Consider the following 72,089-nt stretch of genomic DNA (forward strand, 5'->3'; position numbering starts at 1 on the left):
GACCCTGAAGAAGTATATATACACTCTGAGGTTAGCATTTTGCTTGGGGCTCATTCACTGGAACAGTGTCATGTGATATGACCAGATGAGCCTCTGGGTAGCTGTTGGAGTCCCCCAGCTTTGAAAACACATATGGTGGTGCCTCTCTCTTCTCTGGTAACTGTATGTATTGCTATAGTCAGAAGATTAGAAGTCCTGTCTGCTGATTTGTGTTATTTTGCTCTGTTTATATAGTTTCTGCTTGTAATTGCTGGTTGTGTTTTCTCTGACTTTTCCCCTGACCGAAGTGAATGATATATGCACTAAAGTGAAATTGTAAACCCTTAAAGCTGCTTTCCTTAGAAAAAACAGATCAAAGAACCTGTGCTAGTAGCCCTTCTGTGTGCTGGTATTATTTGGCCTTACACAGCCACAGTGGTGGCAAGTAGCAACATTGTTGTCACAGTAGCTCACTGGAAGGGCTTCTAAGGACCAAGAATTACTATGACATTATGATTAGGCACTTAATGTAGTATAACCATGGAGATTATATTTGAAACATGTTTTCTTCATCTCATTTATCTGCATAGGTGAAAGACAATAGAACATTGTTATAAAGAACCAGAACAGGGTGGAGAACCTGCAGCCTCGAGGCTACATGTGGCCCTTTAGGTCCTCAAATGAAACACTTTGACTGAAACCAAACTTCACAGAACAAAGATTTCTTTGTTTTCTTGAAGTGTATAGTAGCATGGGGTGGCGGTAGGGGAGGGGGGAAATAGGTGGTTAATAAATGTTTATAAAACAAACTTCTGTGAAGTTTGGATTCAGTCAAAGGGCCACACTTGAGGAACTAGATGGCCACATGCGGCCTCAAGGTCACAGGCTCCCCATATCTGAACGCTCATCTAGTCCAATATTTTCACTTTATAAATGATAAAAGAGAGGGTAAGAGAAATTAATTGGCTTGCCCCTTGTCACATTGTTAGTATCAATATCCAGAGGTAGTGTTCATCCAGTTCTACCAGAAAAGCCTAAAATACTTAGCTGCACAGACAAAATCAGTATTAAAACATCCATCTTAGGGGGCTGAGCCAAGATGGCGGCTGGAAAGCAGGGACTTGCATGAGCTCCCTGACAAGTCCCTCCAAAAACCTGTAAAAAATGGCTCTGAACCAATTCTAGAATTGCAGAACCCACGAAATAGGAGAGGGAAGCAGGGTTCCAGCCCAGGACAGCCTGGATGGTCACTGGGTAAGGTCTATTGCACAGAACTGGGAGCAGGGGAGAGCAGAGCCCACTGTGAGCCGCGCCTGGACCAACCAGACTGGGAGCCAGGCAAAAAAAGCCCTAGCACCCTGAATCAGTGAGCAGTGGCAGTTACCAGACTTCTCAACCCACAAACACCAAAGACAATAGACAAGGTTAGTGGGAAAACCTGCAGGAGACAGAGTAAAAGGAGTTTGCAGTTCAGCCACCATCCCAGGGGCAGCTGAGGTGATGCAGCTCTGAGGCTGCTTACAGAGCTACAGCTACAGTTGCTTCTGGCCCCAGGCCCACCTGGTGGGAGGAATTAAGTGGCAGATCAGGACAGGAGTGCAGAGCCAGCTTAGATGTGAGCCCGGTCTGGGTTGGTGGTTCTTGGGTGAGGAATAGCCCTGGTGTAACAGAACTTGCTGTGTAGAAATAGCTCTGAAAACAACAGCACAGCCCCTCAAGTTTGGGACAAAGTACTCTATACTCTATGAGCAGTCATACCCCAAAGAAAAACTCAAGGGTCACGTAAGTTGGCTGGGAACATGGCCAGGCAGCGAAAACACACACAGATTCAGTCTCAGACTTTGGAATCTTTCTGTGGTGACAAAGGATACCAAAACATACAGCCAGAAGAAGGAGTTGGAAAAGCAAGTTAGAGAAGTAGAGGAAAAATTGGGAAGAGAAATGAGAAGGATGCAAGAAAACCATGAAAAACAAGTCAATGACTTGCTAAAGGAGACCCAAAAAAATACTGAAGAAAATATTGAAGAAAACAACACCTTAAAAAATAGACTAACTCAAATAGCAAAGGAGGTCCAAAAAGCCAATGAGGAGAAGAATGCCTTGAAGGGCAGAATTGCCCAAATGGAAAAGGAGGTCCAAAAGACCACTGAAGAAAATATTACCTTAAAAATTAGATTGGAGCAAGTGGAAGCTAGTGACTTTATGAGAAATCAAGATATTATAAAATAGAACCAAAGGAATGAAAAAGTGGAAGACAATGTGAAATATCTCATTGGAAAAACCACCGACCTGGAAAACAGATCCAGGAGAGATAATTTAAAAATTATTGGACTACCTGAAAGCCATGATCAACAAAAGAGCCTAGATATCATCTTTCAAGAAATTCTCAAGGAGAACTGCCCGGATATTCTAGAGCCAGAGGGTAAAATAGAAATTGAAAGAATCCACAGATTGCCTCCTCAAAGAGATCCCAAAAAGAAAACTCCTAGGAACATTGTTGCCAAATTTCAGAGCTCCCAGGTCAAGGAGAAAATACTACAAGCAGCCAGAAAGAAACAATTTGAGTATTGTGGAAAAACAATCATGATAACACAGGATCTAGCAGCTTCCACATTAAGGGACTGAAGGGCTTGGAATACGATATTCTGGAGGTCAATGGAGCTAGGATTAAAACCAAAAATCACCTACCCAGCAAAACTGAGTATCATGTTCCAAGGCAAAATATGAATTTTCAATAAAATAGAGGACTTTCAAGCTTTCTCAGTGAAAAGACCAGAGCTGAATAGAAAATTTGACTTTCAAACACAAGAATCAAGAGAAGCATGAAAAGGTAAACAAGACAGAGAAATCATAAGGGATTTACTAAAATTGAACTGTTTTGTTTATATTTCTACATGGAAAGATGATGTGTTTGATTCATGAGGTCTCAATATCATAGTAGCTGAAAGGAATATGGATATATATATATATATATATATATATATATATATATATATATAAATATATGTGTGTGTGTGTGTATGCATATATATACACATGTGGGTATCTATGTATGTAAATATGTAGGTGTATATGTACATGTATGTATATATATACATACATGTATGTATATATATACATACATATATATATACACACATAGAGAGCACAGGGTGAGTTGAATATGAAGGGATGATATCTAAAAAAATAAAATCAAATTAAGGGATAAGAGAGGAATACATTGAGAGATGGAGAAGGGGAGAGATAGAATGGGGTAAATTATCTTGCATAAAAGTGGCAAGAAAAAGCAGTTCTCTAGGAAGGGAAGAGGGGTCAGGTGAGGAGGAATGAGTAAATCTTGCTCTCATCGGATTTGACCTGAGGAGGGAATACCATACACACTCAATTGGGTATCTTACCCCACAGGAAGGAAGGAGGAAGAAGATAAAAAAAGGAAGGATGATAGAAGGGAGGGCAGACAGGGGGAAGAGGTAATCAAAAACAAACACTTCTGAAAAGGGACAGGGTCAAGGGAGAAAATTCAATAAAGGGAGATAGGATAAGAAGGAGCAAAATGTAGTTAGTCTTTACAACATGAGTTTTGTGGAAGGGTTTTACATAATGATATGCATGTGGCCTATGTTGAATTGCTTGCCTTCTTAGGAGGGTGGGTAGGGAGAGAATTTGGAACTCAAAGTTTAAAAACAGATGTTCAAAAAAAAAGTTTTTGCATGCAACTACGAAATAAGATATACAGGCAGTGGGCATAGAAAGCTATCTTGTCCTACAAGAAAGGGGATGGGGGGGTGGGGTGACAGAAGGGAGGGCTGACTGGGGAACAGGGCAACCAGAATATATTCCATCTTGCAGTGGGGGGGAGGGTAAAAATGGGGAGAAAATTTGTAATTCAAACTCTTGTGAAAATCAATGCTGAAAACTAAAAATAATAAATAAATTTAATTTAATTTAATTTAAAAAACATATATCTTAATTTTCAATAAGAGAAAAATGTCCTCCTCATTCAAAACTCCCACTGAAAACCAAAAGAAATCTCCTCCCTCCAAAAAACCAAAGTTTGGTGTGTAGATATTTACTTTTTGTTCTAATATATGTACCAATATGAATAAGGTCCCAGTAAGGAAAGGAGTAGGAAGCCTGATATTTCAGATGTGTTCATAATTTCAGAATAAGCTTTTAAAAGGCAATCAGTTGGCAAAACAAAAGTTTATGAGACCAAATATATCTCCCACTTTAATGTACAAGTCAATGATAATAATAAAAGCCTCCTTTGAGTACTGGTTACAAAAGGAACAGAGGTTTGACTAATTATTTTCCAATTGACTTAACATTCTTTGACATGTGAAAAGAGAATTCCTAAACAGAACTTTAAGCTTCAATGTCTAAAGTCTGGTTTTGGAGGAATAAATTATACTAAAAGAAGTCCTTCCTAACACCACCACGATTACTGGGAAATTAACAAAATCAGAATAATTGGAAGAAGAAAACAAAGGGAAAAAACCTGCAAAATAGCAAAGAGTAAAATATTCAAATGATTATGAAATTTCTAATTTATGAGAAAGTTTCTCAGCAATTTCTTAGACAAGGATGAAAAAAACAAGTTATTTTCACATTATGTTTCACATCACATTTCACATCACATTCATATTCAATTTAAACTATTTTCTTGTCATCATTTTACTGCTCTTTGTTTTCCCATATTTCCTTTTGCTCTCCTTTATTTTACCTCTTTATGACTTTATGTAATTAAAGTACTTGCATGTGTATGTATACAGATGTATAATGATTTGTGTGCATATATGTATATGTGAATAGCTATGAGTATGGCCTAGACTCTGCTTTGGTAATAAGCCCTAGCTAGAGAGTAGGTCTCAGATTCAGAAACACATGAAATCAAGTCCTCTCCTCTTTGACACATACAGATTTTATAACCCTGGGCAAATCCCTTATCTTGCCAGTGTACCAAACAACTGTCTGAGCTTTCTGAGTTTCAGAAAAGGTGCCAATCTGTATTGGTTGGGAACTCTACAGACAGATTAATCCAATGATCTCATGAAAACAAAGAAAGAAAGAAAAATCTTCAAATACAGTGGCTATCCAAATCTGGTCATTTTCCTCTATGTGGTTTTCAATATTAAATCTGTTGTATAAATTACTTTGGGATATTTTGGATAACACTAAAATTCAGGAATCATAGGAACACTTTTGTTCGATAATAATTAGAGCAGATTATTTCACTTGGTAGCAGGTATCCTGACACTCAGACCACCAACTGTGGTCTAGCACTTCCATCTTCTGCTGAAATTAAATTCACCAGTGGTAGAGAATAGAATTTGACAAATCATTCTCACCTGTACATTTGATCAATCAGGAAAGTGCCATCTATAACTTCAGCTACACTGAAAAGCAGAATAATAAATAATTAAAAACTGTCATATTAGTATTATTAGGAGGAGGAGGAGGAGAAAATATACGGATTGCTGATAAAAGGACAGCGGCATAGAGATCATTTCCTATACTACAGAAGTAAGAGTATTAAAGATTGTTTATGCATATTATGTCAAAATTCTTTCTCCTGGAGATGTGGGAGTTCCTCCCTAAGGAAGTTTTAATTTGATAGAAAGTGCATTTTTATTTTTGAAGCTCATTTCACTGTTGCATTTCAACAGTGAAATAGAAAGTCATTGCTGAGTTCTGCAATCCCTAATGGAGGTGGGAGTCAATATTGAAATTCCCATTTTATGAGTAAACTCTGATATGAGACCTTTCTCCAGAATGACTATTCTTCCTTTCCACAGAAATGTATTTCTATGAATATTAGATATGTATTACATATGCATTTTCTAGTGTAGCAAGTGTCTGTAATGGTACTTCAGGGAGTGGAGGAGGGTCTGGAAATTCCAACAGAGAAGAAAACAGACAAGAAAATAGGAAGAGTTGAAATCTATGTCCCAGCCTAAAAGTTTCCATGGTTTTGATTGGCCGTCCCATGGGGTTCAGGGAATAGAGAGCTTCTGTGTTTGGTGGAATTTCTTTACCCACCATGATGCCTACCATGTGGCAGGCCTTTGTAGTCCCTGAAAGTTAGGCTTCTCAGTTTCCTTGAGAAAGACTTGTGACATATGTTCACAATGAACAAAATAAACACAAGGAAATTAGATACAGGCTCCCCTGCTTATTATGTGGATAACAGAGTCTTTGGGGATTATACACCTTAGTGGCTAACTTCTGAGACCTGTGTATGTGGAGCGAGAGTAACAGGAGAATTGAGATAAGACTGAGTCCAGTCCTAAAATGAGCCAATGGGGCTTAGGCGTAGAGAAAGAGACTGACTGGGATTAACCCAGGACATAGACCAGGGCAGAACTAGACTGATTACTATTCCAAAGTCAGTGAGCCAGGAGAAAATAAAAAGACTATCCTATAAACTACTTTCCCTTTGAATTCACTGACCACCACCAAAATCTGGGGATGGGGAGCCTGCCACAAGGACCTCTCCTGTGTGTCTCCTTTGGTATAGTATTTACCCTAAAGTAACAATCGTTTTCCTACAATCAGCAGAAGAGGAGGGAGGAGGGACAAGGGAAGAGAGAGAAATCAGTGCTTTTGGACTGTCTTGCACTCCAAAAATAAAATAAGTTGGGAAAATAAGCAGTATAGGGAAGGGTAGAGACCAGAAGAGGGGAGGAAAGCAAATGGATGTGAGGTGTTATGATTATAGATTCAGTAAAACTTGGGAACTGATTGGCTCAATGATAAGAAATAGGCTACCCTTTCATTCAAGTATGATTTTAAAGTTCTAAACCTGGGAGGTTGGGATGAATAAAACTGCAGAACTTTGGAAGATAGATGAATTTATTTCTTAATTAAATTATATATTTATTTTTAACATTTTTTAAAAAAATTGAGTTCCAAATTCTCTTTCTCCATCATGTTTCCCAGTCCTTTAGAAGACAAGTAACATCCTATCAAATATACATGTGAAATCAAGAAAAACATATTTTTGTATAATTTGCTTCTTAGTAATGTTATCAAAAAACAAAAAAAGCAATAAATACAAAGAAAGTGAAAAAATGTGCTTCAATTTGCACTCAGATTTTGTCATCTCTCTTTCTAAAGCGTATAGCATTTTTCATTGTGGATATTTTTGAATTGTCTTTAGAAAATTGTTTTAATCAGAATACCTAAGTCTCTAATATTTGATCATCCCTACAGTACTGCTGTTACTGTGTACAATGTTCTCTAAGGTCTTCTCATTTCACTTTACATCAGTTCTAATGAGTCTTCCCATTTCTTTTCTAAAACCATCCTGCTCATAACTTCTTATCACACAATAGCATACTCTCATATTATAAATACCATAACTTGTTCAGCCATTCCCCAAATAATGGGGTATCCCCTCAATTTCCAATTTGTAGCCACCACAAGAAGAGTCACTATAAATACTCATTGTAAATATAGGCCCTTTGACCTTTTCTTTAGTCTCTTTGGGATACAGCCCTAGTATTTGTATTGATGGGCCAAAGGGTATGTACAGTTTTATAGCCCTTTGCATATGGTTACAAATTATTCTCCATAATGTTTACAACAATTCACAACTCCACTCTACTCATTAATGTACCAATTTTTCCCACATTCCCTCCATCATTTGTCATTTCAGATAGATGTGAGGAGGTACTTCTAAGTTGTTTTAATTTGTATTTCACTATTCCATATTAATTTACAACATTTTTCATATGACTATTGATAGCTTTGATTTCTTTTCTGAAACCTGTTTGTTCATATTTTTGACAATGTATCATTTGGGGAAAGGCTCTTATTTTTTATAAATTTGGCTGAGTTCCCTGTATATTTGAGAAATCAGAGAAACTTACTATAAAATTTTCACCAGTTTCCTGCTTTCCTTCTGATTTTAGTGTCATTGGTTCTTTTTGCTAAAACACTTTAATTTCATATAATCAAATCATCAATTTTACTTCTTGTGATGCTCTCTTGTTTGTTCATACACTGTTCATTTCTCCATAGATCTACCAAGCAAAATTTTCCATGATTCTCTAATTTGCTTATATCATTATTTATGTCTAAATGTACTAATTTTGACCTAATTTTGACATACTGTGTAAGATGTTGGTCTATGACTGGTTTTTGCCAAATTGCTCTCCAGTTTTACCTGCAATTTTGTCAAATGGTGAGAACTTGCCCCAAAAGCTTATATATTGGTATTTATCAAACATGACATTACTATAGTCATTTACTTCTGTATGTTGCGTACCTAATCTATTCCACCAATCCATCACTCTATTTCTGAGACAGTACCAGATTGTTTTGATGATTACCACTTTTTAATAGAGTTTGAAATCTGGTATTGCTAGGTCACTTTTCTTAATGTTTTATTTTTACTGATTCCATTGACATTCCTGACCTTTTGAGGGTTACATAAATAAAAAGGAAAACCACAGGCACATGAAAAATATGGATCAGCTTTGCCACACACTGCTGGCATAGCTCAATCTATATCTGTGGGGATGTTAATGAGTTCATCATCTAAACAAAGTCCTACCATTGTCATGATTTTAATAGTTATAGGCCATGGTACTTCAGCCAAGCAACACAAAGTTAAAGAAACTACCTCTCATTGATCTATCTATAAGTGATTTTCCCCTTCTGTTCCTTGTTTTCTCATTTAGGAATCATTGCTTTTTCCATTTTTGCCATGTTCAATCCAATGGAACTTTTTTTTTTAAAATTTGTATCAGAATGCTTTAATCTTTTGAGGGAGACAATCTATCCCTTAAAGAAGCCTTTCTCTACCTGTTTCTGCTTTTAGGGTCACAATTTTTTTCACTATACCAGAATTTTTCTCACTTCTCCATATTATATCTGACCCAGCATCAGAAGTCTGATTTCTGTAAACTGTGAACTGTATATATTGTCTGAATAGTCCTCCCCACCCCCAAATCCTCTCACCTTCCAATAGTAAGAAATGATACTTTTCTATGTGACTTTGTTGCTTCATTTCATTTGAATAAAATTTCTATTGATGCACTTGGACTGAACTGCTCACCATTAGAAAAAGAAGATCCTCTATAATTTACCTCACCAACTGTGTTATGGTGGGAAATACCTTTTCTGAATTAAAAAAGAAAGTTCGCCACTTCAAGGTGAGAAAAATAGTGTCATTTGCTTGAAATTAATTAAATTGAGTTCCAGCTAACATAGGGAAGGCCAAATAATTAGCACACATTTATACAGTTTCTTAGGGTTTCCAAAGAGTCTTAGCTCATTTGATTTTCCAATATCACCTTACATTATTCGCATTTCTCAGACCATACAAGGTCTTAGAGAGATAACTTGACTTGCCTGAGGTCACATAGGGAGCTACTGTCAGAGAGGGCATTTGAAAGCAGGTGGTCCTGTCTCCAAATTCACTGTTCTATCTTCTTCACCAGTCCTCAGTGTTCTTTTATCCTGTAAACCACTTTCAAGAACAACAAAAAGTTTTGGGGACTCCCAGGGTAATTTAATATGTACTTCATAAAATTATTTAAAATTAGTCAGGGCTAAAGGTATGATTTTTTTTCACAAACACCTCAGGCTATATTCACAAATGTGGTTACAATCCAGTATATGAGAACAATTACACTATACAGTGTTGTCACCAATTAGATTACTCATTGATATTGAGAGGAGATTTAGTGACCTTAGTGGGGGCTCCCATACCATGACTGGAAAAAAATGTTATGACCGATGTGCAGAATAAGCCAAAAGGCCAGCATCACCCTATGGGGATGTGGATAATTCCATGTAGCAAATGATGAGGAAAGATCCATGGTCATCTCTGATCAAGAATAAAAACTTCATCTTCTATGTATTTTACTTCTGTGATTTCTGATTTTACTATTTCCAGGCTGGCAAGAAATTAATTCCATTAAAATCACTTTATGTGAAGATAGTAAAGAAAAGGCAGCAAGTTTCATGAGCTCTCCCCATGACCCCTCTGAAAAATTTCTGGAGCAGCCGACCCCAGAAAAGGATAGGGTGAAATAATTTTCCAGCCATGGATAACTTAGAAGGTCATCAGGAAAGGTGAAGGTGGAACACAGTCCAGCATGAGCCATGCCAGTAAAGACCCAGCCCAAGCAAATCTGGAGCAGGGCTTTGGAATCACTGAATCAGCAGAGGTAGCAGCTGCTTATGGAGTTCTCAGCCCACAGACAAAAAGGGGATCAAACACCTGGTCAGAAGAAGATTGCAGGGGTCTCTTTGTTAGCACTGCGGCATGACTCTGTTGCTTTGTCCATACTCAGATCCAGGTCACAGTCCTGGGTACCAGTCCCAGGGTAAAGAGAAGTACTATCACACCACAGCCTGTGGCCACAGTGGAGTGGGGAACTGGGTCACTGTTCCAGGGCAGAAAAAAAGTGCTTGTGGTCACTCACAGACCAGAGAACAAGCCAGGAGAGTAGTAAATCCACCTGTCTTAAGATCATACCACCTTGGAGGAACTGAAAACTTACAGGTCCCTAAAAATCTCTAAAAGCAAATGCACAAAACACATAAAACTTGGGACAGTGTTCTCTCCACCCTGGAAGTAGGGTCTTACTTTAACAAAGAGTTAAAAGTTAAGAAATAAGCTGTGAAAATTATCATACAATGGAACAATGGAAAAAATTTCTGACCATAGAAAGTGACTATGATGACAGTGAAGATAAAAACACACACTCAGAAGAAGGTAATGAAGTCAAAGCGCCTGCATCCAAAACCTCCAAGAAAAATACAAATTGGTCTCAGGCCGTAGAGGAGTTCAAAAAGGATTTTTAAGATTAAGTAAGAGAGGTAGAAGAGAAATTGAGAAGATAAGAGAGCAATGAAAGAAAATCATGAAAAATGAGTCAACAGCTTGGTAAAGCAGACATAAAAAATACTAAAGAAAATGACACCTTAAAAAGCAGACTAGGCCAAATGGTAAAAGAGGTACAAAAAACCAATGGGAAGAAGAATGTCTTAAAAAAATTGGTCAGCTTTGATAAACCCAAAGAATCCAGCTTCTGGGCTAACAATTCATTATTTCACAAAAACTGCCAGGAAAAATGGAAAATGGAAGGGCAGAAACTGGGCATAGACCAAGTCTTACATCATATAGCAAAACAAAGTCAAAATTGGTTCATGATTAGGAATAAAGGCTGATACTATAAGTAATTTGGGAGAGCAAAGAATAGTTTACCTATCAGATTTACAGGAAAGGAAAAAATTCATGACACAACAAGAGAGAGAGAGAGCATTACCAAATAAAAAAATGGATAATTTGATTATGTTAACTTGAAAAGTTTTTGTATAAAAAAAGTTAATGCAACAAAGATTAGGAGGGAAGCAGAAAATTGGTAGAAAATCTTTACAACCACTGTCTCTGATAAAGGCCTCATCTCTGAAATATACAAGGAACTGAGCCAAATTTATAGGAATACAAGTCATTCCCCAATTGAGAAATGGTGAAAGGATACGAATAGGCAGTTTTCAAAGGAAGAAATTAAAGGTTTCTATAGGCATATGAAAAAAAATGCTCTAAATCACTGTTGATTAGAGAAATGCAAATCAAAACAATTCTTAGGGACCACATCTCTCCTGTCATATTGGCTAACATGACAAAACAGGAAAATGATAAATGCTAGAGATAATGCGGAAAAATCAGAACACTGCTACATTGTTGGTGGAGTTGTGAGCTGATCCAGCCATTCTGGAGAGCAATTTGGAATTTTGCCCAAAGGGCTATAAAAATGTGTATACCCTTTAACCCAGCAATACCACTTGTAGGGCTGTATCCCAAAGAGATCACATGAGTGGGAAAAGGACCCATATATACAAAAATGTTTATAGCAGCTCTTTTTGTGGTAGCAAAGAATTGGAAATCAAGGGGATGCCCCAAAATTGGGGAATAGCTAGATATGTTGTGGTATCTGAATGTAATGGAATACTATTGTGTTATAAAAAAATGGGGAAGATATGGACTTAATAATAACCTGGAAAGACCTACATGATATAATGCTAAGTGAGTGGAGTGGAGCCAGGAGAACATTGTACACAACCACAGATATATTGATTCCATGATGACTAACTTTGATAGACTTGGCTCTTTTCAGCAATACAAGGTTCAAAGACAACTCCAAAGGACTCATGATGAAAAGAGCTATCTACATCCAGAGAAAGAACTATAGAGTCTGAATGCAGATTGAGGCAAACTATTTGCTCTCCTTTTTTTCTCTTTTATTTTGGTTTTGCTTCTTCCTTCTCATGATTCATTCTGTTAGTCATAATTCTTCTTTACAACTTGACTATTGTGTAAATAAGTTTAATGCAAAACTATATGTAGAGATCTATCAGATTCCATGCTGTCTTGGGAAAGACAGTGGAGGGGAGGGAGGGGAATTTTGAAGCAAGTTTCTCTGATAAAAGTTTCATTTTTCAAACATATAGAGAAACCGAGTCAAATATATAAAAGTAAAAGCCATTCTTCAATTGATAAATGATCAAAAGTTATAATCAATTTTCAGGTGAAGTAATCAAAGATATCTGTACCCATATGAAAAAAGTGCTCTAAATCCCAAGTGATTAGAGAAATGCAAATTAAAACAATTCTGAGGCACTACCTCACACCTATTTGATTGGCTAATAGGACAGAAAAAGAAAATGACAAAAGGCAATGTGAGAAAAATGAGACATTGATGCACTGCTGGTGGAATTGTGAATAGATTCAACAATTCTGTAGAGCAATTTGGAACTATGCCCAAATGGCTATAAAACCATGCATATTCTTTGAAATAGCAATGCCACTACTAGACCTCTATCCTAAAAGAGACAAAAAATAAAAAGGAAAAGGACCTGCATGTACAAAAATATTTATAGCAGCTCTTTTCTGGTGGCAAAGAGTGGGAAATGGAATGGATGTCCATCAATTAGGGAATGGATTGTGGTATGTGATTACAAAGGAATACTACTGTGCTACAAGAAATGATGAGCAGGATGCTTTCAGTAAAAAAAAAACATGAAAGACTTACATGAACTAATAGTGCAAAGAGAAATATAATGTGTACAAATCAACAACATTATTATAAGATGATCAGCTATGAATAACTTAGCTATTATCAGCAATACAATGATCCAAGAAAACTCTGAAGGATTTATGATGAAAAATGCTATCCATCCCCAGAGAAAGCACTAATAGTGTCTGAATACAAATTGAAGATTGAAGCATATTTCTTTTTATTTTATTTTTCTTGAGGATTTTTTGTCTATATTTCTTACACAATGACTAATACAGAAATGTTTTGTTTTGTTTTGTTTTTCCTTCTTAATTAGTTTATTTATTTTTAGTTTTCAACATTTATTTCCACAAGATTTTGAGTTTCAAATTTTCTTCACATCTCTCGCCTACCCCCACCCCAAGATGGCATGCATTCTGATTACCTCTTCCCCCAGTCTGCCCTCCCTTCTGTCATTCTCCCTCTTATCCCCTTCCCCCTCTTTTCTTCCTGTAGGGTAAGATACCCAATTAAGTGTGTATGTTATTCTCCCCTTAAGCCAAATCCAATAAGACTAAGGTTGACTCATTCCTTTTCACCTCCCCACTCTTCGCTCCACTGTAACACCTTTTTCTTGCCTCTTCTCCCTTTCTCCTTCTCCCAATATATTTCTCACCCCTTAATTTTATTTTTTTTAATATTATCCCTTCATATTCATCTCACCCTGTGCCCTCTGTCTATACACACACACACACAAACACACACACACACACACACACACACACACATTCCCTTCAACTATCCTAATATTGAGATAGGTCTCATGAGTTAAAAATATCATCTTTCCATGTAGGAATGTAAACAGTTCAACTTTAGTAACTCATTTATGATTTCTCTTTCTTGTTTATCTTTTCATGCTTCTCTTGATTCTTGTATTTGAAATTCAAATTTTCTATTCAACTCTGGTCTTTTCATCAAGAATGCTTGAAAGTCCTCTATTTCATTGAATATCCAATTTCCCCTTGAAGGATTATACTCAGTTTTGCTGGGTAAGTGATTCTTTATTTTAATTCTAGCTCCTTTGACCTCTGGAATATCATATTCCAAGCCCTTTGATCCCTTAATGTAGAAGCTGTTAGATATTGGGTTATCCTCATTGTGTTTCCGCAGTACTAGAATTGTTTCTTTCTGGCTGCTTGCAATATTTTCTCCTTGACCTGGGAATCTGAAATTTGGCTACAATATTCCTAGGAGTTTTCCTTTTGGAGTCTTTTCCAAGAGGCAATTGGTGGATTCTTTCAATTTCTATTTTACCCCCTGGTTCTAGACTATCAGAGCAGATTTCTTTAATAATGTCTTGAAAGATGATGTCTAGGCTCTTTTTTGCCATGGCTTTCAGGTAGTCCAGTAATTTTCAAATTTTCTCTTCTGGATCTATTTTCCAGGTCCGTGGTTTTTCCAATGAGATATTTCACATTGTCTTTATTTTTTTTCATTCTTTTGGTTCTGTTTTATAATTTCTTGCCCCATTCTAATTTTTAAAGAATTATTTTCTTCAGTGAGCTTTTTTATCTCCTTTTCCATTTGGCTAATTCTGCTTTTTAAGGCATTCTTCCCCTCACTGACTTTTTGGACTTCTTTTGCCATTTGGGTTAGTCTATTTTTTTAAGGTTTTATTTTCTTCAGTACTTTTGGGGTTTCCTTTAGCAAGCTGTTGACTCATTTTTCATGATTTTCTTGCATCACTGTCATTTCTCTTCCCATTTTTTCTTCTACTTCTCTTACCTGATTTTAAAACTCCTTTTTGAGCTCTTCCATGGCCTGTGACCAAATCATATTTTTCTTGTAGGCTTTGGATGTAGGAGCTTGATTTTGTTATCTTCTTCTGGTTGTTTGTTTTGCACTTCTTTGTCACCAAAGTAAGATTCTATAGTCTGATTTCTTTATGCTGTCTACTCATTTTCCTAGCCAATTACTTGGCTTCTGAGCTCTTTGTTCAAAGCAGGACTGTGATTCCAGAGTGGAAAGTGCTCTGTCCCAAGTTTCAAGGGTTTTGCACAGCTGTTGTCAGAAATACTTCTAGGCACTTGTAAATCTTCAGTTCTTCTAAGGTGGTATGATCCAAGGAGAGGTGTTTCTCCTCCTCTGTCCTGTGCTCTGGTCTGTGAGTGACAACAAGCACTTTCTTCTGCCTTGGAACTGTGAGGACGATTCCCTCTCCACAGCCACCACAAGCTCTGCCCCACCAGCACTCCTTCTCACCCAAGGACTGCCATCTAGGACTGTGACCCAGATCCAAGCAGGGCAAAGCAAGAGAATCCTGCCTCAGAAGCAGCAAAGAGATTCTTGTAATCCTCCTTTGATCAGCTGCTCGATTCCTCTACCATCTTTGGGCCTGGATCTTCAGAAGCAGCCACTGCTGTTGCTACTGTTGCTCCCACCACCTCCACTGGCCCAAGATTGGTGCAAGAGCACACTCTTCCTTACCCAGGTCTGACAGAGTTTCTCCACTGACCTTCCTCTTTGTCTATGGTGTTTGTGGGTTGAGAAGTCTGGAAACCACCACAGATGCCAGATTTGTCTCATACTGTCATTTTGTGGGTTCTGTAACTCTAGAATTTGTTTAGTCATTTTTACAGGTATTTGGAAGTGTTCAGGGAGAGCTCAAGCAAGTTCTTCCTTTCACTCTGCCATCTTGGTTCAACCCCTTGCCTGTTTCTTTTTTCATGACAATACATGTATAACATATCAAATTGCTTGCCTTCTCAATGAAGGGGGTTGAAAAGTAGGAAGGGAGAAGATTTGAAACTCAAAGTTTTAAAAACTAATGTTAAAATGGTTTTTCAGGTAACTGGGTAAAAATAAAATATTAAACAAATTTTTAAGAAAAGAAAATATTGAAATGAGGAAAAAATAAAATAAAATCACATTACTCCTTTATTCCAAAATCAACATTAAACAACTCTCCCTGAGGACTCTCTACAAGGTATAACATTTGTCCCAACATTATGTGATGTTGGAATACCTGTTCTTCCTTCTTCCAGAATTTATTTTAATTTCCAAATGGAGACAACTGGAAACAAACATTTTAATTTGCACTGAAGCACAGTGGGCCATGTGAGATCGATTATATAAATACAATTGGACTTAATTCAGCAGGAGGAACTTGAAAGGGAACTGTTTAAAAACTGGTGCATATTTCTCTTCTGTTCAAGGTCTCAAACAGGAGGGTAGAGAATAAAAAGGGTTAAAAAAAAGGATATGAATAAATCAAATATGTTCATGAGAGGATAACAATCTGGGACCAGCTGCTGCTGAACAAACATTTATTATTATCCTCCATCTGAGAGTTAGCAGAAAATAGAAAGACACTGAACAGGAAATGCAGAGCTGATAATTAAATATGCAAAGCTCCTAACTCCCCAGCGTAATTGTTTTTTTTTTTTAATTCAGAGAAACATTTGAGGCTATTTAGGTAGCATAAGAATAACTCAAAGTAGACCTATGAAGCCCTTATTTTACTTCTATAATGAAAGAAGCTGACCATAAAACTCTCATGTATACAGACCAAGAACAGGATTCTGTTATTTTGCCAGGCAGAATTCTTACTAACTCGCTGATTTATTCTGCATATGAGTTATTGGAAGATTTCCCTTATAAATGCCACAATGTTGAAATAGAGACATATTATGAAATGAAATACTAGCAATATCCAAGAGAATGGTTGTTGGTCACACTCACTGATACCACAGGATCAAAGTATCCTAGATACAGAGGTGGAAGGAATCCTACAGGCAACATCACTTGGCCAAACATCATTTAATAGCTAAGAAACATGGAGATTAAATCATTTGCTCAAGGACAAAGAGATCTGAAATGAAAAACCTTGGAACCAAATATAGGTCCCAAAACTACTATATATTCACACTGCCTTCCTTCTATTTCTAGATCAGGGGTTTTTAACAGTTTGTGTGTATGCCATGGACCTCTTTGGCAGTTCTGTGAAACCAATGGACACTTCCTTGGAATAATATTTTTAACTTCCTAAAATAAGCAGAATTACAGGGTAAATCAATTATAACCAAATAGAATCTGCCCATCTACTTCTTTATCTGATAGATGATTATAGATAACCTCTACAACAGTAAGAATTGGAATCTCTAAATTTATATGTTTAATATAAATATTTCTGTTTTTATCATTCACAACTTAGAACTATGGTTTTTAAAGTGGAGGACATGAGATAGATAGCTAGAAAAAGTTGCAGAAAAAGATGGATACAGATATATAGAGACAGAGATAGAGAAACAAACAAAAGGGAGGGAGGGGGAAAGGAAGGAAAGCAAGAAAAAAGAAACAAAGTTATGAAGAAATGAAAGAACAAAAGAATAGAAGAAGGCAGGGGAAAGGAAAGAAGAAAAAGAAAGAAAGATAGGTAAGTAAACTCATTGCCTTCAGGTTAAGGGCTGTAATGGAAACATACACAATTATATTGATCATTCAAAGTGAAAGATGCAAATTCTGACTATTCTACAGGTTATGTAATCTAAACGTACAAAAAGAGGAGGTCATTTATCACATTCGATTACTACCCTTATGACTTTCTCTGTTGGCTTCCTTTTTAAGTGCCAGTCTTTTACTGTTACGTAGGAATCAGGATTGAATCATTAAAATCTTATCTATTTAAAAAACCCCAGCCAATTGTGTCTCGATCTTCTCTGTCACCATAGCAGCTTTTTATGATTATGTGTGTTTTGTTGTTTGCTCAATTTCCCATTTTATTTCTTGATTTTGAACTTTAGCTTAAAATTGGGTTCTCTTTCTGGTGTGGGACGGGGGTAGTGCACTGTCCCAAGCTTCAGCCTTCTTCTTTTTATAATATTCTATTTTCCCTAATCAGATATAAAATAACTTGTCACTTTGAGCTACAAATTTTGAGTTACGAATTCTCTATCTCTCTCCCCCTTCCCTCCTCCTTCATCAAGAAGGCAAGCAATTTTATGTAGGTTATACATGTGCAGCCACGCAAAATATATTTCCATATTAGTCATGTTTGGAAAGAAAACAGAAAAAAATACAAAACCTGAAAAATAGTGTGCTTTAATCTGCGTTCATATGTCATAAGTTCTTTCTCTGGAGGTGGATAGCATTTTTGGTCACAGTCCTTTGGAATTGTCTTGGATAATCTTATTGCTCAGAACAGCTAAGTCATTGACAGCTAGTATTGCTATCATTGTGTATGATATTCTCCTGTTTCTTCTCATTTTACTCTGCATCACTTCATGCAGGCCTTTCCAGGATTTTCTGAAATAAACGTGCTTATCACTTCTTATAGCACAGTTGCATTCCATTACAATCATATGCCACAACTAGTTTAGCCATTCCCCAATTGATGGGTATCCCCTCAATTTCTGATTCTTTGCCACCACTAAAAGAACTGCTATATAGATGCTTTTCCTTTTTTAATCTTTTTGGGATATAGACCTATTAATGATATTGCTAGGTCAAAGGGTATGCATAATTTTATAGCCCTTTGGGCATAATTCCCAAAATGCCTTCCAGAATTAAGGGATATATCATTAAGGAAGAATTCATGATTTCAAAGATAACCATGAAAATGCCTGAATGGTCCAGAATAGCAGGATATAAGGAATTCTCTAAGTAGAAGGCAGAGGATTTAAAGCATTTATTGAAACTCAAAAGTAGCAGACCCATATACTAGTGTCTCCAATTCAATATCCTGGCAAGAACCTTCCAAAACCAGTACGCCCATCTCACAATAGTGACCAGGAGGCCACAGAAAAACATTATGGCAGCAAGCCAAGCCATACTGGTGCTTCCCTGCCTCCTCCCGAACCACCCCTCCCACCACCAATGCCAGGGCCCTCCAGCAAGAAAACCACTCACTGGCCTCAGGCCCCTGCTCTCCGGTCTCCAGAGGGTCAGTCCTGCTTTTTTTGTAGCACCTGCCTCCATAGTCACCACTTCTGCCACAATCTCCAAGCTGTGTTCCAGCTATCTGATTGCTTCCTCTCTACTTCAGCTCTTAACTGCTCTCACCAACTGCCTTACCAGCTGCCTCTTAGCTCTGCTCCAACTGTTCAGCAAGCTCCTCCCACCACAGGCTTCATATCATCACTTGGACCAGAACTCAGGTACCTAACATTGGCTCCAGTCCTAGCCACGCCCCCCAGGACCCTGAGAGCTCCACCCCTGAAGCCCACTCAAATGGGCAGCGAAGATCTTCCCATTCACTGATTGCCTTTACAGGGAATCAGTTCAAAACTCCACCAACAGGGTATTAGTGTCCCAATTTACCCACATTAACACCAAAATTTATGATTTTAGTTTTCAGTCATATTAGCCAACCTGATAGTTGTAAGGTGGTAACTCAGAGTTGTTTTAATTTGCATTCTTCTGATCACAAGTGATTTAGAGCACTTTTCATATGACTACGGATAGCTTCGATTTCTTCATCTGAAAACTGCCTGTTCATATCCTTTGACCATTTATCAAATTAGGAATTACTTGTATTCCTATAAATTTGACTCACTTCTCTAGATATTTCAGAAATAAGGCCTTTATCAGAGATATTTGCTATAAAAATTTTCCCCGGCTTTCTGCTTTTCTTCTAATCTTGGCTATATTGATTTTTATTTGTGCAAAAATCTTTTAATTTAATATAATCAAAATTACCCATATCTCATAATGTTCTTTATCTTGGGTGTGGTCATAAATTGTTTCCTTATGCATAGATCTTAGAGGTAAACCATTCCACACTCCCCTAATTTGCCCATGATATCAACTTTCATATCTTAATCTTGTACTATTTTAACTTGATCTTGGTATGTGGTATGAGATGGTGGACTATACCTAGTTTCTGCCAAACCATTTTACAGTTTTCTCAACAGTTTTTGTCAAATAGTGAGTTCTTTTCCCAAAAGCTTGGATCTTTTGGTTTATCAAACATTAGATTGATATGTTTTTTGCTACTATGTATTGTGTACCTAATCGATTCCTTTAGACTTTTTCACACTGCTTATTTTCCGAGTTGGTTTTGAGTGTTCAGAAGTTTTTAGTGCTTCCAAGGTGAAATGGGAAAGAGTTATGGTCACTGCTCTCCTGGTCTACCTTCTGTTCCTTACCCTGGAAGGGTCCGTCTTGATATTGCCATGGATACTGCTCTACAGGGCCCCTGATACCTTGGGACTGCAAGTCATATTATTTCTCAGGGGCTCTGCTCTCTCTTGACCAAAAGTCCTTCTCTTTACCTTTGAACTGTGTCCCAAAATGGATATAGGCAATGGAGCTGTCAAACAGCATCTAGATAGGCATCCAGTGCTAGCACAGGGGTCCCCTGTATTCTCTTTCTGACCACTTGGCAAATCTCCTTACCATGTCTGCCTTGAGAGTTCCTGAAGCTGCTGCTGCTTCTATCACCACCACCTAGTCCCACCATAGGTGTTCATCCAGAGGGCCCTAGGGTAGCCTCCAATCCTATGCCACAGATGTCTCCTTCTGATCTTTGAAGTTTTCTTAAGGTAGAGGAATGTCTCACCCCATCCTTTTGTTGGCTCTCACTCCAAAATTCAATTTGAAGCACCATTTTAAAATTTTTTGGAGGGTAATGTTTGGAGAGATTGGCCGAGTGCTTCCTCTACTCCACTATCTTGGCTCTGCCCCCAAAAGTCCATCACTGAATTTAAAAATAAGTCCAAACCACTCATTTTATGCATAAACAAGATGAGGACCAAAGATGTTGAGTGAATTTCTTAAAATTACATGTTTTATAAAAGGCATATCCAGGAATAGAAAAGTTTCCCAGATACTCTGATCTTTAGTCTTCCAAATTAAAATTGGGCACTCACTGCTATGTACAATAATAACATACATAAAAAAGGAAACAAAATCTATAGTTATTTACTATAATATCATAACCTTTCCCAAAAAATACCTCTCTCCTCCAAACTTTGTCCTTTCTTTGAATAGTACTCCTAACCTTTCAGTCACCCAGGATTACAACTTTGTCACAGGGTTGACTCAATTCCCTTTACCTTTTTATGCAAATGAGCTGTCAAATGCTATCAATTCTAACTGTGAAATATCCTCAAATCCATCCTCTTCTCTCCACTTGTAAAGCCATCACCTCAGTTCAGACCTTCATTATCTGTTAGCTCGCCTCTACATGTAATCTGGAGTGCATACAGAACACTTTATCTAGACACAGGTATGTCTAGACCTAGGTATTTTCAATTCTGGTAACACTACAATTGATGTGTTTTTTAACCTACTTGAAAGACTTTACATTTATGCCTGAAGATGTTCGTTTTGAGAATGAATATTTGGGGCTTGAGAATTTTTCTTCCCAACCAGTTGAAATAAATTTGTATCTCATATGAGTCAAAAACTGAGAATATTTTTTTCAAAAATTTGCCTTGTCTTCTTCCATATTATGATTTTTAAAAATCTTGATAAAATATCTTGAACAAGAAAAATTCAAGTATGTAATCCTTAGACAACCTATTAAAGATTCTCTTCTATATTAACATTAATCCACTAATGAGAAGTATTTGGGTATGATTGTTCTACCAGTTAAAATAACCCTTTAAGGGTAAATACTCGCATATGCCTGGCAATAATTATTTTGCTAATACTCAGAATTTGCCAATTATGCGCAGAAAGGTTTTCACCATAAAATGACTTGCCTGCCCCATCTTGCTCAATTTCAATCTTTCTCTACCCAACTTAATTGTTCTTCAGAATGGAACTGCATCTAATTTTTTTTTAATTTCAATGTAAAACATCATTAGGAAGATAAATTTGTGAATTTTAAATATATGTTACCTCTAAAGCCAAATAACTTTGTTGCTAGTCACTGTTTGGAGGTATTGATATAACTATCACGTTCTATTAGAAGGCCCTTTTCTAACAAAATAGCCAAGCAAGAGTTTACACAATCTATTTACATGGAATCTTTTGAATGCAACATGTCAGTTTCCAGCTTCTACAAAGAATGTAAATATTTGCTCAACATATAGATCAGGTTGAGTTCTTAACCTCCCAGTTTAGGACAGGCATGGAAAATCACCATCAAACCATAAAATGTGACATTTTAATCAAATCCCAAGCTTTTGGTTAATTACATTCAACCGCACTTAAAGGAAAAACAAGAGATGTCAGGTCAGTGCATAGATATGAGCAGGAAAATTACTCTTAGAACTTCACTGATCATTATGAATACCACCGTATCAAATTACCCAGAAAAGAGATAGTAGTAAATCCTTCTAAAAGTCATATTTCCAATTTTCTTTTCAATTTCATTCGGGAGTAAATTTGGACAGTGGTTTATTCAAAAGCTGACATTTTCTTTCAGTGCATCTTTTCTGTATAAGAGTATGTATAATGGATCTCCTATAAGCATCAGAGACCATTAAGCTACAGAAGCATGAAATCAACTAGAAATTATTATTTTAATTCTATGCACTTGTGCATAACAGGCTGAACAGTGTGCCAAATAAACATTCATCAGAAGTCTGCCTAGTCTTTGACATACTAATGGGACTTTAGCCTTAGAATACCAATGTATGTGAATGGCACAACAGAGACACACTCAAATTCAAGGGTACTCTCACATATATGCCACCAATTAATAACCCATACTGGCTATTGTTCTGAGAACTGGGAAAAATAGGCATCTTTCTGCCCCCATGTAGTCCAACTTCTAAATCCATACTCAAACTATCATTTTTGTCATCAGAAAATAACTCCATCCAAGTGAATTTGTTTCTAAAAATTTAGGAAATTGTCACTAAGTATTGTTACTGGAGTCCATGCTCCTTGCTCCAATGGAAGCTGGAAATTATCTCCAACCCTGTTCCTAAGCTCAGCAGTTCATTCAATTCATTTCAGTTTAATTCAATTCAGGTAACATTTATTAAGTGCCTACACTAGGGGAGGCACGGTGCTTGTGTGCTGAGGACAAAGACAAAATGAAAGCAGGCTTTGCCCTAACACAATTTGCATTCTACTGGTAGGGGTAAATGAAATGTACACAGATAAGTAAATGCAACATACATACAAAATAGGGAGGTTACTTGAGTTGTATAAGATGTCAGTCTTAAAATTAAAAAGATCTGTGTTGGTCCACTTTCTGCCACAAAGTAGTCATGTGACTCTGGCTAAGTCAGTGAATTTCTCAGTCCCTAGATGACTCTTTAAGACAAAGGTTCCCAATCTTATGTGTGTGTGTGTGTGTGTGTTTGTGTGTGTGCATGTGTGTATACATGTGATAGACTCCTTGACAAACTCCTTTAGGAGTCTGAGGAAATACATGCATGCCTTCTTAGAATTTATTTTTTTAATTCCTAAAAAAAATCTAGTATTACAAAGAAAATCAATCATATTGAAATATAGTTTTATATGTGTGTGTATTTTTTTTTACAAAACAAGTTCTTAAATCCCAGGTTAAGATCTCCTGCATTAATAGAATAAATTAAAGATATGTTGCCCACCTTTATTAGTGTAGGGAATTTCTACATTAGGATTTCCTTATATCAATTATATAAATGGCCTAAACTCTCTAATGACCAATACCTGACCTCCCAAAGAGGGCAAAACACATGAAGATATTCAGTTCTAGAAACAGAGAGAGCACTAACCATGTGAGAGATCAGAACAGGCCTCGTAGAGACCATGCCTTCATCACAGACCGAAGAATCTGTGATTAAGAGGTGGAAGGGACCTTGGTTACCATTGACTTGCTTATATAAGGGTCATTGCATTCCTTTCATCTAACAAAAAACACATTCGTGCTTGACATGTGTCAAATCTGAGCTCATTAATATTTACTGGTATTTTACATTTCATTCAAAAGCTAATATAACTTTGCAAAAGAAAAGAACTGTCAATTTCTGCTGGGATACTCAGCAAAACTATTAAGTACTATGATACTTTAGTGCCTCTTGAGGGGGTTGGAGCTGGTATACAAGTAAAATGTCACTTTGTGCAGTGGCACTTCATTCAATTCAACATTGATTAAGTACGTACTCTGTGCAAAACAATGGAATTACAAAGATAGCTATACCAGCCTTGGTCTCAAGGAACTTCAGAAATAATTGGCAGTGGGGTGAAAGACATGCAGGTTGTATATGGTCTAGTGCTCAAAAAAATTATGCTACAGGAGAGGATGTATACAAATAAGGGAAATATCTGATTTTATGAGAAAGTTGAAGAAAGGAAGATCATAGCATTCTAGATTTAAAATTGGACAAGACCTAGTCCAACATACTCACTTTTACCTATGATGGAACTGAGGCCCGAGGGTCTAGATGACTTACTTGAAGTTCCAGAAAAAGTAAATGGCAGAAATGGGATTCCAGTATGAGTCTTTAGAATGCAGCATTATTTGCCCTACAAGACTATTTTTACCTAAAAAAGAATAATGAAAATGCCATGGAGGAATTGGTATATAAGTTTTTAATGAAGAGAAAGAGTTAATCAAATGTCTACACAGTAGAGGAGAGAGGAGTCATTTCCCAGCATGAGGGGACAGCATGAGCAAAAAGATGACAATGAGAGAGGACAGAATGGAGAATAGTCCAGTTTCACTAGAATATAGAATACATGAACAGGGGTAGGATAAGATCAACTAGGCCATATAGAGTGCAGCCAGACTTTGATTGATCTTGAATAGATTTCAGGTGTTTGTACTTTATTTTACAGGGGGGTGGGGTGGGGAGGGTGAGAGTTTTTAAGGAGAAGAGTAATGATTACATGAACAAATATGGAGATGGATTAGCAAGGGAATAGCCTAGAGGTAGAAAAACAACTCATTATATAGTTTTATCAAGATTTTTTCAAAACATGAGGCTATGTGCTTATATATCTGAAGAAGATAGAAAATATAAAGCAAATTCAAATATTCAAAATAAAATAAATGTGAATATTATTAACCCTATAGGAACAATGCTGTTGAGTACTGTTGGGGTCATGCAGAATTATCTACACCAATGAAAGGATACAAGAGTCTGACATTTCCTGTTGGTTCAACTGAAAATGAATGCATAAAATAAAGTCAACTATATTAATGACATCACCAGGGCAAGGGTCTGGAACCATTGTCCATCAGTTACTTGGTACCATGTCATAGATGAGTAACTTTATTCTCAAGTAATAATACCAACTGTATGTATTATATAATTTGTAGAACACTTTTAAATTAGATATGTGAAGTGCAATTTTGTTCCAAATAGAATCTTGAAATCTGTCAATTCTTTATCATCTTTGAATTTAAATTGGTTAATCCTAAAATATATTTGTTTGCAAAGCATATTATTTTTATCTTCCTTAGACTCATATTACACATAATAATAATAGATGATATTCACATGGGTTTTACATTCACTTAATCCTCACAAAAGCCCAGGGATGGATATAGGGACGATATCATCATGCCATCATACCTCTTAAGAGGTGATGATGTTGACTCTGAAAGACTCTAAATGTCATGTCCAAGGTCACACAGCTGTAGCTCTATGAAGGAGCCAGTCCTGATTCCTAATATCCTTCATTCTGATTTCTCTCATGTCTAATATATCTTCTACCTTGCTGTCAAATTGATATTTCTGCAGCATAAGTCTGACTATGCTATTTCACTGTTTAAGAAGTTTCCATGACTCCTATTTTGTTTGGGAAAAAAAAATTAGACTTTGCTTTGTATTTAAAGTCTTTCACAATTAATGTCCAGACTTCATTGCAGACTGAGTTCATGTTAACCTCCCTTACATACTCTGTCCTAGACAGAGTGTTCTACTTGTCATCCTCATACAAAACATTCCACCTCTTGTCTCTTTGTCTTTGAAATGGCTTCCTCAACAACAACACCTACATGCTTCCACCTCATCTTTGCCTTTTAAAATTCTGCGCTTCTTCCAAAGTTCTGGTTTTGTAACCTGCTGCACAAGGCCATTTTTGATCCACCTAATCCCTCTAGTTACTAGTGCCCTTGCCATCCCATTTTGAAATTACCTTGTATAAAGGTGTTTTTTTAATTTTAATATATTTTATTCCCATTGAAACCTAATACTCAATAAAATGTCAGCCCCTTTGACAGACAAATCAATTAATTAATATTTTGCTTTTTGTCTTATCTTCCCTATGCCAGTAGTACTAAACTACAGATTTCTGGGGAGTAAACCCAAACCCAGCTGTCCCTTCATATTCAAGTACTTCTACTCCAGCCTTCCACCTTCTAAGTCACTGCTTTATGTTAACCCTAAGGAAAGGCAATGCCAAAGAATGTTCAAATTACCGAACAAAGAAACAATTGCCCTCATTTCACATGCCAACAAGGTTATGCTTAAGAATCTGCAAGCTAGGCTGTAGCAATACTGTAAGGCCAGTCTATAAGTGAAAGATCTTTCCTGTCCATTGAATAGGCCTCAGGTGGGGCCAATAAAGGGAGAACTGATTAGAGGCAGGCCCACACCCAGGCCCCACACCTTTTTGCTAAGTAGGCTCTGAGCCCTCAGGGCCCTGAACAAAGTATATAAGATCTGAGGTTGGCATTTTGTTTTGGGGCTCTCATTCACTGGAAGAGTGTCATGTGAGCACCCTTTGTCCCCCAATAGACACTCCTACCACCATCACTCAGCAGCTTCTTCTCCTTTGAAGTTTAATGTTTCCAAAATTATTCATTTGGATACCAATAGACATAAGCTACTGGCTGCGAGAATGCTCCCTTTCATTCTTCATTGAATTCACTACCAGGCTTACAATCTTCCTCTCCACTGTAATATCTGCCCTCAGACCAAAGAACAACACTAATTTACCACATCTTCAATCCACTCAAGTCCAATGACGAACTCCTGACACAACCATGGTTACAAATGATCTTAGCAACACCCAAAAAGTTTCATTTCCAAGTTCAAGAATGGAGAAGTTCCTTTGTCTGACTGTAAGTGTTCATATGGTGATCTTTCCTCGTGCTTTCCTAATCATAAACCCATCCTTCATCCTCAACATCACCACCAATATCTCTTCTTCTAGGTACTTATGTAATCCATCACCCCTGCTCTGACTATGCTGTCTTCATTTCCCAATATTGACTCCTCACTGAGGTTAAGAATACCTTAACCACTATTCTCAGCTCCTTTGCTTCATTGACCTATCACTACTCATACCTTGATGAGCCCCTGTTACAGATTACTTCTATGATCTATCTCTTTCATTCTTACTTGCAAGAAAATTGTCAAAAAACAACTAACAGCTTGGTAAAAGAAGAACAAAAAATAATGATGAAAATAAAACCTAAAAAAAGAGAATTGAGCAAATGGAATATGCTTTGATCTGAAATCATGATTGCTACACCTGCCATTTTTACTGCAGGTGAAGCATAATAGATTCTACTTCAGCCACTTAGTTTAACTCTATGTCTCTACTTCAGGTGTGTTTCTTATAAACAATATATAGTTGAATTCTGGTTTCTAATCCATTCACCTATCTGCTTCTATTTTAAGGGTGAATTCATTCCCTTATGGATGATTACAAATTGCGTGTTTTACTCTATCACATTTTCTTCTGTTTATCCTTCTTTCTCTCCTTTTATTGCGTGCTTCCTCAAAAGTCTGTTTTTGCTTCTGGCCACTGCCTTCCTTAATCCATCCTGCTTTTTATTACACCCTACTTGTCTCTTATCCCCTTCCCTTCCCATTGGTTGGGTAAGAGAAATTTCTATGCCTAATTTAGTATGTATGTATGTATGTATGTATGACTGTCTATATGTTACATATAGATGAAAATATAGATAGATTGATTGATGATAGATAGACAGATAGAGAGATAGAGAGATAGATTTTTCCCTTTTTGAACCAATTCGGATGAGAATAAATTTCAAGTGTTGCCTGTCCCCCTCCCACCATTTTACCCCTTACTGTAAAAGCACTTCTTTGCATATCTCTTTTGTAAGATAGTTTTCCCCATTCTTCTTCTCCCTTCTCTTTTCTCCTAGTGCATGCCTTTTTATCATCCATTCATTTTGTTGTTGTTGAAATCATGTCAACATAATCAACCTACTCCGGTGCTTTCTATCTATGTAAATTCCTTCTATCTACCCTAATAGTGATATAGCTCTTAGGGGTTACATCTATCATCTTTTCACATAGAAAGCTAGACATTTTAACCTGATTGAGTCCTTTATGATTTCTCTTTCATGCTTACAATTTTATGATCCTCTTGAGTTTGTACTTGAAAGTCAAATTTTCTATTCAGCTCTGTTTTTTTTTCAACAAGAATGCTTCAAAATACTCTATTTCATTAAATATCCACCCCCCCCTCCAAGAATTATGTTCAGTTCTTCAGGGTAAGTCATCATCTGTTGTAGTCCTATCTCCTTTGTGATGGAATATCATATTCAAACCCTCGACTCCTTTACTATGATAGCTACTAAATCTGGTATGATCCTGACTATGGCTTCATGAAATTTGAATGATTTCTTTATGGTTGGTTTAAGTATATTTGATTTGACCTAGAAGTTCAGGAATTTGGCTATAATATTCCTGGTTGATTTAATTTTTGGAATCTCAGGGGGTGATCATAGGATTCTTTCAATTTCTATTATACCCTATGATTCTAGGATCTCGGAATTTTCCATTAGGATTTCTTGAAATATGATGTCTAAGCTCTTTCTTTGATGGTGGTTTTTCAGGTATTCTAATAATTCTTAAATTTTCTCTCATCAATTTATTTTCCAGGTCTATTGTTTTCCAATGAGATTTTTCATATTTTCTCCTCTTTTTAATTCTACTGACTGTTTCATTGCTTCTTGATATATCATGGAGTCATTAGCTTGTACTTGCCCACTTCTAAATTTTAAGGGATTATTTTCTTTCTGCAAATATATATTGATTTATTTTATTTCCCCCAATTAGATATAAAAACAATTTTAACAGTCTTTCTTTCTCATTTTAAGGTCCAAATTGTCTCTTACCCCTCCTTCTCTCCTGCTTCATTGAGAAGGTAAGCAATTTGATATAGGTTGTACATGTGCCATCATGCAAAACATATTTCCATATTAGTCATGCTGTGAAAGAAAACACAGGCAAAAAAAGGAACAAGAAAATAAAAATAAAGTGTGCACTGATCTTTGTTTGGACTCCATTAGTACTTTCTCTGTAGGTGGATAGCATTTTTCATCATGAGTCCTTTGGAATTGTGTTGGATCATTGTCCCACTCAGAATAGCTCAGTCATTCACAGGTTTCCGTCACAAAAATATACTTTTACTGTGCACAATGTTTTCCTGATTCTGCTCATTTCACTTTTTAGCAGTTCATGTAAGTCTTTTCAGGATTTTCTGAGGGCATCCTACTCTTGGTTTCTTTTAGTAGAATAGTATTCCATCATAATCATATACCACAACTTGTTCAGTCACTCTCCACTTAAAAAATCCTCTCAATTTCCAATTCTTTGTTACCATAAAAAGAGCCGCTATAAATATTTTTATACATATAGGTCCTTTTTTTTCCTTTTTCTTTGATCACTTTGGGATATAGACCTAGTAGGGTATTGCTGAGTCAAAGAGTATGCACAGTTTTATAGCTCTTTGGGCATAGTCCCAAATTGCTCTCTAGAATATTTCAATCAGTTCACAACTCCAACATTAATGCCCCAATTTTTCCACATCCTTTCCAACATTTGCCATTTTCCTTTTCTGTCACATTAGCCAATCCGATAGGCACCAGGTGGGTACCTCAGAGTTGTTTTCTTTTTCATTTTTATGCACAGCAGTGATTTAAATTATCCAAATTTTGCTTTTAAGAAATTCTTTTCTTTGCTGTTTTTTGTGCCTCATTTTTCATCTGGCCAAATCTGATTTTTAAGGTGTTATTTACTTCAATATTTCTTGTGTCTTCAACTAAGCTGTTACGCACCTTTTCATAATTTTCTTCCTTCTCTCTCATTTCTTTTTCCAATTTTTCCTCTATCATTCTTGACTGATTTTTAAAATATTTTTAACTCTTCCAGGAATTCTTGTTATGCTTGTGTTTTGTTTTGTTTTGTTTTTTGCTTTAAGGCTTTTCTTCTAGCTACTTTAACATCAATATATTTTTCAGTGTTCTTTTTGTATTGTTTGCTCATTTTTCCAACCTATTTCTTGACTTTTAAATTTATGCTAAAGTTGGGTGCTGTTTTTGGAATGAGGGGGGGCATTGTTTCTAGCTTAAGCATTTTTCCACTGCTGTTTTGAGAGTTCATAAAATTTAGGGGTTTTGTTGTTTTCAGATTGTTGTTTTTTTAGGTTGATCTCTCCTTCAATTTCCAGGATTTCCATTTTGGTGCCTAAATGGTGATTTTAAATTTGTTCTTATTCTAGGTTTGTTGTTGTTGCTGGTGTCATTGATGATGAGGTGGCTGTATGCCCAATCTTGATCTGGACTTTTTTTCTTTTATTGATGCATGCATTTAGAGATATAAATTTTCCCCTAGGTACTGCTGTGGCTAGATACCAGAACTGACTCTTTCATTTCAGAATTTGATTTGAGGTACTATTTTAACTTTGTTTAGAGGAGAATGTTGGGAGAGTTCAGCCACTTCCTCTACTCCACCATCTCAGCTCTGCCACAAGCATCCAAATGTTTAAAGGACAAAATTAAATGAGTTATGGGAGAAAATAGATGCTTAAAACTATACTAGTTAGGAACCTCAACTTTCTCCTCTCAGATGAATTTAACCATCAAATTTAAAAAATGAAGAAGTTAAGGAAATTAATAGAATGTTAGAAAATTTTGATGCGATGGATCACTGGAAAAATTTTAATAGCAATAGAAAGGAATATACTTTTTGTCTTACCTCCACATGGCCCTTCACAAATATGGACTATGTAATAGGGCATAAAAAACCTCATAACGAAATTCACAGAAAGCATAACTATAAAATGCACTCTGTTCAGATCATTAAGCAATAAAAAATGTCATTCAACAAAGGGCTGTGGAAGCATAGAGAGAAATTATTAGGAAACTAAATAATCTAATCCTAAAAAAAGTAGGTAAAGAACAGTCAACAGAAACAATCAATAACATCATTAAAGATAATAACAACAATAAGACAACATACCAAAAATTGTTGGATGTTGCCAAAGTAGTACTTAGAAGATAATTTATCTTTCTAAACACATACATTAATAAGAGTAAAAGAGCAGATCAATGAATTGGGCATGAAACAAACAAAAAAATGAAAAAAGAATTTATTAAGAATAAAAATTAAAAAAACATTAAACTAACAAATAAAACTAGGAACTGATTTTATGAAAAAAATTTCATTTAAAAAAGAAGAAACCAAACTAAACACTATCAAAAATTAAAATTGTGAATGAACCACCAACAAAGATATTAGATAAATTATGAGGAACTCTTTTGCCCAATTATATGCTAATAAAATTTGCACTTCAAGTGAAATAGATGAATGAATATATATATTAGATATATATATGTATATATATATATATATGTACTGTCCAAAATAACCAAAGAGAAAATAAAACATTTAAATACACTTTCTTACAAAAATAAATTAAACTAGTCATAAATGATCCATCTAGGAAAAAATCCCCAGAGCCAGTTGGATTTATGAATGGATTTAAATATGCTTTCTTACAAAAATAAATTAAACTAGTCATAAATGATCCATCTAGGAAAAAATCCCCAGAGCCAGTTGGATTTATGAATGAAATCTACCAAACATTTAGAGGAAAAATCCCCAAAATACATAAGCTATTAGAAAAATAAATTTAAAAGGTGTTGTACCAAAATCCTTTTATGGCACAAATGTGAGTCTGATAACAAACCAGGTAGAGGAAAACAGAGAAAGAAAACTATAGCTCAATTTCCATAATAAAAATGCAAAAAATTTTAATAATACACTAACAAGGAGATTATAGCAATATATCACGAAGATCTGGCATTATGTAAACATGAGATTTATACCTGGAATGTAGGGCTTGGTCAGTATTAGGAAAATCATAAGCATAATTGGCCATATGTATAGAATCAATAGATTCATAAAAAAGCTTTTTAACACAATATAATACCCATTCCTATTAAAAACACTAGAAACCACAGGAATCAATGGTGCCTTTCTTAAAAAGATATGCATAATCTACCTAAAACTAGAAGGAACAGAATTTATAATGTTGTTGTTTGTCCTTTGTTTTTAAAGAAGACCAATGACATCACGGGAATATGTCTTGACTTATATGTGAATTAGATTTAAGGGAGGCAGAGTTGCACAGCTGTCAGCCTCATTTTCTTCCAGAGTCATTGAAGTCCAGAGAAAGACAGAAGTCAGGATGACTGGAAATGATCCAGGATGCAGTGGATGACCTTGGCATCTTCAATGTCTAACCAATTTTGAAATGCTCCATATCACCTTCTTCTGGCACTTTCATGGCCATTGGAACAAATTCTTCTTATTTGTTCATTCTACCAGGGAAAGTCATCACATAATTTCTGTAGACACCTTGCTAACTCACCATTGGGTTTATGGCCCTCAACCTGGTTTAGTTCATCTGCCAAGATGGTTTACCAAGGTGTGACCTCTACACATGCTATAGCTTCTTAAAGCCACAAGTGTTATAGCATCCTAGAGAATCAACTAAAAAAAAATTGTTGAAATAATAAGTAACTTTAGCAAAGTTCCAAGCTATAAAATGAGCCCACATAAATCCTAAGCATTTCTTTAATCTACAAACAAAACCAAGCAGAAAGAAAAATTCTATTTAAAATAACTGCAGATAATAAAATATACCTGGCAGTCTACCCGCCAAGAGAAACTCAAGACCTTTATGAACACAATCACCAAGAGAAGGTCAAAATGGGTACATGATTTAGACATAAAGGGTGATATCATAAGCAAATTACAGGTTCATGGAAAATTTTACCTCTCATAACTATGGATAAAGGAGACATTTATGTCTGAACAAAAGAAAGAATGTATCACAGAAAGTAAAATAGACAATTCTGATTACTTTAAATTTAAAAGATTTTGCATAAATAAAACCAATACAGTCAAAATTGGAAGGAAAACAGGAAACTGGGGTGAAACCTTGTATTGTTAATGGAATGGAAAGATCTTTTTCCATCCATTAATAGGCCTATGTGACCCGCTTGAGTCACCTGGAAGCCTGAGTCACATGAGCCTGTGGTGGGAGGAGTTTCCTGAATGGGTGGAGCAGGGAAGGGTGGAGCAGAAAGTTGGAGTGATTTGGAGCTTGGAGACAAAGAGGAGGCAGAGAGAGAAGAGCAACTAGTGTGAGCAAGAGAGGGAATGATTTTGCTCAAGGGAGTTTGTTTGTGGGGAGGCCTGATGGACACAAGGCTTGGAGGTGTGGGTGCCCCCTACATTGATAATGTGTATAGATTTCTTTGCTGGTATGGTGAATTTGGCTTTCTGGTGTTTGAATAAATGTGTTGGTTTAATCTTCAATGAAGACTGTCTGCTATATCTTGAGATTCAAACTTGGGAATATGCTGGAATATTCATAGCAGCCTCTGTGGGTATCACATTGGAGATATAAACCTTCACACCAAATTCCTCTGATGAAGTCCTCCTTTCTCAGATATGTAGGGAACTAAGTCAAATTTATAAAAATGAGAGCCATTTTCCAATTCATAAATAGTCAAAAGTTATGAACAGAGTGTTTTCAGAAGAAGAAAGCAAAGCTACCCAGAGTCACATGCAAAAATGCTCTAAATTACTACTCATTAGATAAATGTAAATTAAAATAATTCTGAGGTACCACCACATTTCTATCATTTTGGTCAAACCAATAGAAAAGGAAAATGACAAAGAATGGAGGAGATGTAGAAAAATAGGTATACAAATGCATTGTTTGTTGAGTTCTTAACTGGTTCAACCATTCAGGAGACCAAGTTGGAACTACATCTAAAGCACTATAAAATTTTTTCATGTCCTTTGACCCACCAATAGAACTATGAGGTCTATATTCCAAAGAGACAAAAAAGAAAGAAAATGACCAACATGTGCAAAAAAGTATTTAAAGTAGCTCTTTTTGTGGTGGCAAAGAATTGGAAATTCAAGGGATGCCCATCAATTGGGCAACTGCTGAACAAGTTGTGTATATGATTGTGATAATATAATATTGTTATAATAAATACTGAATGCAATGGTTTCAGAAAAACCTGGGAAGACTTTTATGAAGTGATGCAAAGTGAAGTGAGCAGAACCAGAAAAACTTGGTACAAAGAATATTATATGATGATCAAAACTGATCAATACAATGATCCAAGACAGTTCAAAAGGACCCATGATAAAATATGCTATCCACAATCAGAGAGAACTGACGAACTCTGAATATAGGTTAAAGACTGTTGTTTACTTTGTTTTCCTTTTTTCTTATGTTTTCTTTTACAGCATGGATAATATGGAAGCATGTTTTGCGTGACTTCACATGTATAATTGATATCAAATTGCTTGCCTTCTCAAAAAGGATTGTGAGGTGGTAGGGAGGTCACGAATTAGGAAGTCAATTTTTTTAAATGAATGTTTAATTGGGAAATATTTAATTTAATAAATAAAATATATTGGGGGGAAAAAGATTTTGTTTTAAGTCCCTGAACTAACTCTTACTATGTCACTGTGGCTATGTTCCAGTCCCTCTAAGTGGTGCTGTGCTACGCTGTGATAGTAAATGCTTGAGATCTGGCTCTCTAAAAAAGTAGTGTATGCATGATGCATTTTATATTTCATTTAATCTGCATCATTAACATTTTCTCCATCACTTTCTTATGCTCTATATAATAAAAATAAATAAATAAAACTCTGATTTGTAGCATTTACTGATTTCTCAGGCCTAAGGCTGGATTTGAACTCAGGTCCTCCTGACTTCAGGGCTGGTGCTCTATTCACTGTGCCACCTAGCTGCCCTGGTGATACAACTTTCCTACAGGTCCCAGTGTTAATAAGGAGCAGAGACAATTAACCATATGCAAAATGCTAAACAAAATTGAACAAAACATCATCATTGAAAGAAAGGTTTCATGATGGTAAACTACCACTTAAAGAAGTTAAGATTTTCCTATATACATACATACGCCTATCCTCCTTTGGATTTTCATCGGCAATGATCTAAGGGGAACTAACTAACCCAAAGTTACTGCATTATCATCATTGGCCTTAGAATCATAGCTGGATCATTTTTTTTTTTGAAGTTCAACATTCAACATGACCTGCCACTTTTCTATACTTTCTTTCTATGGTTTTTCTTTATCTTAGTTCTTTTTTATTTTGGTCAATCTTCAAAATGTTTGTTTTTCAGCTACCATCTTCGTAAGGAATGAGAGTTAAAGTTGCCCTGCCATTGGATTGTACAACTGGGAACTGTGGTTATTCCATGAAATAATCATTTACAAAAGATTAAAATTTTCATAGATTTGTTAAGTTGCCATTTTAATCATCACTAAAATTTCAAGACCTGGAAAATTTTCTTTTCCTTTACAAAGAACCAGTAAAAAAAAGGGGGGGGAGGGGAAACTAAAAGGAAACAAATACAAGATAGTTTACTACTATTTCTAATCTCTGACAACTTTGATATTCTACTAAGTTAGTCTTTCTCTTTTCCTCTTTAAAAAAAACCTAAGAGATTGACAGAACAGAAAAGTTTAATGCAGATCATCTTGAGGCCAAATAGAAATGAAAGAGGCAAAGAGCCTACTTTCTTCTTCTTTTAATAGGCAATATGTTTCTCATGTACCTGTATAAAATAGCTAAGTCAACACTGGTCATACTGCATAACTTTTATTTTCTTGTTTCAAAATGAAGTGATATACAATTGTTTCCAGTGGCCTAAATTTTTTGATGAGATGAAGCAAAACATTTTACCATAGAAGAAAAGAAGAGGCTGTTTTTCTTCAACTATTCCAAAAATATATTTTCCTTCTAAAGATAATTCATCTGCTTAGCCTTCTTTCCTTCTTTTTCTACAAAATGAGGCCCTCACAAAAGTATAAGGAGAGAATAATTTGGTGTTTTATAAGTTTATGTGATAATTACAGAGATAATCTGGGATAATTGGTTTCCATAAAATAGGGAACAATGCAATTGAAATAGAATCGTAGGCAAGGATCAATATGGACAAATTAAAACCAAATACTATCAATAACTGTAGTCCAAATTATTTTTAAACGATTTTAATAAACCTATTTTCCCTTCTTATTGAACTCTTTTGGATGAAATTTCAACCACATTGTACATCAACAGCATTTGCTTCTTTTGTGACCTGGAACAACTCATTTATTCCCTCTACTCCTCAGTTTACTCATCTATAAGTCAAGGGGGTTGGACTATATTGCCTCTAAGTTCCTTCTCAGCTCTCGACCTTTGATTCATTTATGAGGCAAATGTATAATTTTAAGGTTTTGATCTGATTTATGTTTTCCAGAATGTGGAAGTCTTTGTACCAAACAATTTTCCATCTTTCAAGTCTTCTTAAATGACTTAAAGCTATGCAAAAGCCACTTGCCTGCTTTGCTGCAGACGTCACATACAAATCACCTCTGTTCATCTCTTCAAAGGATATTTTTCTTTGCCCAGGCACACTTCAGAGCAGTCAATACCTTGCAAATTTAACCAGGTAGGTCCATTTGTAGTTCACCTTTGAGCCAAGGGATATAGTAGTTCTAGCTATTTTCAAAACAATCAGATGCCTTTATCATCAGAGATATATTTGTTTTGCTACCTTCTAAATAATTGCCAAAGTTGAAAATGCAGTCATTAAGTCAAGGATTAACTGTGATTCCTATTTCTTTGCAAATGGAACTGGAGAACTCTTGTTATAACTATGCCACATCAAGTTCCTTGGGCAGATCAAAAGGTGTTTGGTTGTTGTACTTTCTTAGCTTACTAAAAAAATAAACCCTTTCTTGTGGCCTCCGGACAATTTCCATCTTAGAGCAGGCCTCAGAAAATGTTGAATATAACCGAGGTAGGGACTGATGTAGAGTGGCTGACACTGTAAATGATTTTGAATGGTTGACACTATAAATGATTTGCAATGCTTTGGCAATGTGTTAGCATTTTTTTTCTTTGCTGATGAGGCAGAAATCCCCAAATCTGACACATTTGCAAATCCTGGTAGGCCATATTTTCTTTTTGTAAAAAAAAATTGACACAGTTCAGAAAACATAAATAAATATCTCTGGGGCATGTGTGGCTTATGAGTTGGAAAGTAGATTATTCCATGAGTATTAAAAAAAACTTTATAACTTTATAATTTATGCCTTCAAGCAAAATATTCTATGAATTTGCATATCAAAATTCATGAAGCGTTTTCATTCTCAGAAAATGATTTATAATTTATTCATGCATACATATATGTATATGTGTGTGTGCACACATGCACACAAATACATACACACATATATGTAATGAACCACATGATCTACTGGGGTGATAATGGATACAGCTTGCATACAAACAGATTAAATTTGTTAAATTAAAGAAAAACAGTGTTGAAAACATTTTATTCAAAGGCAATTTACACTGTTTTGATCTCACTTGGCTGCTATGTTAAGGAAAAACACTCCAAGTATTATAAGGTATTGCAGAATCATTTTACTTTACCAGCTTTTTAGGGAGAAAAAAAAATCCTTGCAAGTACACTATTGTACCATCTTTATTTTTCCCTTTCAAAATGAATTATAAACATAGATTATAAGTCAAGGATCTAGTTGAAATTGAGTGAGACAAAAGTTGCTTTCAAGATTTCTTTTGTTCTTTTGATGACCACTATCCTTCCTAAAACATTTTTTTCCTCTTTCTCTTGGCACACCTTTCTGTAAGTGTGATAAACTGATTCATTTTGTTAATAAGTGCTAAGGGATCAATGTGTTACTTTCTCCTCACAGGTCTGTCATTGAACAATAGAATTGTAAAATTTTCACATAGAAAAGAATATTTCTGGCCATCTGGTCCAACACTTATGCTTAACTGTCTGTGTAATCTTGAACAATTCATTTAGTCTCCCTAGGCTTCAGTTTCTTCATCTATGAAATGAGGGTTTTGGCCTAGATGGCCTCAGAGGTCTATTGAATTTCTAGACACAGTATGATCTTGTAATCCTCTAAGTGCAAAAAAAAAAAAATCGGCCTCAAATAAATAACCATTTAGACTTTAATTGAAGACCTCAGCTAAAGATGAAACATCCCTTTCCAAGTTTGCATAGTTATCATAGTTAAGAACTTTTCTTTTCTTTTTTCTGAGAGGCAGCTAAGTAGAGCAATGGATAGAATATAGAACTTAGAATCCAGATAACATAAGTTCAAATTCTTCCTAAAACATATTAGCACATATTAACTACTGTCTGCCTCAGTTTCTTCATCTGTTAAAAGAGAATAATAGTAGAACTTACCTCCCAGGGCTGCTGAGAGGATAAAATGAGGTAATATTTACAATGCTTTACAAACCTTAAGGCACTATTGGCTTCTTCACAACTTTGCTGACATTAGTCCTAATTCTGTTCTCTGGGGACATATAAAAATAAAACTGAAAGCTTTGTCTCCATAATAGCCCTTTGACCACTTGGGTATAAGTTTAAAAAAGGCAAGGATGGGCTTGATATAAAGGGGAAAACGAATTTCTGAAAATGACATCCAAAAATGGAAAGAGCTTCCTTGAGAGAGGTATTGAGTCTATCCTCTTTGGAGGTCTTCCAATTGAAGACCATTTGTTGCAAATACAATAGAGGGAATTCTTATTCACTGTTGGCCTTTGAGGTCCCCTCCAACTGTGAGATTCTGTGATTCAACAAAAGAAAGCAAAGAGATTAGTTTAAAAGCCTTTAACAATGGGATTTATTAGAGGGAGGCAAGTGACAAGTTATTTTCCATATCAAGAAAAACTGAGTTTAAATTATTGCAGGTTGGAATATATTTACATAAAATAAAAGCTTTATTATCTGGCATTGGGGACATAAGGAGTAGAAAATGCCAACTAATTCCTTCTGTCTAGAGTAGTTCCCTTAATTTTCCTAAATCACCTTTGTAAAAAGACCTGAGATAGATAGCTATTCTTCACATCCTCTTCACCTCACCAACACAAAACCCAAATAGTAACAAAGAGTAATCACTTGCAACTAAAGGGATCTACTAGTTTCAGCTTTGGGGGTTACTAGGCAAGATAATCATATTGGGAATATAAGTCCTTTATTTCTAGAGAATCTCAATTTTAAAGAGCCATAGACCACAACTATTACTATATAATGTAAGAGTTTTGTCGTTAAAATACCTTGGGAAGGGCAATGATGTTTGATGTGAAACAGTTTTCTGCCTAGACTTGTTTTCTTGTAACACAAACGGGAAGAAACAAAAGATGAATTTGTTATCCTTTGACAGCTCTTTCTAGTCTTATGATGGTATGACTTTAAGCTAAAGAGACAATTGTGATATAATGGAATCAATCTACAAATGTTTATTATGCTCCATGTGCCAGCAACTGAAATAAGCATTGATAATACAGTCCTTGCTCTCAAGAGAGTTGCATTTCTAACTAAACTTGCATTGGGGAAACAAATGGGTGCATATATGCAGTTCCATAAACCACACCCAAAAGATATATTAAAAAAAAGAAACAAGGCAAATTTAAATAGGAAAAATGAGCAGCTACAAGAAAAGGCAATGCCTCCTGTTGGAAATGTTGTTTGAGATGAGTCCTGAAAGAAGCCAATGAATCTAAGAGGTGAAAGTGAGGACAAAAATCATTCCTAGCTTAGAGAACAGCCAAAGAAATGGACAAAGACAGGAGTTAGGGGATAGATAATGTGTGAGGAATATAAAGTAAGCTAAATCATAAAGCACAAAGAGAGGAGTAATATATAAAAATAGTGAGGCCGGTTGGGAAGACAAGCAAAGAAAGTTTTTTGACACTGCAAGTTACTGAAGGTATGTTGAATAAGGGGATGACAAAGAGATTATGCTTTAAGGAAATAACATTTTTTAAAATAAATTTAGTGCTTATTTATTCTTAATTTTTTTAGTTTTGTAATCTCTCCCTCCTGGTCCTTTCACAGACATTGAGAAGGCAAGCAATATGATATCAATTATACATGTGAAATCATGCAAAACATATTTCCATATTAGCCATGTCGGGGATAAAAATAGAAAAATAAAGTGAAAAACATTATGTTTCAATCTTCACTCAAAGTTCATCAGTTCTCTTTCTGGAGGGAGATTTTTTTTTGTTTTGTTTTGTTTTGTTTTGTTTTACGCCATCCAAGCACAAACAAGTCACTCCCACATTCTTTTTTTTTATGTTGAATCCTTCTAACTAACCTAATAATGATAAAGTTCTTAGAAGTCACATCTATCATCTTCCCATATAGAAAGGTAAACCATTTAACTTAACTTAGTCTCTTATGATTTCTCTTTCATGATCACCTTTTTATGCTTCTCTTGGATCCTCTATTTGAAAGTCAAATTTTCTATTTAACTCTTATCTTTTCATCAGGAATAACTGAAAGTACTCTATTTCACTAAACATCCATTTTCCCTCAAAGGATTATATTCAAGTTTTTCTGGTAGATTATTATTGGTTGTAATCTAAGTTTTTATGACTTCCAGAAAATTATATTCCAAGTCCTCTGCTCCTTTAATATGTAAGTTGCTAAAACGTGTGTGATCCTGACTGTGGCTCCACGATATCTGAATAGTTTATATATGGCTGCTTAAAGTATTTTCTCTTTTACCTGGGAAGTGTGAAATTTTGCTATAACATTCCTGGGGGGGTTCATTTTGAGGTTTCTTTCAGGTGGTGACAATTAGATTCTTTTAATTTCTATTTAATTCCATGGTTCTGTGTTATTGAGGCAGTTTTCTTTGATAATTTCTTGAAATATGATGTCTTGGCTTTCTCTTTCATTGTGGCTTTCAGGTATTTATCTCTCCTCAATCTATTTTCCAGGTCAGTTGTTTTGTTTTGTTTTGTTTTTTCCAGTGAGATATTTCACATTTTCTTCACTTCTTCAATTCTTTTGACTTTGATTGTGTCTTGATGTCTCAAGAAGTCATTAGCTTCCACTTGCTCAATTCTTATTTTTAAGGAAATATTTTCTTCAGTGACCTGTTGCACCTTCCCCCACCCCAGTTGGTCTATTCTGCTTTCAAGGAGTTATTTGCTTCAGTGAAGTTTTGTACTTCATTTTCTATTTGGCCAATTCTGTTTTTAAGGTGTTCTTTACGTCTGTAATTTTGTGCCTTTCTTACCAAGCTGTTAATTGTCTTTTCATGATTTTCTTCCTTTGTTCTCATTTCCTTACTAATTTTTCTTCTCCTTTTTAAAAAATTTTAATAATGATTTTTAGTTCTTCTGGGAAATTTTGCGAGGTTTGTGTCCAATTCATTTTTTCCCTCTTAAGGCTTTGCTTATGAATACTTTGATTTCATTGTCTTCTTCTGAGTTTGTCTTGATTTTCCCAGTCATCCTAGGAGTTTTTTGTGGTCAGGTTCTTTCATTATTATTGGCTCATTTTTTTTCCACTCTGTTTCTTGATTTTGCACTTTATGCTAAATTTCAGCACTGTTTCCAGTGTGGGAGGAGGGCGTGACACTGTCTTAAGCTTCAGACTTTTCCACACCGGTATTTTCTGAGGTAGTTCTACGGGTTTCAGAAGTTTTTGGTGCTTCCAAGGTGGTGTGATCTGGAGAAAGGAGTGGTCATTGCTCTCCTGGTCTGCTCTCTGGTTCTTACCCAAGGAGGATCCCTAATCCCTTGGGATTACAATTGGTACTGCTTCTCTGGGTTCCTTGGCCCTTGGGACTGGAAATGATATTTTTCTTCAGGGTCTTTGATTCCCCATCACCAAAAGTGACATTGCTTCTCAAGGCTACCATTCCCTCTTGACTAAAAGTGCTCCTCTCTGCTTTTGAACTTTGACCCTGAAGTGGATATAGACAGTGGGGTTACAAAACAGTGCCTGGTCCTGAATATAGCGCTAGTGCAGGTGTCCCTTGTCATGTCTTTGATACCAGTTACCAGGACACCTTACTGGTAAGCTTTTTCATCCACATAAGCCAACCTCCATGCCTATGTAACAGATTACTCTTTCAAACCTTGTCTTGGCCTGTAAAATATATACATATATATATGTATATATATATATATATGTATATATATATGTACACACACACATATATATATACACACATACACATATATATTATTCTGAGCTTTTGTTAGATCTGTCACTGTACAATTCAATTTGAGGCATTGTTTTAAATGTCTTTGGAGGGGACTGCTTGTAGAGCTCAGCTGAGTGCTTACTCTATTCTGCCATCTTGGCTCCAATCTCAGAACTCAGAACTTAGTCTTTTGACTCCTAGTTCAATCATCTTTCAACTACACAAACATGATTCTGATAGGGCCTTTGTAGTTTACAAAGTATTTTTTTACATTTTAATTCCAAAATGCAGGGTTAAATTACAGATTTCAAAAATTTGAGTACAACTTTCCCTGATAAAGGTTACAGATTATTATTTTCTTTGCTTAATGATCTCTACCACTTGCTATAGCAATGTATACTGCAGGATGTGCTGCTACAACAATTAGTGAAGACAATCAACTGAAGCAAGTAAGAAAAGGGAATAATCTATAATCTTCCTCAGTGAAAGAAGTATCCATATTAAAAGTCTGCTTACTCTGCTATCTTTGTCAATATTGCAATTAAGGCTTGGCAACTTCTAGCTCTTTGGAATTAAGGAAAGGGGATCAGATATTACCACTGACCCAATTTGAAGTCTACAGCAACTAGGCAGATTGAGCACTGGTTGAATAGCTAGACCTCAAGAGTGGATATTTATGCTGGTTAGCTCAGAAGTGGCCTTCCTTTGGAGATTGTTTTAGGGATTTGTGCTTGTCCCTATGATTTTTAACATTTTTTAATATGTTGAATAAAAGCATACGTAGTATACATATAAAATTTTGAAATTAACATAACACTGCAAAGGATAGTTAAACGTAAACTTCCAGTCATTATTCAGAAAGATAAGAACAGGCTAGAACAGCTTGAACAAACTAAATAAGAGGAAATTGAATATACATAAGTGTAAAGTCTTTGTGGTTGCTTTTTGTTGTTCAGTTGTTTGGTCATGTATAACTCTTCGTGATTCCAAGGACCATAGCATGCAAGGCTTTTTTGTCCTGTACTATCAGTCTACCCAAATTCATGTTCCTTGTTTCCATGACATCATCTATCCAGCTCATCCTCTGTTCTCTCCTTTTTCTTTTATTTTCATTATCTCCTAACATCAGGGTCTTACTGAGTCCCATCTTCTGATTATGTGGCTGAAGTATTTAAGCTCCAGTTTTTGACCTTCCAGTGAATGGCCTGAGTTAATTTCTTTAAGAATTGAATGATTTGATCTCCTTGCTGTCCAAGGGACTATCAAAAGTTTTCTCCAGCACCATAATTTGAAAATGTCAGTTTAATGGTGCTCAGTTTTCCTTATAGCCCAATTCTCACAGCCATTAATTGCTACTGTAAAATCCATCACTTTGACTATATGGACCTTTGTCAACAAGGTGATGTCTCTGCTTTTCTGTATGATGTCCAGATTTGCCATGAGTCTCCTTTCAAGGATGGTCTTAGTTTCATGGCTGCAGTCACCATCTGCAAGTGCTCTTTGAGCCTAAGAATATAAAATCTAACTGCCTTTATTTCTTCCCCCTCTATTTTCCTGTAGGTAATGGGACCAATTGCCACCATCCCAGTTTTCTCTTATGTTAAGCTTCAAGCCAGCTTTAATACTCTCATCTTTCCCCCTCATTAAGAAGTTTCTTAATTCCTCTTCACTTTTTACCATCAGAGTGGTATAATCTGCACATCTGAAGTTGTTGATATTTCACCTGTCAACCTTAATTCTGGCTTTGATTCACCTAGCATGATATTTCACATGATCTGTATATAAGGTGAGAATATATAAGTTTGGGAGGTTCAAAAACTCAACTTCACCAGTACAAGATCCATGTATAAATTATTTCTTTTAAGAGGAGAAGAGATCTGTATTTCTTGGTGGATGGAAAGCTCAATATAATTCAACATATGACATCTGGGAAAATGCAATTCTGATTTTCCTTAATAGAATGGCATAGTAACCAGGCATAAGGGAATGATAGGCATGGTTTGGGGCAACTAAATGCCACAGTTGATAGAGCTTTGGGCCTGGAGTTAGGAAGACCTGAGTTCAAATCTGGCCTCAGACATTACTATCTGTGTGACCCTAAAGATGTCACTTAACCCTGTTTGCTTCACTTACTTCATCTGTAAAGTGAGCTGAAGAAGAGACTGGCAAACCATTCCAGTATCTTTGCCAAGAAAACCTCCCCACAGAGGGAGAAATGGGTCACAAAGAGTTGGCCATGACTGAAAAATGACTAAACAACAAAGAATGCTTTACTCAGCCCTCTTCAGAACACACACATTGTCTTGTCTTCAGTTCTTGGAGTCACATTTTAGGAAAGATACTGATAATTTGAAGAATAGTGAGAAGAAAGTAACTGGGGTAGCATAGATCCTTTAGTTCATGCCATATCAGATATAAGATCATTTGAAGGAAGTGGGAATGTTTAACCTGAAAAAGAGAGGACTCGATGGGGGTAGGGGGCATGATTGCTGTCTCCAAGTGTATAAAACATATCACACCTTCTTAAACTTAGCATAAACCAGAAAATTTGTCTGAGTAATGGACCCCTAAAATCAAATGATGGAATTGAGAAAGCAATTTCCTGTTACAAGAAAAAAATCTCCTTAATTTGAAATGTAATTATGTCTCAAATTTTCAAGCAGCAAAATGCCAATTGCTTACTCTTGCAAAAAAAAAAAAAAAGAGTGGACTTCAATGAACCATATTGGTGGTACTGAGGAGGCGACTCAGGCACAATAGCAGAATCTCCTTGATGCAAAACAGACTTGTGGGGAGAATGACACATTTCCATCCCTAGTTATTTAAGCTCTCACCCCACACATATGTAGCCATGCAAAGCAGTACCAATCCAGAAGCCACAACATATCTGCTCCCCACCTGACCATCTCCACTGACCTCAGATGCATTTAAACTTGTAATGTTGAAGGCATGATGTCACTTTCAAGATGGCTGAGGGGAGTAAGCCAAGATCTTTGCACTTGATCATCCTTGAATGGGCAAGGTGGGTAGATCTTGAAGACATGGGCCATTGGAGTTCTCTTTCCCTTGCCCATTCCCTTTCTCTCCCTGGTGGTCAGGGGAACTGAGGCTTTTTTACTCTGTACTCACTCTCACATGGCATCCATCTCCTTGTTCCACAAGAAGACAACATTATGGAGCCCTGAAGATTTTCACCTTTTATATGTGCAGCAAAGAAGTGAAGTCTATTCTTCTGTCAAGCAGGAGAGCAACCAATAGGCTGAGACATTTTCTATGACTCTCTCTCTCTCCCTCTCTCTCTCTCTCTCTCTCTCTCTCTCTCTCCCCATCTCTCCCTCCCTCAGTTCTTCCTGTTTCTCTTTCCCTCTTTTTCTGTCTCTTTCTGTTTTTCTGATTATCTACCTCTACCTCTCTGTCTCTCTGTCTTTCTCTCCTCTCTCAACTTTAAGTCTGTCTCCCCTTTCTCCTCTTTCTTGACTGAGAAATGAGAAAGATTACAATGCTTCCTAGGAAAACAAAGACCCAGGAGACAATTCATCACTGTCCTCCTTTAAAATATAATATTATGTCTCATGTAAACAAGGTTCTTGTTATAGATTCTATTTTCATTGCATATGATTTGGTTTTGATAAATTTATGACAGATATTTATACTGAGCTAAGAATTTCTCCTCATAATTCATGTAACTTATTAGTCCTACTTAAATCTCTGTTTTTCTATTCTTTCTGTCTCTGTGTTTCTCTGCGTGTCTCTCTGTGTCTCTGTCTTTCTGTCTCAATGTCTCTGTCTCTCTGTCTCTCACACACATATATGTGCATGCATACACACAACACATTACATCACATCACTTCACATCACATCACATCGCATCACAATTGTGTGTTTAGTGGGCTTCTGGCTCCACTCTTCATCCATTCCATCAGATCACCCATCACTAATGAATATCCTGAGAGTAACTAACATTTTGGGAGTCTGAGTAACAAGATATTTTGAATTATTGATTCTGTTGTGAGTATCATTTTGAAAGCAAATTTTTAGACTTGAAAAGTAAAGCACTGGAAGACACAGAGAAATAAATTGATGATGATTATATTTAAACTTTATACACAGTAGTATTAAACATATCTCATCATCTCTGGGAAACTGGTATAATGAGGAGAATTGAACTGAAAAGAAGAACTCCAAGGAAAAGTATAATGGTATGTTGAATATTAAAACATCCAGTCAAAATAAAATATGCTCTTTTAATGTTGTCTTCAATCAAATATATCCAGATATAGACTAATCAACATATTGGTTTGGTCTTGGCGTACTGTAGCATAGGTGCTCTGACCCAAAGATTCCCAGAGTCTAGTATCTATTCAACTCCACAAAGACCATGATTTCTGTTTTGCCTGTAAAAATATCCCTGAGTACTGTATATACATAGGCCCCACAAAACATTTCTCTCTCAGGCTAATACCACTGTGTGAATCTACCCAAGTGACCTTGATGATACTAAATTGTAACTGCTCTGCCTCACTTAGACTCATCAGTAAAGGTTTAGCTGACAGTGTGCCATATTATCCAGTTAATTAAAATAAATATCTGTATAATCATTTATATGCAAAGACTTTTGTTTGTGTTTGTTTTTTTCTCTCTCTCATTAACACTGGTGCCTCCGCATTTCTGAATTCATCTCATTGCTTTTGCAAATTGCAATCTACGTGTGTTTATGAAATCATTTTCTGAGGAGCAAGAAAGATTTATTCTGCAGTACATACTTGGAATAAAACATGTGCTCACAATTCTACTATTCCAAGAAACCAGCCATTGCTCATATAATTGCATCCCAGGATATGCATGTTGATGTCTGCTCCAACTGCCGAGCCTCCCAGTTCAGCAGTTTCCTCTCCTGCAGTGCCGTTTACCTTCATTCTACCACAGAAACCTAGATTGCTGGTCGTAGGTTGGATCTCACTACCACCTCTAAATGTGCTTCCATCATGATCATAGATTCTGAAACTCCCTGACCATGATTGTCCTTCCTTTTCCCTTCTATACATTTCTTCTTCTAACTCTATTTCTCATCCTCACTCTGAACTCCTGATTTTTTTTTTGTCTCACCTCTCCTGGGCAGGATGGGGTGGGTCCTCACTTTCCTCTATTTTCAGTATGACTATATTATTAGTTTCACTACACACCACACTCTGTCACTGAATCTCTGACCCTTTAGTCCTGTCCCTACACATACCTATTAAAAATCTATTACCAAATCACACCCACTACATACCTTCTGCAATCCTACTTACTTGTAAGTTTTTGTATGTCACTAGAAGAAAACAACTTTGCTGGATTACTTTACTATAAATTGATATTCTCTAATCTCAACTGGGGCTTTTTGTTGTCATTCTTCAGTCATTTTCCAACATTGACTGGCAATTTATGACTTCATTTAGGGTTTTCTTGGCATAGATAGTAGAGTGATTTGTCATTTCCTTCTCCAGCTCATTTTATAGATTAGAAAACTGAGGCAAACAGGATTAAGTGACTTCCCCAGGGTCACACAATTAATAAGTGTTTGAGGCTAGATTTGAACTCAAGAAGATGAGTTGTCCTGACTCCAGGCCCAGCCCTGTATCCTCTGTACTGCCTAGCTGCCCATATGCCTTTATGGCATAACAAACTTTTTATCTTTCTGCAATTTATTCACAGTTATGTTTCCTATAGAATATTTTCCACTTTTTCTTCTTGCCTCAAGTGACCTGTGCCACATAGATATACACACTCTACACCACACACACACACACACACACACATATCCCTTCTCACTTTTGGCAGAAATCATGCCTTCTTCTTTTCAGAGAAAGTCAAGTCCATCCCCCATAAGTTACTTTTCCCATTCTTTGTGCTTCAAGCTCCTCTTGTTGTCATCTATTTTTCCTCCTTTGTTTCAGTCTTTGAGGAAAAGGGTAAGATGAGGACCTTGCCAATACAGACATCTCTACTTGGCTCATTGAACTCACCATTTCCTGGTGTTTCAGGAAGCTTTCCCTTTTGTTATTTGTCTACTCTCCCAAGTTCTTTATGTATAGACTCCTTCCCTCCTATAGAAATAAGTTTTGGTCTCCCTTATCTTTAAATAGTCTTTCCTTGATCTTATCAGCCCCCCCAAACTATCATTCTAAATCTCTCTCACTTTTAAGGGTCTTTGTTTTTAGATTCCTAGTGCATAACACATAATTGGTACCGAATAAATACTTGTCAGTTGACTGATTTGATTGATTATTGACCTCTCCACAGCTGTTGAACACTGTTGACCATCACCATCTCTGAGATGATATATTTGTTTTAAAAAAAGTGCTAAGCATGGAGTCTGCCATGTAGTTGGTTCTATATAAAGGCTTATTACATTCTCCCCCACTTCTTTTCCCTTCCTCCCTTTGCTTCAAGACATTGCTCTCACCTTGTTTTCCTTAAACTTACTGATTTCTCCTTCTTCACCTCTGCTATAATTAATAATAATAATAATAACATGTAGTGCTTTTTATGTGCCAGGGACTGTGCTAAGAACTTTAAAATTATTACCTAATTTAATCTTCAAAACAACACTGGGAGATGGGTTCCATTATTATCCTCATTTTACAGATAAGGAAACTGAGGCAAAGAGGAGTTAGGTGACTTGCCCAGGGTCATACACCTAATAAGTGTCTGGGGCCAGGTTTGATTTCAAGTCTTCCTGACTGCAGGTCCAGCACTCTATCCGCTGTACCACCTAGCTCACCATTATCTATCTTCTGTCCGCTGATCATAAGTGGCCTCCAGGGCTCTGTCCTGCAACCTTTTCTCCCTCTGGATACTCTTATGGATCTTAGGAACTCATTTGGGTTTAGTTATTACCTCCATGAAAATCATTTCAAAATGTAATTTTCCTGTCCCAACTTCTCATGAACTCCAGTTATCAGTTAAACTGCCAGTTATCTGTTAAACAGCTCTTCTTGAATCTCCCCCATGTACAGAGATTCCTCAAGTCCAATACACACCCAAATAGAGTTGATCTTCTTCACTAAACTCACCTTTCCTCTGAACTTCCTAATTTATTTGTAGGATATCTTAATTCATCCAATAATCAAGGCTACCAACTTGTCATGCACAACCTTTCTCTTTACTTCATCCTTTATATCCAATCACTTGATCATTCTGTTCAATTCTGTCTCCCCAACATCTCTTCCAACTATCCATTCCCCTTTTTCTACTCATAAGACCTTTGTCATTTCTCATCTACACTGCAGCTATAGCATCCAATTTGGTCTTCTGGCCTCCAGTCTCTCCCCCTTTCCAATTCATCCTCCACATAGCTGCTAAAGTAAGCTGATTTGGGCAGAGGTTTGAAGACCAAACTTAACTATGTTCAAAATCTGCAAGATTCCCTATTACCTCTGGGATCAAATGCATATCTTCTACCTAGCATGTAAACTAACCTGCTGCAACTTAACTTCCAGATATATTTCATTCTTTTGCCTTGAGAGACAGCATGATGATGTCAATGCAAGTCTGGAGTTTGAGTCAGAGGATCTGATGTAGAATCCAAGCTGGGTCACTTATATGACTTTGGACATATTAATTCAATTATTTATGACTCAGTTTCCATTTGTCAAGTGAGATAGTTGCACTCCATGATGTTAAGGTCTCTTCTCATTTAAATCTCTGATCCTCTTATTTACTTCGCAGAGTTACAGTGAAAATTAAATGAGAAATTTAATATTAAATGCTCTGTAAACTGCAGAGCTCTTTATAAATATAAGCTATAACTATTTTACTCATGTAACTAAACAATGGGAAGAAAGCCCAAGAAGGACATATGTATCCCTACATTTCTACAAGGTACAAGAAACTTGGAGCTTCTTGGGACAAACACATTTCAGTTGCCCCAGCAATTGGGGGGAATATTAACTAACTTTCATTTCTCCTAAGTAACCATGACTACTATTGACAGCAATTGTTTTAAAAGAATTAGAGTCATATAACCACTTTGGGCTTCAGTTTTCTCGTCTGTAAAATGAGAAGAGTAGGATAAGATAAGCTATAAAATCCCTTCTAGCTTAAAATCGAGGATCTTATGAGCATTCTATAAGTCACTGAGCCTCACAACAACCCTGCAAAGGATGGAGAAGCAATGTTAATGTCCTCATTTTGCAGATAGGGAAACTGATGTTAAGTGACTTACCCATGACCACCCAACTAGCATCAAAGGAAAGTTTCAAACCAAATCTTCCTGATGTCAAGCCCAGCTTCTCATCTGTCTATAAGATTTTTCTCTCCATATTGCTAATATCAATCAAATATTTTCTGTTAAAAATTATGATATCAAGATATATTAGGAAGAGCATTGAATTAAGAATCAGAAAACATAAAGTTTAACTTAGTCTTCCACTTACCAACTGCATCACCTTGAGCAAATCATTATATTTAAAGGGCAGCTAGGTGGTGCAATAGATAGAGCACCAGAGCTGGAGTCAGAAAGACCAGAGTTGAAATCTGACCTCAGTCACTACCTGTGTGATTCTGGGCAAATCACTGAACCCTGTTTGCTTACTTTTCTCACCTGTAAAATGATCTGGAAAAAAATGGTTAACCACTCCGGTGTCTTTGCCAAGAAAATGCCAAATGGGGTTACGAAGACTTGGAAAGAACCAAACAACAACAGATGTCTATTTATCCTCTTGGTGTCATGGGGATAACAATTTATGAGCTAAACACAGGGGTGTTCTAGAGTCAGTTCAGACCAGTGTAAGCATTTACACCTCAGAGATCAGCTAATGCTACAAATCAGAGCTTGATTTATTCTTTCATTGTTTGAATAGAGAAATGTTTAATTAGGGACATTATACTTAAAAGTGTATTGTGCCTCTTTTCCTTCCACCCCCAAAGACTCAATTAATACACGTCTTCCGTCATACTCCTGGCCACTTACCCCAGAGACATTAAGCATTTATGTAGCGCTTCCTGCATGTAAGGCACTGAGTGGATAAAAAACAAAAATAAAACATCTTCTCTGCCTTCAAAGAGCTTACTTCTCTTGGAGTTGAGTAGGGTCAAAGATTTTATTTTAGTTTTTGTTTTTAAAGTGAGAGCATCAGTGGGGGCAGGGGAAGCAGAGGAAAAGGCATTAGAATTTACATAGCACACACTGTGTTAGGCGCTGTGCTAAGCACTATACAAATATTATGTCATTAGATCCACACAATAGAAGAATCAGGAATATTTTGACATAGAAAATAGCACATGATTTGAGCCTTGAAAGAGGAAAACATTTCATGGGTATTATCTGAAACAGAAGTATATCTCAGGTATAGGGAATAATCTATACAAACACTTGGAGGCAAGAGATTGTATGTCAAAGTTGCCAAATTCAAGAAGACAATTAGAAATGCAGAATGCATGAAGGAAAGCAGTGTTAAATGTCTGCAAAGGTATGTTAGTGCTAGATAACATAGGACTTTAGATGCTAGTCGAAGAAGTTTGTATTTTATTATAGAAGTAAAAGAGGGGTACTGAAGATTCTTGGTAGGCAAATTATATGATCAAATTTATGGTTCATAAAGATTTTCTCCCCCTTTGACCAAATGAGTTTATTGTCATAAGGAGCTTCTGGTGAGAGGGGGCAATGAAAGGTTAAGGCATTTTACCCAGGTTCCAAGTTCTCTGTGTCAGAGAAAGAACTTGAACCCAGGTTAATCTGATTTCTAAGTCAACCTTCTATTCATTTCGCCACCTACACCTAAGAAGAAAATAAAATGAAATTTGCATTACGCATGCAATATACATTATAAAATTTAAGTCCATATGCAGGTTGTCCCAAAAGCCTCAGTGCAGTAAGGATACTCTGTAAAAACAGCAACTAATACGCCAATTACTGGGCCCAAGCACGTGGTTAAGGGCTAAATTACATGTGATTATTGAGTGACTTTGCTGCTCCAGGAGAATTTATGACCTAAGACATACTCACAAAAAGACAGAGATAGTGAGATAGAGAAAACTTCTTGCAGACAGAAGCAGAAACACTTTGATGCTTGAGCCTGATCCCTGATTGTTCATTAAAGTCAAAGAGTGCTTTTTGTTGAGATCAATGGCAGATTGGAGGAACGCCAGAATTGGAAGAATTTTTTAATGTCACATTAATGTTTATAGTCTCCAAAGCCATCAGGGCATTGTATCTGTAAGCACTTTAGTTGATGTGAATTTCCCCCTCTTAATCTGAAAAGTCTTACAGCTTATTAGCACATTTCCATTACCTTTGCATTAATATCAACACTGATCTTTTTGATATAATTGTAGGCAGTTATCACCTAATAAATAATGTATCATCGCTTCTCATGAGCAGATATTTTAATGGATAAATACAAGTACTCTTTTTGAGTGAAAACATTTAATTTTGCTAAAAAAAATTAGCTATAAATATGATAGTCTCTTCAATAAGAAATATCAACCAATCAATAAATCTTTTAAGTGCCTACTATGTGCCAGGTACTGTGCTAAGCTCTGAGGAGATTAAAAAAAAAGGTAATCACTGACCTCAAGGAGCTTACACTCTGATAGAGGAGAGAGTATATAAACAAATATATACAAAGAAAGTGATATACATTAGAAAAAGAAAATACTTAAAAGAAGGCAGGCACTGGAATTAAGAAGGGCTAGAGAGGATTCCAGTAAAAGAAGACAAGTTAGTTGGGACTTAAAGGAAGCCAGGAAAGTCAGTAGTAAGAGCAGAGAAGGGGGAACATTCTAGGAATGGGGTGCAACCAGAGAAAATACCCACAGTCAAGAGAGGGAGTATCTTGTTCATGGAACAAACAGTGACATTGGATTGAACAGTACATGGTGGGGAGTAAGGTGTAAGAAGGAAAGAATGGTAGGGAGGAAAAATGGTATATCTGCTCCGTATTTATCTATGATTTTGCCCACAGATTTTAAAAATTATAAATTATATGAGGAATTTAAATATTTTGGTTCAATAAATAAATAAATACTTTGGTTCAGACATAAAAACACCACTGAATGGCATTATTTTTATGTCTAGACTTGAGCTATGCCTTTTAAAATAGTGTTCAGTGGGTGAACCCTGAGGTTCTATACTTTAGGATTTGTGGAAAACAGCCCATGCTTGCTCTATTAAAGTAGGTGATGGTGACAGCACAGCAGTTTGGAAACATGCGGAATTTTACTGATGATTCACATAGTTAGCACAAATTTACTTTCCTCCTCTGCTAGTGAAATTTGGTCAAGTGTCAGAGAAATCATTTTACTACATTTTAAAAGAAACTGATGGACTTTTTAAATGTTTGAAAAACTGTGTTTAGTAGGCCCTCCAGCATAACTTCCTGAAATTATGTCAGTATATCCCTGGCTGAACCAATGAACTACGTTCTGGACTAAGCCAATTCACTTTACTTAACTCATGTGTATATAAATTGTACGAGTGATGGGCCATTTAGAATAATAGGAGACATACAGGAACTAGCATCAGCAAAGACTTGAATTTGAATCTCTCCTCTGGCATTTGCTATGTTACAGCTTATCTTCTCTGAGACATCAGTTTTCTTCATTTTAAAAATGAGAGACTTGAATTTGAACTGTAAAAATCTCTTCCAGCTTTAAATCTGCATCCTATGAAAAATTCAGGGAGCTTAGTCTTTCTAAAAGTACTCATTGTACATGGCATTACTAACCATGTTTACAAAGATATTTAAACAAAGCCTCTGTGAAATATGAACACGTGGGATACAAACAGTTCTCTCCTACCTGAAAAGATGCTGATCAATGAAAGGATGATTGGAGATTGCATTAGGGATTTTGTACAATTTCATTCCTTATCATTATAATAGCACTTAAAAATAGAGTCCCAGTGTGGCCTATATTGAATTGCTTGACTTCTTAGGGAGGGTGGGTGGGAAGGGAAGAGGGGAGAGAATTTGGAACTCAAAGTTTTAAAAACAGATGTTCAAAAACAACAAAAATGTTTTTGCATGCAACTAGAAAATAAGATACCCAGACAATGGGGTGTAGAAATTTATCTTGCCCTACAAGAAAGGAAGGGAAAAGGGGATGGGAGGCGAGTGGGGTTACAGAGGGGAGCGCTGACTGGGGAACAGGGCAACCAGAATATATGCCATCTTGGAGTGGGTAGGAGGGTAGAAATGGGGAGAAAACTTGTAATTCAAACTACTGTGAAAATCAATGCTGAAAACTAAATATGTCAAATAAATTTAAAATAAAATAAAATTAAATTAAATTTAAAAAAATCTTAAAAAAATAGAGTCCCAGTTTGTGGATTTATTTGGAATTCATTTTATTCTCACGGAATGTAATAAATCCATTCCATTTATGTGACCCCACCGTGAATGTGTCTATGGGTGTTCTCTTTTAATATAACAGTAGTTAAGAGGTACTTAATTGTGTTTCATTCTTTATCTTAATAGGAAAGACATGTTTCCGTGTCATACTCTTGCAGTTTATAATTCATTTATTACACTTTTTTATCTTTAAGCTATAAAGGATTCTTGTCTAGCTCTTATCCTTAACAGGATATTGGACAGCTAGAGTATATCACCTTGCTTTCCAAAGTCAGAATGCTAACCTACTCAAATGTGAATATTTATCTCTTTATGGAGTCTCCCAGCCTTCTCCTTCTCCAATCCATTTTGCTCATCATTGCCAACTTCATCTACTTCACTGCTTAAGAATCTAAAGTACCCCTCTGTTGTCTACTACATCAAATCCAAAGCATTCTCCCCAGCTTTCAAGGAGCTCCATAATCTTGATATACCCTGTCTATACATATACTATTCCTCTACTTCTCATTGGATATCTTTCACTATAGGAAAACTAGTCTTCTCAGTTCCCCATGTGTACACTATATGGATTCCCTCTTGTGCCTTTAAAGTCCTCTGGTTTTCTGCTACTTGAAATAACCTTCCAAATCTCCTCTACTGCTTAGTCAAGTCCCACCTATTCATCAATGCCCAACTCAAATCCTAGTTGTTTCACTAAACTTTTTTTAAAATTAGTATTTTTCCCCATAGAAGCCTCACTCCCTTCCCTTACCTGACGCATCGAAATAAGTCAATCCCTGCAGTTTATCTTTTAATTAAGGCTCTTTAAAGACTAACATTTATTTTGATGAGGTTGCCCAATGAGGCCTGTAGCTGATAATAATTATCAGAAGCACACATAAAGAAAACATCTAACGAGTAGCACAGAAAATTCTGGAAATTCAGTTGCTAAACATGTGGCTTTCTGGTTTCTCTAAGATGAATACTAATGGCATTCAGGAAATAAAAATAATGAAAAACTTTTAACCCCAGGACTTCAATTAGAATCCTAGCTCTGTCCTTTTTCTACCTATGTAACCTTGGGCAAATCATTTAACCCGCATGTGCCTCAGTTTCTACATATGGAAAATAAGGGGTTGAACCACATAAACTCTAAACTATCTTCTAATTTTTGCATATCTATGACCCTGCAATGCATCTCTCTCTCTCTCTCTCTCTCTCTCTCTCTCTCTCTCTCTCTCTCTCTCTTTTATCCCCAAGAAATTGGTAAAAAAAAATTATTTAGTAAAGGACTGAGCACAAGACTTTGAAATTCTCAACTGTATACCTCCTTCCAAGATGACATTGAACTATTTGACTATTCTTTAATTCTGACCATTTAACTAGTTCCAAATCTCCCAAATGAAACCATAGCCTTGATAAAATCATCAAGATGGAGAGCATACAGTAGTGTACACACAGATAATTGGAGGATATCCACAGACAGAGGACAAGATATACATAATGAACTAGAGAGCATGCAAAAGAGCAGTAAATTGGATAGAACAAGAAGTATGGGAGCATCTTGGACACCAATAAAAGAGAGAGGAATTATCTAGATAAGCAGGCTCAAGGGCTGGAGAGGTGAAGAAGGATGAATATGGATAGAAGCCAGCAGGTCTGAAAATTCAGAGCATTAGTAACTTTGAAGCAACCATTTCAGTTTAGTTAAGAGTCAAGTTTGAGAAAAGAGATAAGGAAACTGGAAGGTTAGTAGAATAATGGTAAATGTGAGGGAAATTAAGAGATTTAGAAGAGTAGAGTTTGTAGGGAGAGACAATGATCATGGCTATGCTTAGCTATTTACTCTTTCTTTCCAAAAAAGAAAAGTATATTCATAGTGGGTAAGAGGAATGGAGGCTTGCCCACTAGCATGAATCACAGAAAAAACCAACCCCCAAGACAGACACAAAGGAAGCAATGGATGTGGGTGAGTAGTGTGGATGTGTTGGAAACAATCCCATAAATGGTTATTGGTAATGGAGTTTGAGATTTGTCCATGGATATTGATGGGGCTGAGGGAGCAATGAAACCCCTAAAAAGGGTCCTTGAACTTTCTTACAAATTTGGGGAACCCAGTCCCTGATGTTCACCTGAAGAATCTGGTCTGCCCCAGCCTACCTTGATTACTTACTTAGCTTACTTGACACTCCTTAATCCCATCCAGGCCCCTTTCCCTATTACCTTCAGACCATGCCAGGCTAGGTACCACTCCCTGATCCCATCCAGATCTTTTTGTAGGAAATATCAATCTTAACCTCATCAAATGCACAGATTCCTTAAGAATCTGGCCCCCTTGTATTGGTGTCACAAATACTGCAGTCTCACTAGGAATTTCACCCACCTAACCCACATCTTAATGAACTTGCTACTTGGAGTGAAAGAGGGTTTGAGTGGTCAAATTCTTTTAAGGCAGAAACTCACGCTGTACTTTTGCATTTGGGGGGTTCCCAGCACCCCTAGGACACAACATATTTCAGGAGAGATTATGGAGGAGATTATAAATGTACAGCACTTTGCAAAACTTAAAGCATTATATAAACTCCAGTTGTTATTATTATTATTAGTAGTATTATTAGTTAACATTCAACACACCTCCAGTCTGCTGATGACTTACCCGAGCATTCTACTGTCTTCCTGCTGACCTCAAGCGATGTTTATAGAGCAATATAGATGTGTGCTGGTAAATCTTTAACAACTTTTAACAACTCTCCCAAAAAATAAAGGTATGCACACATTGTATTACTAATATTTTTTGAAGTCTTGCTCACATTGAAAATTTAACAATAGGTTCTCAAAAGTACTAGAGCTGGCTCCAAGCTACCCCTGGATGTTTCCCATCTTCTTCTACATGGTTGAGGATTGAGCCACCACCCCTGAGGGGATTTAACCCCAATTTTGAAGGTAAAATGGTTAAAGCCACCACTACTCACATTGTCCACAATAAAAAGCACAACACAATTTATCATGTGCTATACAAAAAAACAAACAAACAAAAATAACCATTACATAGATCATTCTTCCATTCTGCCAATCTAATATTACTGTCAAAGAAGGAAGAAATTAGTCCGGCATGACTTTTTCTTGATGAAACCACAATGCATGGTGAATAGTATCTTTTTTACTTGGATATTAACATCCTTTTATAATTCCTTCTAGAATTTTGCCTGGAATTGAAGTCAAGTTCACTAACTTATAGGCTAGTGACTCATCTTCTCCCTTTTTGGATATCTAACCTCCAGTTCTGTGATAGTCCCTTTATTCTACGTAACCATTCAACGTTCACTTAATGTTGGCTCAGCAATTAAGGCTACCAGTTCTTTAATTCTAGTGCCCTCAAGGAATGTTGTCGTCTCAGTATTTTTTAATCAGCTAGCCCAGCAAGGTGTTGTTTTACCCTTTCCCTAAATATCATCTATATGAATTCTCTATTACCGTTTTCTTCTTCCCTTTCAAAGCCAAGTCTCATTTTCCATGGAAACCAATTAAATAGAGGTAATTATACTTCTCTTAGTAATTATGAAAATTTAAAAGATCCAAGAGACATAGTTTCTGGCTAATTTAATCATTTTATTAATAAGGCCATTATTAATAAAAGGATGGTCATTTGGCGATCTGTCTTAGGCCAAAGACCCCTAATGGCAGTGGGTCCATAGTTTATATGGCCTTTAATTATGAGGTGCTTCTGAGGGGTGGCAATCAACTGGGATTGGTTAATACAATAACAGGTGTGGGCAATATTAAAATGAAAGTCTTGAGGTAAGTGACTTAGGTCACTCAAATCTTGGTCAAAGAGACATCAATTTCCACATCACCTGCCTTGATAATAGGGAGAATCATCCTTTCCTCAGTCCTGTCTGTGCAAACACAATGAACAGGAATATACCTATTAGTTCATATTTACAATTTCTTTTACTGTCTGATTAGATCTTACCCTGGGTAAATCTCTAAGAGAGATTTCCCACACTGCTTGGTTTCTGGATAAGGAAGTAGAAAAGGGGGAAAAACTTGGTCCTAATGAAATAACCAGTTTTTAAATATGACAGAGAAATATTCATTTTTTCACATCATTCATTACCTTCATCCCACACCCACTGCATAATAGACATATAGTTGAATGTTCCTCTTTCCTTCAATATGTCTTTAAATATACAGAGATAAATAGATAGATAGATAGATAGATCAGGAGGTCCTGGTCAGTGATGAAGTTGAAGGGATAAAGTAATTAATTAGTGTTTTGATTATGTGCAAAAGACTGTGTTTGTCTCCTAAGTGAGACTATTCCTTTGCAATCATTGCAATTCATCAAGGTGGGATGATTTGATTACATTAGGCTATCATCCATAAGAGTCATCCTCTCTATGCTGAGCCTCTAGAGAGGGGCATATAACCCTGTCAAAGAATAATCAGTAAGTCAATTTAAGTCCTTCAGGAAATCAAAAACAAAAATCTAAGGAAAGGCTTGGATCCCTGTGTGAACAAGGATGCAAGTGAGGAAAGGGGAGGCTTTAGACTTTGTAGCCCCTGACACCACCAAAAGAACTGGAGAGAAGTAGAGCAGAGACTCTCAAATCTGGCCTGAGGAGAAGATAGAGACAAAGAACCCAAAAGAAGGTAGCACTTTAGCCTGGGCAGAGACTATGACAGAAGCAGGATGTATTTGCTTATTCTCTCAGCCACAAAACTAAGTGGTATCAGAATAGAGTGATAGAGCAGGAATCAGAAATGGAAGGATGGAATGGGACAATGTATATTGAGAATTTTGGAAAGGAGTAGATAAACATCAGTTGTGATAAGCATAATATAGAATAAAGTTTCTATTTAATCCAATGTTCATTGAGTCACCATCGATTTGCCCAAGATTTGGGTGAATGGAAGGGAAGAGTATACAGTCTTCATTGGATAATACTTTACCAGACTGACTCTGAACACAGAACAAAAAGTTTAATTTTACACATCTCATTATGATATTTTCATTAACCCAAATGAAAGGCTAATGCTGGCAACTTTTTGATTTATTCATGTTCTTTTAAAGTCACTAAGATATTTCTTATTGAAACTTAAGGGGTAGGAAAGAGCTGAGATGATGGAGTAGAAGAAACACTCAGCTGATCTCTACCAACATTATCCTGCAAAAAAAACTTTAAAATAATGTCATAAATCTAGCTCTGGAGTGACAGAGCCAACAAAAAGTCAGGGAGAAACATTCTTTGGGCCTGACAATTTAGGAGATTGGAAGGAGAAATCATGATATGCGCAAAGAGGCTGGCCTGGAGGCCATGTGAATGAGTGGACTTAGTGCTGGCAACAGAAGCAGCTACTGCTTTGGGAGCTCTCAAGCCAGAGATGGTAACAGGACCTGTCAACTGGTCAGAAAGAAATTACAAGGGACCCTTGTACTACTGCAGGATACAGGACCAGACACTGTTGCACAGCTCCATTATGTGAGTCAGTTCAAGAAGAGAGAGGGAAAATTACAGTCAAGAGGAAACAGGGGCTCTGAGAGGCAGTGCTGATTTTGCTTAGAGGAAATCACAGACAGTGAAAAACAGTATCACTCTCAGCCTCAAGGGAGCAAGGTTCCTAAGGGGTAGCATTGATTCATATGCCAAGAGAAAAAGGACCCTGAGGAGCAATACTGATTGCAATCCCAAGGGATCAGGGGCCATTCCTGAATAAATACCAAAGCACATACCAGAAAAGCATTGACCAAACTTTTACCAAGATCACACCAACTTGAAAACACTGACCTCCAGAACTAGTTCTGAAAACAGCAGTGCAAAAAAAAAGTCAGAAGATTAGGACAGTGCCCCTTTGCCTCTAATCCTGGGAAAAGTGCCCAACATTAAAAGGAAGTTCAAAATTATAGGGAGAAAAGTTAGAACAAAGAGCAAACAATGACAAAAAAGAGCCTGACCATAAAAAAGCTACCTATGGTGACAGGGAAGGTCACTCTGAAGAAGACAATGAAGTTGCAATAACTACAAGCAAAAGCCTGGGGGGGGGGGGGGGGGGGGAATGTAAGTTAGATAGAAGCCTGAGAAGAATTCTTGTAAGAGCAAAAAAAAAAAAGATTGTAAAAATCAAATAGAGAGGAAAAATGGGTGAAGAAATGAGAGCAAAGGAAGAACATTATGAAAAGACAAGAAAATAACACTTTAAAAAAACAGAATTGGATAAGTAGAAAAAAAGGTACAGAACTTCACTGATGAAAATAACCCCTTAAAAAACAAAATTGGTTAAATGGGAAAAGAGGTACAAAAGCTCACTGAAGAAAATAATGTCTTAAAAATGAGAATCAGGTAAGTGGAAGCTAATAACTCCACAGGACATCAAGAAACAATTAGACAGGGACAGCTAGGTGGTGCAGTGAGTAGAGAATGGGCCCTGGAGTCAGGAGGACCTGAGTTCAAATACAACCTCAGACACTTGACACACTTGCTAGCTGTGTGACCTTGGGCAAGTCACTTAATCCCAATTGCCCTGGCTTGCCCCCTCCAAAAGAAAAAAGAAAGAAAAAAGAAATAATTAGACAAAGTCAAAAGAATTAAAAATGAAAACAATGTGAAATATGTCACTTGAAAATGAACTGACATAGAGAATAGATTAAAGAGACGTGATTTAAGAATTATTAGACTAGCTGAAAGCCATGATCAAAGAAAAAGCCTAGACATCATATTTCAAAAATGATCGAGGAAGCCTATTCCAATATCCTAAAACCAGATAGTAAAACAGAAATTGAAATAATCCGCTGAATCCACCTGGAAGAAATCTCAAAATGAAAACTCTAAGAAGTATCATAGACAAATTCTGGAAAAGGAGCAATATTAAGTATATCTTTTAATATCATAATGTAATAAAAATTATATTCAATAAAGGACCATGGAAGCAAAGATTAAAAATTATTTTGAAACTAAATAATATAATCCTAAAGAATGTGTTGGCAAAAGAAGAAATCATAGAAAAATCAATAGCGAAAAGATTTATGTATCTAATCATGTACTACAGTAAAAGGTAGAGAGAACAGATCAATGAATTGGGCATGCAACTAAAAAAAATAGAAAAACAAATTTTAAATCCTGAATTAAACACCAAATTGGAAATCCTGAAATAGAGATATTAATAAATTGAAAATAAAATTACCATTGCACTAATACATAAAACCAGGACCTAGTTTCATGAAGAAGAAGAAAATAAAATTGATAAACATTTGTTAATTGGTTTTTTAAAAAGAAGAAGAAAACCAAATTACCAGTATCAAAAATGAAAAGGGTGAATGTACTACCAATGAAGATAAAATTAAAGCAATTATTAGGAGTTATTTTGTCCAATTATATGCCAAGAAAACTGACAATCTGAGTGAAGTAGACAATATTTACAAAACTACAAATACCCAGATTCCAGAAGAGGAAATAGAATACTTAAATTACCATATTTTAGAAAAAGAAATTGAACAAGCCATAAATGACATTTCTAAAAAAAAGATCCCAGGACGAGATGGATATGCAGGTGAATTCTTCCAACACTTAATAAACAATTAATCCCAATACTATAAACTTGTCTAAAAGTGGAAAAATAAGGAGTCCTACCAAATTCCTTTCTATACAAACATCGTTTTGACGGAGAGAACTACAAAGAAAGAAAGCTATAGAGACAATTTCTGTAATGAATATTGATGCAAAAAATTTAAATAAAATACTATCAAGTAATTATAGTAATTTCACACAGATCATTTACTCTGACAAGGTGGAATTTATACTAGAAATGTAGAGCTCACCATTAGGTTCAATGTTAGGAAAACTATAAGCATAATTGACCATATCTATAACAAAAACAACAAAAATCATATGACTATGTTAATAGAAACAGAAAAGCCTTTGACAAAATATGACACCCATTCCTATTAAGAACAAAAAACACTAGAAAACATAGGAATCAATGAAACATTTCTTAAAATGACAAGTAGTATCTATCTTAAACCAAGAACAAGTATTACCCGTGATGGGGATAAACTAATGTCCATTATCACCACTATTTTTCAGTATCATACTAGAAATGTTAGCTATAACAGTAAGACAAGGAAAAGAAATTGGAAGAATAAAAATAGGCAATGAGAAAACAAAACTATCATTCTTTTGCAAACAATATGATGCTGTACTTAGAGAAACCTCCTTCTGAGGGTTGACATGTACATAGTCTCCTAAGGTATCCCTTGCTGGGGAGGGGGGAGGGATGTTGTGTGCTTCTGTTGTGTGTACCTCTACGTGTAAGTAGTACATCTGTAGGCAAGAGCTCATAAAGGTACGATCTAAACACTAAATTCAAGCATAAACATTTGCAAACAGAATAAGAAAACATTTTAAGTTAAATTATTCAGTTGTAACTATGTTAAGTACATAGGTTTTTACCCCATAAATTCCCACAAAACCAGTTCAAGAGAAGCCATTGAAATTAAGCCAACCTGTGCTTTCAGATCCACTCATGCACTATTGATGTGTTGTTGTTCAGTTGTGCTAACTGCTACAATACAGAAAAAGGACAAAAGCAGATGAGAAAAAAAGATGGATAGCAGAGAGAATAGGAACTGCGTCTCTTTAAAAAAATGAATTGCTAAAATTTTTCTTCTCTGCAAAATATATAACATCACTTTTCCTCTCTTTCCTAAGTGATAAAATGTTCGTATAAAAACACAAATAATTTCATATTTCATAGAAGGCCTTAAAGGAACATTTTTCCTCAAACCAATTTTCCCTGTAGTCTTTAATTAAATTTCAACTGGCATACTTGGGGGGGAGGGAAGAAATTAAAAAAGAAATGTGCATCAGATTAATGGATGGACCCAAACTATTCTAATATTTCCCTGTATAGCTATATAGCAGTTCAGGTATATTAATAAAAAGTTTCATATAAATCACATTTCTTTAAATTGAATCAGGTCTTCAATGAACTCTGGAAGTTTCTTAGCTCAATGACTCTCCAATGATGAATCACAAAGAAAAGAATCCTATAAAGCAAATAATCACTAATCTATGCATTTCATAATCTGTACTTTCAAATATTAAATATATTTGAAATGAGATATAACTATATGCAAAAGAGGAACAAATGATTCTAATTATTACTTCGGATGAAGTCCTAAGTGAATACAAGGAAAAGGGATGTTGATATCCAAATGAATTGTCTAAAAATACACTAAAAGAAGGAAGAACAGCACTTATTAAGCATTGATTATGTTCCAGCCTCAGTGCTGTTTTAGAAAGCACTAACTCATTTCATCTTGGCAACCACCTTGAGAGATAGCTGCTATTGTTATCCCTACTCTACAATTGAGGAAACTTAGATAGAATGATTAAGTGGCTTCTCGAGGATCACAAGGAGTCAGGTTGGAATTGAATTCAAGTCTTCCTTAGTTTAGACCTAGGACTCTATCTGCTGCACCCACCCATGTTTCTAAAGCATGCTCCTTTCACCCACAGGCTTTTTCTTTGTGACCCTGCCATTATTTTAGCCATAAAATTTTCCTCTTAGGTGTTGTAATTGCCTAGATTGGTCCATCTGCAGTACCCTTGACTAATTTTTGAGAATATGTACATTCATCAAAAATTTATTCTTACAATATTTATTGCTTTTTCATGCACTTCTCTTAAATTTCAAAAACAAGATTTAAAAAAAAAGATTGCATCCCTATATGGAGAGGATGCTGTGCTAATTACATCACACTCAAAGACACTGTAGCACCTCCTAAGTGAGATTCATAACCACTCAAAAGAGATTTTTAAACTTTTCATTAAAACAAATCAAGTGAATAAGGAATGCCTACTGTCCAGTCTATGACATACAGCGAAATAGATAAAAAATAGGGCTGTATGTCAGTAAAAAGAACCTGAACACATTGCACCAAAAAAGGATAATTAGCTGGGCCCAGAACTGAATAGAAAGAGGAGAGCAGGCAGAACTGCCATTCAGAAATTGCAAAGTTATTTTAATGACCCCAAGCCCATCCCTGAAACAAAGTCCCATATTCAAAAGATCAACATTCTTCTAGCATTGCTATGTGGAGTCAAGTTTTGGATTAATAATGAGAATGACTCAAAGGGCAACCCAGAGGTACATGGCAGGCATGAGCAGACTGCAGCATTCTGAAAGAATGAATGAAAAAGTATTTAAGTAAGGATATGCCAGATTCTGTACTGGGAACTTGGAACACAAATACAAATGAGAGATAGCCATTGACCTCTAATAGCAAAGACATCAGCTAGAAGTGAGTGATGGCTACAGAAAGTTGTTTTGGTCTGAGAGGTTAGAGACATTTTATGGAAAAACGAAAAGTTGATTGTAACTAATTTGGTGTTCTTTGAGCAAGACACTCTGTGTCTTGGATCCGTGTCTTTTCATTGGCTGATGGTAATACCAGGAATGCTTGCCCTCCTCACCTCTGCCACTCCTGGCTCACCACATTTCCTTTAACACTCCACTCAAATGTAACCTTCTACAACAGGATTGTTCCAGTTACTTCCTGTAATAACAATGTTGCTAGCATCTACTGTGGCTGTGTAAGGCCAAGAACAACAGCACACAGGAGGGCTGCTAGCACAGGTGATTTGATCTGCTTTTCTAAGGAAAGCAACTTTAAGGGGTTTGCAATCTCACTTTAATTAAACGTACATATATCATTCATTTAGTTCAGGGGGAAAAGTCATCACCCTGAAATAGTTACCAGAGAGAGAAGCACCAACATCTGTGTTTTCAAAGCCAGTGGTGGGGGGAAGGGGGGAGTCTCCACATCAACACTCTTCCAGGGAGTGTGCCCCCCAAAAATGCTAACCTCATAGCATATGTACCCTTTTCAGGGCCCGAGGGCCTCACACCTCCGAAGGGCTTCATACCTCCCCAGGGCTTCACATTTCTCCTGACTTAATTAGCAAAAGGGTATGGGCCTTTCTACAAACAAAGGTACTTGATTGCCTTAGTGCTGAGAAGCACTCCAAAAGAAACAACAGTAAAAAGTCTCACTTTGCTTGCCCTTACACTCCTCACTTCTAGTGCCTTCTTCCTGATACTACTTTCCATTTACACAGATAGGTATACATATATAGAAATGCACACACACACACACACACATACACACACATATATTCAAATAACAAATAGGAGAGACAGACAAAGAGAGAGAGAGACAGAGAGAGAGAGAGGGAGGGGGGGGCAGGGGAGAGCATTTGTAGGCACAAGATTTTGCTTGTTATCACTCCCACCACAATGTGAGTTTCTTGAAGGCAGGCACCAGGTTTTTGTCTTTGTCTATGTGCCTACCACATAGTAAGTTCTTAATAAATACAAGTAAATACAAATAAATCCCAAGAGTGACTGCACTATTTTTAGAAGTTATTTTAGAAAAGTATCTGATTTCTGTTTCTAGCACCAAAAGTGGAAGGGAGGATGTAGTAGCAATTTAGATTTAAAGATCTTTCCCACCCATTAATAGGCCATGTGTCCTGCTTATGTCACAGGAAGCCTAAGTCATATGTGGTGGGAGGAGTTTTCTGACAGGAAAAGAAAATGTTATGTCACAGGAAATGGTAGTGAGAGAGAGAAAGAGAGAGAGAGCAGTTATGGCTGCTAATGGCCGCCATCGTGATAGAGCTGAACAGGCTGACTTAGCTGTACTGTGAGTTTGTTTTTGGGAAGACCTAGCAGAGGATCAGAGAGGTTTTGGGATGGAGAGGCTCCATGTTGTGATATTAGGTATGGAATGCTTTATTGCTCTGATAGATTGGGTAAATGGCTTGTCGGATATGGTTCTCTTCTGTCTGAATAAATGGTTTACCTCTTCTACCTTGTATGTGGAGAGTCTAGTATACTTTGCAATACATAGGCATTTTGACAATTATCATCTATTTGTTATTATTGCCTTACTGATACAGAGGATTAGATATGAATGTGATTTACATGGCAGGAAAATAACCTGAGTGTATGGGTCTTGCTCTGCCATAGGTCTAGGTCAAGAGTTTTAGTGACAGGGTGTCATGACATGAAGATGGTCAAAGTTCTAAGCCCAGCTACAGGATAGACCTAGGGTACAAGTCCCAACAGCAAATATGGCTATAGCATAAAGGACAAATGGAAAGAAGGATACTATCAAAGTATATGGGTGAAAAAGATAGGTTGGTTATGTGAACATTTTCTTGCTTTTCTTTCAATGTCAAGTTTACCATTCCTATGACAAACATATGAAATGACATTGATGAGAGTTACTTAGCATGGGCAGGTATTGACAAGCTTTGATTAACTTTATTGAAGGGAGTATTCACATTGATGGAATCACATCTCCATTGGAATATAGGGCATGGAGGCAACGTGGCACTCTACAAAGAATGCTGAACTGGGATTGGTGCAGACCTGGGTTTGAAGCCTCGTTCTGGTACTTTCCAACAATCTCGCCATTAGTGAGATATGTAATATTTCTAAACCCCATCTGTAAAATGGAGACCACAATATCTTTAAGTACCTACCACACTGAGTTGTCATAAGGATTAAATGAGGCCAGACATGTAAAGTACTTTGAAAACTTGAAACTTAGATAATTGCCAATTATTGTTCTTATAATTATTTCCTAAATTTGCATGCATATCCAGTGGAAAATAAAACTTTGTTGTGCAAATTAAGTTAATTTATTGAATAAATAACTCCACAATGCTTACTACATATAAGTAACTCTGATAGGCACTGATAAAAACACAAAGAAATTATAGTCTGCTGCCCTAGAGAAATATATACTCAAGTTGAAGCAATGAGAAATGTTCCTGTAGAATGATAAAAAAAAAAAGATAGGAAATGAGTTGTACAATACCATCTTAAAGACCTGTCCTGAAAGTGGAGTATGATGCCTCAGAAGGAAAAGGGTTTGTTTTCACTGGGGAGGTGAGAAAGCAGGGAGATGTCTTCAGATAGACTCATAATTGTGGCACTTGTAGTTCACTTTGTAGAGCTGATTTCTGTTCAAGTATTGTTTGGTGTGGATGTCCTCTGAGCTCCCTTCCAATTCTTGAGTCTGTGATGCCAAAGTGCCTTATACCAAATATAAAGAATAGCAAGTAAGTCTCTTTTGCTTGAATATGGAGTGTATGGGGAAGACTAATGTAGAATCGGTCTAGAAAGATAGGTTGGAAGTAAATTGTGAAAAAAAGTTTTATATCCCATAAAGGGAAGCTTATATTACATCTTAGAGTCAATAGGAAGACATGGAAGCTTATAGGAGAAGGGAATGGTTTGAATAGACATGTGCAAGACAATAGATTGCTTTCCCTGTCCTATTTTTTTCAAGCCAGAATCATAGAAATAAGTAGTCTGAGTTTGATGGTTACAACCTACTTCCTCAGGCAGCTAGGTGGTGCAGTGGACATAGTAACTATGCCTAGAGTCAGGAAGACTCATCTCTTTAAGTTCAAATCTGGCCTCAGACACTTACTAGCTATGTAACCATGGGCAAGTTTCTTAACTTCTGCCTGCCTTAGTTCCTCATCTGTAAAATGAGCTGTAGAGGGAAATGGAAAGCCCCTCCAGTATCTTTGCCAAGGAAACCAACAATGGGGTTACAAAGAGGTGGGCATGACTGAAAAACAGCTGAACCATAACAACCTGCTCCCCTATGCACAGACATTCTGAGACTCTCCTAACAAAGAGCCTCCCTAAAAAGAAGAGAGACTGTGAACAGAGAAAGCCACAAAATGGAAATCAACTTAACCAGACAGTATGTGAAATAGACCTCACCCAAGAAGAGATCATAGCTGGATAACAATGGATGTCCTATCCCCTTCCAGCTTTTCAGAGTCAGAATTAATTCAGCACCTTTGTGTAGCAACCAGATGAGTTACGGAGAAATGAGTGCATTGGCAGTTGTGTCAGAGGTATACAGATCATGGATGAGTTCACGAGTTCTTACCAAATCTTACCTCTGAACCACTGAACTCTCATTCTACCAAGTACTAGAGATGGTCCCATTACCTCCTAAATTTTACAGTCTCTAGAACTACCAATCACGCTTGTCCATTCACAGCTGGTGGAAATGAGTGAACATTCCATGGATTCAGGTCTGATTTAACATGAACCTAAAACTCGTAGAAAATTAAATGAATATGCAATGAGACAGGTAAGTCATGGGAATTACAGACCATTGGATTGGAAAGGGAGCCATCACCCAGACTTCTAGGTTTTTGAAATATATGCCTATGTGAGTGTTTCGGGTTAAAAGCCAGACCTGTCTTCAGACTTGTAAAAACTCCATAAGATCAGATGCTGATTGGCTCCCCATTGATATGTAAGTTTGATGACCCGTGGGGTATATTTCAAACTGGCCCTGGATAGCTTCCAAGTCCCCTAAGCCTCAGTCATTTACAGCAGGTAGGACAGGTTAAATATATAGTCTGAGAACAACCAGTGGTAGACATTTCAGTTTGCATAAAAATATATGATTTGTATATATTAATGTAGCTAATTATTAGCACAAAATTCAGCTGTGGGTAGTAGGATAAATTGTCATAAAGATGATATGGCATGTATATGCACAGTCCTCTTCTAGCTTGAAAAACCTTCACTTGACCCTGCCATCTGCTCAAGCTATCATCCAATACCTTACCTAACTTTTCCTGCCAAGATCCTGGAGTGTGCCACATAATCCTGCTGCTCCATTTCTTCACCACCCACTCACTTACTGACCCCTTACAATCAGGCACATGACCCCACTATACAACTGAAACTGCTCCCTTCAAGGTTACCAGCAATCTCTAAATTGCAAAAGCTGATGACCTTTTCTCAACCCTCATACTGTTTAACTTCTAAGAAACTTTTGAAGATCTTGACTATTCTCTCTTTCTTGTTTCCCTTGGCTTCTGGGATACTTCCCTCCATCTTTGGCACCCTCAGTATAGGTGACACTTAAAATCTCTGCCATTATCCCTCTTCTTCTCTCTTTCTACAATCTCTTCCTGCTGAGCTCAGTTTCCATATATTCAATTGTCATCTTTAAACACAGAATACTCAGATCTATATGACCAGCCTGAATTTCTCTTCTCGATGTGAGGTACACATGACAGCACTTGGACATCACATCGGCAGTTAAAAAGTGAATATTTCAATTTCAAAACCAATCATTCTTCCTTCTAAATTCATCTCCTAATTTCAATTGCTAGTACTACCATTATTCCAATCACCCAGGTTCCAATCTTGAAGCCATGGTTATTGAAAATGACTGTTTGATATGAGTTCTCTCTTTCTCTTCCCTTCCTCTCAAAGATGCTTTACATCATCTCCCATTCTCTCTTCCTTTGACCCAGCCTCTGACAAAGATGTAGTCAGTATCTTTTCCAAAACCAACCTATATATACACATCTACTAGAAGTGGCGAAACTATTTCTAGTACTTAAGCATTACCTATAGTGGATTATCAAAATTAATATGCAGAATTGGAAATTAATTTTTAGACATGGGAATTGTTTGAATGAATAAATATATACGATAAGAGTATTCCTTCCTTCTTTCCTTCCTTCTGTTTTTCCTTCCTTCCTTCTTTCCATCATTGCTTTTTTTATCCTCCTATGAGTGGTAGGAGTTGGGAGTGAGAATGAAGTAAATGCTCAATATTTTTTTAAATTAAAAATAAGCCAATAACTAGCTTCCTAATACAATGTTTGCTGGGTCCTCAATCAGCCTTTTATTTGTTGCTTTTCTATTTTTTGTCTACATTGTCCCTCTGTTTCTTGCCTTGCTTCCATACTTTGTTTACAAAGCTCTTCTTTTTGCTTCCTTTCTCTCTCAAATCAATGAGTCTTTGACTTGAATTCCTCTCTCCAATCTGTTATTTTGCATAGATCTCCAAAACAGAAAATTCCTAATAGTTTTCCCATCTGTACCATTACTTCTTATTAGTCTATCAAGAAATAAAAGCATTTTGCCCTTGTTATCTTCTGTCTCCCCCTTAGGCCTGGTCTCATGATATAATTGTGCTGTGAGTGTTGTATGTGATGTGATCTGAAGGGTGCTGGGTCACATTCTCCTCAGAAATTTACCTGATTTCAAACCCACTGCAGAACAGTACAACCCATTTATGACTTAATAGCCAAGTCCTAGGAAGTTGCTTACAGTGTAAAAAGGTTAAGTGAATCTTCAGCAACTCACAGCTAGGAAGTGCCAGAGACAAGATTTAACCTGAAGCCTTCCTGATTCTGAGATTATCCTACTAAACATACTGCCTCAACTTCTCCTTCATGCTGAGTGAAATTGATATTTTGACACACAGCCTAAAATTCTACGAATTGCATAATAATTAATCTTGAAAAACATAGTTTTTTTAAATATCCAATTATAAATTAATTTGTTCCAGGTGGTTGCTCCCTGATTTGCTGTCTTTTTGCCTTCTACCCCATAATATCATCCTGCATTCACCACGTTCAGCCTTCAGCTCCATCATGTACAGGAGCTCCCTCTTGTCTTGTCTTCCCTTTGCCCTTTCCCCAGCATGGAGATAGGAGTTACTAACTCTTCCTTATAGTGAAATAGCAGACAATCCAAACTTATCATATACTATGCCTCCAGATCCCTAAGCATTTTCATCTGACTTGCTGATTCAACTTGGGAAATGTGAGGCTTGCCATCCACCTTAAAACTATACCCTGAGGGAAATGGGCATTGTTTGAACCTTGCTCTAATCAGATTTGGCTCAAGGAGGGAATAACATAGTCGGGTATAGAACTCTAACTTGCTCTATAGGCAGTAGGAGGGGGAAAGAGGAAAGAAAAGTATGAGGGTACTTAGAAGGGAGGGAAGAAGCACTAAGGGAAAAGGGAAAGGAAATGAAGAGGGCTGATGGAAGGGAAGGAAGATTGAGGGAGGTGGTGGTAAAAACCAAAATTCTAGTAAGGAGGGAAGGGGAGAAAGGAGAAATAAAAGCATAAATGGCAGGGGGAAGGATAGAGAGGAAGACACAGATAGTAATCATAACTATGAATGTAAATGGGATGAACTCTCCCATAAAATGGAAGCAGATAGCAGAATGGATTAAAAACCACAATCCTACAGTATGTTGTTTCAAAGAATTGGAAATTGAGGGGATGCCTGTCAATTGGGGAATGGCTGAACAAGTTGTAGTATATGAATGCAATGGAATACTATTGGGCTATAAGAAATGATGAGCAAGCAGATTTAAGAAAAACCTGGAAAGACTTATATGAACTGATGCTGAGTGAAATGAGCAGAACCAGGAGAACATTGTACACAGTAACAACCACATTGTGCAATGATTGACTTTGATAGACTTAGCTATTCTCAGCAATGCAAGTACCTAAAACAACCCCAAAAAACTCATGATGAAAAATGCTATCCATGTCCAGAGAAAGAATTGTTGAGTCTGAATGTGGTTGGAAGCCTACTATTTGCCCTCCTTTTCTTTTGTTGTTTTGTTTTGTTTCTTCTTTCTCTTGGTTCCTCTCATAAGTTCTAATTCTTCTTTACATCATGAATAATGTGCTAATATGATGCATAAGTAGAACCTATCACAGATTGTACTCTGTCTTG

The sequence above is a fragment of the Trichosurus vulpecula genome, chromosome 9, assembly GCF_011100635.1.
Source record: "Trichosurus vulpecula isolate mTriVul1 chromosome 9, mTriVul1.pri, whole genome shotgun sequence".
NCBI classification, from domain to species: Eukaryota; Metazoa; Chordata; class Mammalia; order Diprotodontia; family Phalangeridae; genus Trichosurus; species Trichosurus vulpecula.